The sequence below is a fragment of the Diadema antillarum genome, unplaced genomic scaffold (genome assembly GCF_040938485.1).
Source record: "Diadema antillarum isolate AM-2024a unplaced genomic scaffold, OU_Dant_1.0 seq00001649_RagTag, whole genome shotgun sequence".
Taxonomy (NCBI): Eukaryota; Metazoa; Echinodermata; class Echinoidea; order Diadematoida; family Diadematidae; genus Diadema; species Diadema antillarum.
In genome coordinates this window covers 189,121-261,209 of record NW_027272350.1, presented here as the reverse complement: position 1 = coordinate 261,209, position 72,089 = coordinate 189,121, and the positions used below count along the sequence as shown (strand labels likewise).

The window sequence follows — 72,089 nt, the reverse complement described above, 5'->3', positions numbered from 1 at the left end:
GGTTCAGGCAGACCCAAGCTCGATTACCCTGTGGACCAACTCTTCAAAACTTTATGTGCGTATCCCCCCCCCCCCCCCACCTTTTTTTTTTTTGGGGGGGGGGGGGGTTGGGGGGAAGCAAAGATTTATGAATGATAACCAGTCTCGCGCCTCAATGGATCTACCAATGACTACCGGTGAATTGATTAGGGTATTGTTCTTTTAGGAGAGAGGTCACCAATATTTTATACAGCTTTTGGCTTTGTCTTGAAAATAATTTTGCACAATATTCAGAGAGAAAGGAGGAAAAAGAAAACAGCGCGTAGCATTGAAATCATTATCCTTCTTTAATACTCTTCCTCCATTATGATACACATGACGCTCCACAGACAGACGATGAACATCACCTCACGCAAATACATCCACAGTCACAAATCTTCCCGTAAGAACATTATCGGATCAACGCTCCAAAACATAGCCACACACGAACATTAACCAATCGCATTCGTTAATACTCTCTCAACCAGCACAATTGTACGAGGATTCCATCGGCGGGATAAAAAAAAAAATGACAAAGACTTAATCATGTATTACTTGCCTTCAGCAGTTTATTCTGTCTTCCGATACCATTAATTCTCTTTGTGATGATTATTATGGCCTGGTACAATAAAATATGAAATGTTTGATCGCATAAGGGGTTAAGTGCCATTTGTATAGATTTCAAAGTAAGTCCACGAACAGGCCTTTCGAAAGATACCTCACTTGTCAGAGTTAGGATTGAAAACATCCCTTATTTTGTCATATTTATCTTCTTTTTTTTGAGCAGGTGTAATTGCAATTATATAAACTTGACAATAGATTTTTGCTGTCAAAATCTTGATACAATGCGTTGTGTCTGCGTCAAAACTGTGTCTCCATTTTGTCAACATGAAATTAACCAATAAGGAACGACACACGTCGTCTATTGGACATCATTATAGTTGACGCGTTTTATCACGATCTTGTGATACGTGGATTCTTGTTTGTCAGTGAAGGTCTAACTGGTAATTAAGTATACGTGGCGTTTTTATCATGGTGTTTTGTTTAATAACCATTTTGTAATGGTGTTTCAATTTTCATCTGCTCAAACAAGGCGTCAATGAGGTGCCGTGCTCGGACCTAGTTCAAACTTTATTTGTGGCGATCCAGTCCTGGAACTTTGAGACATCTGCGTAGACGCCATATTTCCCACGATCTGCGCAGCCCTCGCCCCAACTAACCACGCCCCCAAGGTACCATACCTTGTCACCCTCGTCATAGAATACCAAAGGGCCACCACTGTCTCCCTGCACAAAAAAAGACAACAAAATCACAATGGAAAAGAACCAAAACAAAAAGACAGTCAAAAGTTTGTCGACCTTCGTCCCGCTTTCGGGCAAATCAAATTACATAATAATTCAGTACGTGTATATGTGTGTGTGTTTCCCATGTCATGAATGTGCTATGATTTAAAAAAAAATATGATAATAATGATTTTTTTTTTTAAAGACGAAAAACTTAAAAAAAAAAACTGATTGCTATAAGTCCCCATCTCTAAGTTCGCTAGTTACGCTGAATAAAAAAAGAATGCTGGATTAATTCTGCGATTTCCTCGCATAATGAAAAAACAAATTACAGAAAACCTGTTCAAAATCAAAACTCATTTTTCACACACACACACACACACACACAAAATGCGATATGAGAGAAACATGAAACTGAACGTGCAGCAAGGTGTTGCCATTTTGAGGATCAGTCATGCCATCAGTAATTAAAAACATTTGGAGAATTCTGCATCTGAAACAAGCAGTTGCCTTGAATTGTGATGGAAAACAAAATGCTCTTATCTTACGTAAGATAATTCATGGTACTATATCTTCTAAAACACAAGCGATGAACTAAAAAAAAAAAGAATCACACTTTTTTAATTTTTGCGATGCAGCACGATACTATATCGAAATGTTAACATAGAGAGTGGTTTGCGGTATACCATGTGGGAAGTTCAGAAAAGGACTTAGAGTGGAAATGCGGGGAAAGTGAAAATGAAAGTGTTTATTTAGAGTACACAGTCTTCTTGTGCAGTGTGTATCGTTGTGATACGAAGGTGGAGTGACAAAATGTTGTTTCCGGTATTTCATTGGTTCGATGCAATATATCGTAAACGACTCTTTTTCTTGTATTAATGACAATGTAAAAAAAAAAAACGAAAATTACTCTTTAGAAAATGGATTCCTTTCAAGTTCTTTTCATGACTCATTTTGGGTGCATATATTTCCTTGTCACTGTTGAATACAGTATGGGTAGGGATCCGCACATGGACTTGAATCAAAGTTACCAGGAAAGACGAACAAAACAATTTATAGATTATTTGGGATTTCAGAATTCATTATGAATCGGGTTAACTTGGTGTGTCCATCACAATTGCCCTTACCTGGCAGGCATCCTTTCCACCAGCCCAGTATCCGGCACAAATCATGGTAGAATCGATTGAACCTGGGTATGCATCATCGCAGGCGCTATCCGAGACAATGGGTACGTCGACTTGCTGTAAGTAGTTACTCGCTCCCACAATTTCTACGTGCGAGAAGAAGAGATATACGAAAACAAAAAAATTGATGCGATGTTGTTGTTTTAGCGTTCTTTCTCTCTCTCTTGTTATCCTTTTTTGTCATTACTTCCCTTATACGCCCTATTTAGTCTTCGTCTCTGGCATTGGAAAATACTGCGAACAAAATAGATAGGGCCTATAGAGCCTATGGACTGAGATGGAATATTCACATGGCTATCTATCTATTGTATCGAGAGATTCTTCATCGGACTTTGAACACCTGTCCTTGGTTCATTCAGGGAGGTGGGACACCTCCCTGGTTCATTGCAGGAGTATATTGCATAACGCATATCCACTTGAGCTTGGACTTAAAGAGTGACTCTGGCATGTCCGGACCTACGTTCTTCTGGAGCTAATGTTTCATCGCCGTAGTACAGTGTATATGATATAGGCTTTTCTCTCACAAAAGTGTTGCAAGTAGTTGGCATGAAAGAACAGTATCATGGTCACCTGGCTTATAGGCACCATATTCCGTTTCCTCAATTAGTGACGACACGGCTATTTTACTCTCATTATAGATTTTACTCTATGTAACTTTAAACAACCCAGAAAATGAACAAGAAGAGAGCACGAGTGGGTTTGAAATTAAATTTAAGTCCAAGCCCCATGCAACCTATTATCTGCGCCCTAATCATTGAACTCTTTGATCACGTTGATCAAGCACATTGCGTTGATGATGCAAATTTATTTCAGTGTTTTAACGTTTCTAATTTTATTTGATTCATTACATGTAACACACTTTCTATACAGTCCATAGGCTGTGGTCACATGTGCTTTGGCATTTGACCCTTGAACTCTTCCTCCTTTATAGTTTCGTTTGACTATTACTACTACATGTACTCTCTACTCACGAGGGCACTGCATTCTACAAGCTAAGCTTTTAACCCTATAAAGCCCAAGGGGGGCACGTTGTGCCACCCCTACCAGATTTTCATTCGCCACTCCTTCGCCCTTAATCCAATTTTAACCAAATTTGGTCACTTTTCCTAAAATCTTATTCCAAACATTTTGATATATAATTTAGCTATATTTGATATTGCTGGTTGCCATGGCAACCATAAACTGGCAACCATGTCAGTCAGATTTTGCGTATTTTTCTGTTCCAATTCCAATTAACAATATTATAATGTATGAAATGGGCGTTTCTTGGTTGAAATTTGCTGAAGAAGCAAAATGTGAAGTAATTATGGCCCTGAAATATTTGTCCTATTATTTCCTTTGTTTTTCTGTGACAACGGCATAAAACAATAGATATTTGAAAATAACAGTATTTTCCAAAGATTGCCGTTCTATTTTGTGTCATTTTGATTCCTTCACCCAAGTTATACCTCTAATATCATTTGTTTATCACATTATCAATCTGCAAACTTAAAATTCCAATATTATGGGAATATGAAATATGATAACTATGTATGTACCTATGCTAAGCAATACATCACAGGTCTCATAATGTATTTCTTTATTTTGTTATGAATAGCACCCCCACGTGCTGACCTTGAGAAATTACAACCATAAGAAATAATGAGCTTTGACTTGCACATCTTTTATGGCAAATATGAAAAATATTGGTCTATGATAAGACATAATATACTGGGGATAAAGAAAGTATACAGAAAATCATGTTTTTAACATATTTCCTATGTATTTCTTTATATTTTGGTAAACAGCGCCCTTTAGTTTGACCTTGAAAAAAAATTCAAGTATGCGGTCATGTTGAGTATGAGTTGCTCTATACCCATGTGCCAAATATGACGATGAAACATGAAACAATAACAAAGTTGTATAGGGGGAGGGGCACAATGTGCCCCCTCCCCCCTCGGGCCTGGGAATGGTCAAAATAGCTTGGGCTTTATAGGGTTAAGCAGTTCCCTCCATTTCCGACATAACCGAGAACACACGTACTCTCCTGGTCCCCCCAGCCTGTAACCCAGGCGGTGGTGCCAGCTGCCGGGGGAGTGCTTCGCATACAAGCCACTGAGACTCCGTCACTGTATGTCACCGAACGCCTGAGCTTGATAAGAGCCACGTCGTTGGTAAAGCTCGCGGCCCCGTAGTTCTCGTGGAGAATGATTTTCGATGCCGTGAATTTCTGGTAGTACTCTCCCTCGTTGTCGATGTGGTGAGCACCCAGCACAAACTCATAGTCGCTCTCGTCAGGACTGCCAAAGATGCTGTTGGGTATGTAAGGCACCATTCTTGGGATTAATGTTAAAGCAAAAGGGAATTTTTCTTTCTTACCTCGATCATGAGATGTTAGTCTAATCTCACGCTCTCAGCGTTCGTCTCACTTTTGCCTCAATTCCTTACAAGATATGGACCGGTAACCGCGACCAGTTACCAGCTTGCTTTGACGCGCTCATGAAATACACAGAAATAGAGTAAATTCTGCATATTCCACGTCGTTTATACTTCTACGCCTTACATTATATAGTTATGTAGAGTATTAAAGGGATAGTACAGTTTTGGTGGAGATGAGAATTGGGTTTTTAACTTTTTGCGAGATACCAAGAAAACACTTATGACATAGTACAGAACATACCATTTTAAGAGGAATTCAAAGTTTATTTGATGAAGATCGGGTTTGGAATGACTGAAACATCAAAAAACAAAGTAAAACAAAGCGATCGTAATAAAGTGTGGGTCCCACACTTTATTAGAATCGTTCTTTTTTATATCTCGGCCATTTCGAAACCAATTTTCATCAAATAAACGTTGAATTCCTCATAGAATTACATGCTCTTTCACATTTTATAAGAGGTTTCTCATTATCTCACCAAAAAATGTTAGAAACCTGAAATTAGGTCTCAACCATTACTGTACAATCCCTTTAAGAGATATAGGGATTTCAGTCATCGACATTAACACTCAAAGAGGCGATATCGCAAAGAATTTTATATTCTCATGCATTCTTTCGGTCATTTTCTATGATGAATCAAATTATACACGATTTTTATGTTGTTGTCGTTGTTATTGTTATTCTTGTCGCCGTCATCAGTTTCCATCCGACAAGACGATCGGATAGCCCATGTTCCGCTGCACTAACTGGTCTCTCATGGGGTCCAGTTGTAAGTACACGTCCTCTACTTAATTAGGATATGGACAACTTCAACGGGTAACAGGCACGGACCATGCTCTTTGCGATAGGCTATATACATAACATTATGATTAACAGTGATTACTCAAGAACTGTATATGACCGACCATCATGACCTTGCACACAAAACTGTTTATTTGCACCTAGTTGAAAAAAGGGGTAAAACATGGCACGGTCTGACGAACTATAATCCATATACCTTTTGTGTGAACAAAATAATAGCCAAACCTTTTGAAAGCAGTCAAATCTCCTTTCCTTCTTCCCTTCCTTCTATCCTATTTCTACGTAAGTCACTCTTCCCCTCTATTTTTCTATATCATATTGTATTAAATGAGTTAGTCAAAAACCGGTTAGTGATTGGCTAAACACAGTCACGTGATGGAGGTACATTCGTTATGTTCGCCCACGGGCGAACATTCTTGTAATGTTCTCCCATGGGAAAACATTTTCACGTAACAAATGACAGAAGGCCTAGGACCGCGCGCACAGTGAATTTGGCTCTGCGCGAGCGAGCAATCGAGTGCGTTGTGCTGGTGATTGTAGTTGACGTATTTGACGTATTTGACTATAAACCAAATACCGTAATATAATAGATGATGACTTTTGTTGTCGAGAACATGTACCAAACGTTCCACCCTCACGGTTTGAAATGCTATTTCGGGAGGCTATAAGTCCCTCAACCTCCCTCAATAGCATTTCAAACCCTTCGGCTGGAACATTCGGTATGTTCCTTCCCCCGCCAGTCATCATCTATATAATGTATCATGTTACAAGAGCTGCAAAAAAAAAAAAAAAAAAAAGCTATGCTCAAGCCATAGCCCTGCTCTATCATTAATTTCATTTCATCGCGTGCACAATTTTGTTAAACATTGCAAATCCAACGGACACATAATTACTTTGTAGATATCGTACACGCGCAAGTACAGTATACATACATATTGATGACGCAGAAACCAAGAAATCAAATCAAATCATCCATACAATGTATCTTCATGATAGGACATGTTACTAGTCGAACTTACGTATGGAAGCAATGGGCAGCCGACAAGACCCACTGATCATCAATGAGGGTTCCACCGCACCACTGACTTTTGTCAGCCTTCACGCGTCGAGGCGAATTAAATACATAGGCCTATATACATTTTGAATATCAACGCTTATAACACTTAGAAGTTATATTTGAAAAACATTTGAGTTTGTTGGTAACTGCATGGAACGATGCCATCGCAATATGTCTTCACGAAAAAGACTACTTTTTGTTTTGTTTTGGTTTGTTGTTGTTGTTTCTTCTTCTTCTTCTTCTTCTTTTTTTTTTTGGGGGGGGGGGGGAGGGACAAGGACGGACTCCTGTTCGAGCCTGGGTCATCGTAAAAGCAAAGAGCGGGTAGCCGAACTCCAGCAAAAAACATCACAACAAAACAAAATAAAAAAAACTAAAACAAAAAAACAAATGACGACAATCGACAACCACTACACGAGGTTCGATGACGTCAAATGACGCGTTGCTTATAAGAGGCAAAAAACAAATCACTAGTGTATTAAGCGCATAGCTCTAGCGCGCAGTTCGCGCACCGCATACTAGTACCCGCGCCTACCTATCACGGGACGTGGGATGTAACGTACGTTACGCGCTTGCCCACAGTAACGTTTATACAACACCTTAGAATGATGTCGAATTGTGATTGGCCAAGAACATGTCACATGACATTCAATAGAAAATACCTATCAAACTCATTGAGAGTGACAGCCGTGCAATAGGCCCGTGGCATGGGCCTATTGCACGGCTCGAAGGTACTATAGCACGGCTTCGCGGGGGGCTACTAATGCACGGCCGCCGCTCACACTAGCAAAGCGCCAGCAAACTACGTGCTGCAGCTTTTCTGGCCGGCTGCGCTGCCGGGGGCAGTACTGCAACGTCAACGTGTACGCGCAGCTACTTTACCTAGCTAACCAGTTAGTTGCATGTATTGCGGCCTTACCTACGGCTGTGCTTTTACTTTTGACTCTGATCTGCTACGTGGACCACAGTGATTCCAAAATCAAAACTTCATTTCAAGTTGAGAAACCGTAATTTGATTATTTTTCTGTGTTTTTATACAAAATCACTTTTCGGAAATAGACAAAGTCTAGACCTACTTCTAGATCTACCGACATCTCAGATCGGCGTAACAGTCAGGCCTAACTCGATCTAACGTAAAATGTAGTGTAGAATGGGTATATACCCTGCAGAGTTTTTGATTCCTGTGACTGTGTGGTCGAATCATGACGAGTGTTTGAAAGCAGTACACTGGGTAGTTTACAATTCTCGGCCTAATTGTTACATTTATTTTTGGGCCTTCCTGAGTTGGCGGTCACTAATTCAGTACTGTGATTGTGGACAAGGTGTTGTATAAAATGAATAATTTATGATTTTGTTCGTGCATTGGGGCACGTAATATCGCACTCGGCGCGAGATTCGCCACTGGTCTATTCAACGCGGCGCTACGCGCCTTGTTGAATAGACCAGTGGCTTATCTCGCGCCTCGTGCGATATTCGTGCCCTGATGCACTCACAACTCATAAATTATTCGTATAATAATGGGACCCTCATACGCAGTTTTTGCCCCTCAGCCTGGCTTAGTGACGTCAGTGGAACCTCGTCTTTTAGCTATCACAACCCCGCAGTTGCCACAAAGTGTTAATTTGCCAAAGGTAGTTGGTATAAACTGGCACGTTTGCCAATCATTTGTCACCAAGTGTCATTCGAAATTTGCCTCGTTTGAAAAAGAAAAAATATATATAATTTACCGGTCGTTGCCTGCATGAAACTCTGCATGCAATTGGCAGCTCTTCGGCAACTTTTGTGACAATCACCGTAGCAACCGGAAGCAGAAAATCATTTCATAACTTTACTCTACGGCACATGTTAAAGTTCGAGACTGCTCGGTAGTCGTCCTCAGTATTTTACAAGTTATCGTAACAGTAACACTAAGTGCATGACAGCACAGTTCTGCCTTCCGTTCCAATCAGACAGTAGAAGCACCGTTGTCTTACATTAGAGAAGTAGGAGGAGAGAGGCCAATTTTCATTCACAGTATTCTGTCGCGCGTATGCAATCAGCTTACACAGGCAATGACAAAAGATCGTTACAAGGCTTGTTTTATTTAATTACCGTATATAAAGGACAAAATAAATGGTTCGTGATCGATCTTGAAAAGTCGAAACTGGTTCCCGATTTAAAACAAACAATCAACAGTCAAAACAACAACCAACAACAACAAACAAGCCAACTAGGGTAAAATCTCGCAAAAGGTCAAAGAGCACTGCAAACAAGTCTTAAACCGTTTCGTGGCCATGAACGCAAAGGGCTATCCTCTTTTCGCCGATCGGAATATTTTGGAAAACAATTTGGTCGCTAAACATTTTGCTAAACGGTTTGCGATATCTTGCAGCAAAAACCGCTAGCGGATAAAAGCCGCGATCTCCAACCGACAACTACTGGCAGCCTATTATTGAAAAAAAAAACCAAGAACAACGACAAAAAAAAAAACACTAAACAGGCTTCATAACAACCAACTACTATATACAGAGCGCTCTCGTTGCAATGAATATGGTTATAACGAAATTTCGTTACAGCGAAGTTACAGATGCGGGTCCCAAATTATTATCATTGAGAGACGTCTCTGGTGCAAGATTCCCCTCGGTCATAACGAAATTTCTATATAACAAAAGATGACTGCCGGTCCCCCCAAAAATTCGTTATCAACGGGAGTCGAATGCGCCGACGACAGATTGGTAGAGTTTGTGAGAAATTTGGCGACCATTCTTCGCATGTGTATGACAATCTTCTTTTAAAAGAACAATGCAAATGGCTTCAAAACCTTTGAATCACCAGATATCTTCATCAGCGTTTCCATTGAACATAAAAAGTTACCGTTGACAAACTGAGGGAGAGGGAAAGAGAGGCAGATACTACAGAGGAGAAGAGAATTATAGAGGAATCGGGCAAAGAATTGGTAATAACTAACACATACATTGGACATTGCACAAACTAAAACACATTGGTTTAATGACAATAATTAGTATTATTATTACGCACAATAAGTCAAGAGCTCGATGATTAATTTTCAAAACGAAAATGGCAAACCTGCGGCGTTGGCAACGAGGCCCATCAGGAGAACAGCGAACCCGAGCATTTTCTCTTCTTTCGTGGCGTTGGACTATCTTGTCTTTCCGAAAGGCTGAAAGAAGAATAATTTTTCTACCAATTTCTTTCAGATTTTATGAGTGAATTGCAGACGTTTCTTCTCCAGTCACTCTGATGGTAAGTGACTAAGGTAATGTTGATGACGTCTGTGGTAAGCAACACGATCATTGGTTGTCACTTCATACATATTCATAACTTCTTATCAGTCTGTGCCTGTCTGTGGGTAGATCTGCATGGAACAATGGCGAGCCGTGTACCTCCTTGTACGAAGTCGCACTGAAAATCATCGTCGAGATAGTATGTGAACGTTTAGATGACAATAGTTATGATAATTTTATGCAGAACGTAGATGGCATGATGTAAAGTATACCACCTGGCACTCACTGAGAACTCCTATTAGATACTAATTAACTTAATTTTAAGATAAAACAGTACTCAGAAGGAGTGAAAATTCATCTTCCACCATATCAAAGTTGCTTGCATTTTATCATATCGAAAGGCTCCAACATGAAACTTTCCTAGCTGACGCGATTTGCCAGGATAATGAGTTGTTTTGGAGCATTAAATTTTTGAGATTCGATCGTAGTACACGACTTTTATCCTGAAGCGCCCTCTCCCCGTTCAGTAGTGGGTAGGTTGAATGTTACGTGCAGGTTACGTGATGATCGATCGTGCCCTCGAAGTAGCACATGTGATTTCCGATTACTGAACGACTGCATGAAATTCCATCCCGCGCTATAGATTGATGGACAGTGCCCTGCTATGGCCCGAGCTGATTCGTAACTGATTATATAAAACATTCCGTAACAACCCCTAGCGGATATGCTCTGCTCTGAGATTGTAATACTTCCGGTGTATCTTTCTGGCTAATATTTCACATTTTTGTACTGTATAACTTATAGCATTCTCCAATAAGACTAGCGTTATCACAGCATTATTTCACACAGTAATTCTTAAGCAGATGACTTGTGTCTATTTTTCAAAGGAGATCTATAGTTTCTGCGGTCATGTTTTTGAAACCACGTTTTACGACACTATTTCTCGTTGCCATGGCAACCGATTTATTCACAAACAAGAAATGACGTCCTGCTAAATTACACATAACATTAATGGTATATCCCAAATCTCAGCTGAATCGCTATAAAACTGAGAGTATAGTTTGATCCACAAGTTTTTATGAAAATATGCCGTTGCCATGGCAACGCATTGTGCGATACTAACAGTAAAGGTGTCTTGCACATCTACCTTTGATAGCGGTCACACAATCATACCAAATTTTGGGTCAATTGCTTAAAAAATGAGAGCAGTAACTGTTCGATCAACAAGATTTTGCAACGGACCGACCGAACGACCGCCCAACCGCCCGACTGCCCGACAGACCGACCGGCCGACCGAACGGCTACCCGACCTCAGAGTGATTCCTATATACCCCCATACACACTATGACGTGGGTGGGGGTATGAAGAAGAGCTGGGAATGTTGTCGGAACTACGCCGTCCAAAAGCCCATCAGCTCAACTGGAGAGGACGTTCCTCAGTTAAAGTGAAGTCCATATCATTTTCTTTAAACTTCCCATACCGTATACTTTGACCCATCCGAAGCCCAAATATGCAAATAAAACCACATGTTCGAGTGCTTGTTTTCCTTCTACGGGACTTTGACGCATATTACAGTCTCTCGTCCAGTACAGAAATGATGTTACAGGATCAAGACCATGTAGGCAACAAAATCTGCATTGGCAAATTCAAATCCCCTTAATTCTTTCAAAATCCACTTTATTTTCTCCAATTTTGCAAGAATTGCATAAAAAGGTACCCAAAGGGAGGAAGAGGTTTTAAAGTTGGGGTTTACACTCTCATTTTTGAGTAAGCAGCGCCCTCACGCGGCAGATACTACCGAAATCTCTCAAATCCTTGTCAGGAACGTTTTCTGTTAGGGGTGGGTTAAAGGAGAAAGAAAAAAAAAAGAACTTGTGCTGTACATTCAAAACCCATGTCATCTTTATGAAACTTGACCAAATTGTAGAAGAAGGGCTACTAAATGCAGAAACATTGTAAAAATGGGTGGTTCGTATTGTGTCTGTACAAGAAGTATATGTCTATATGGTGTAGCAGTGAACAGCATGTCTCATTCATTCCATAGTCATCCATTTCACAGCCACCCTTCCTCAGTCAAGTTCTTATCGTTCCCTGGTTCCTTTCTCTCATCAAGATCAACTTATCTTCTGACGTGTTGACAGCCACTTTCTATTCCCACTTCTTTTCCGCTCCCCCATGTCTTTACCACATTTCATGATGAATTAAACAACACCGGAAAGTCACCGGGACATGTTTTGTAAACAGTGTAAAAAGTGAAGATGCGTTGGAATAATATATTGGAGAACAATAAAGGACACTTGCATTCTGACTCCAACAAGAAGCAGTCGTGCCTCGATCATTCTGAGTCTTTAACAAACATAAAAGTTCGTGCGCTCGTTTTTGTGCTAGCAGCGCCGCCATGCGGCAGGAATCATTGTAAGACCCCGAGATTTCGTCATAAACCTATCCAGGGATGCATGTATCTGTGATATAAATATGACTAACAAAAGACAAGGCGAGGGAACATGCAAGTTATGCTGAGTCGAGGGGTGCATTCCAATGTCTTTTGTTAAATATTTCAGTACTTAAGCAATGATTGACAGATGAGGTCACAGCAGGAATATTGGTTTGGAAGGATTTGTGTGTGTGTGTGTGTGTGTGTGTGGCCGTTCCCAAGTAATCTGAAGAAAAAATAGAAGAAAAAATCGTTAAAGATATATGGCATGTTTCTAGATATTTCACCTCAAAAGTGATGTTAAGGGTAGGCCCTATCATAAATCAACACAAATCAACATGCATTTGGATTTCGGGGGCCCTTTAAAGGGTCTCAAGTTAAAATTCTTGTCCTCATCACTGTGTAGTATATAAAAGGGGAAAGAAGACGTCGATAATATCGATCACATAGTGGATTCATAAATCACGCAGAGATGGGCTATGATGGAAGAAAATCGCATCATCTCTTTTTTTCATCAACCACCATGAGTGGTATAGGGTATTGCACGTCGCCAATATGCATCGACTCAACCCACCTTGTTAAAGTAAACAAAGGCAGCCGTCTCCGTGTCAATCCGGCATAGCTTTCGTATCCATATTCTCAGACGATTCGTCAATCATTTTCCAACATGACTAGATAAGGAGGAGCTATCTCTTGCAATTGTTTACCACCAAGAAAACTATTCAGCGACTTATGTGTTGGTTCTCACAATATTGCTAAGGTTTTCCTCCATAGGTCGTTTACCGGCTCCTATCACGCCAGCTATCAAACCAAGTGCAAACCATGCTTGCATCATCACTGGTGAATTCGTAGCTAGGACCACGCCCCCTAACGCCACATCTGTCAATTCGCCTTTCATCCAGTTAACAAGGACAGATCAGTGAACACAATATCAAATATCCTGTGCGCGAATCGTATTACAGCTAAAAGGAAGAAAAAAGGAAAGAATGCACACTTTGCCATTGTAAAAAAGAAAGAAGAAGTAATCATTACGATGGAAAAGAGTGATCCGTTCTAACAGCTAAGCTTGTAGGAGGTGGAACACTTAAAAAAAAAAGAATTAAAAAAAAAAACCGCAGCAAGATCAATATACCAACATGATGTACATGTATTTATGACCTTTTGAACGTTTGGTCATTGATATACATGATGCTGATAATACAAGCATCTTTACAACAGTATACTTGTTTTAGAATGCATAATTCCTTTGTAGATGATGAAAATTAGAGATTTAAAGGGGATGGCTAGTAACTGATCAGTGGGAATCAGTGTGAATGCTGGGGGATGATTGTTCCAATTCTTGTGGGATTCATTTAAGAGTACATTATTTTATATATCTATTGTTGTTACTTGCTTCAGAATGGTCTCATATTCAAGTAATGTGCAGTTTAATGGTACCAGGCTAGCATGCCTGGTCAGTGACGGGGCATTAAACTGCACATTACTTGAATATGAGATCGTTCTGAAGCAAATAATTTTCACACACTAATAGACATATAATGTACTCTTAAATAAATCCCATAAGAATTGAAACAATCCTCCCCCAGCATTCCCAATGATTCCCACTGATCAGTTCCTGGCCATCCCCTTTAACCCATTTTCAGGGTGCTATATCCGAATATGGATGCGACATTCTTGTATCTCTTGGGGTTTTGAGATATCCCAAATGACCGCAAAAAAAAAAAAAATCCATATAAATTGTACAAGATTGAGAATAAATTGATGGGTTTGACGTCGCCAACAACATCAACTCAACCCATCTTGTTAATGTAAAAACAAAGGTTGCTTGTATCCGTGCTACTCCGGTATAGTTTTTTCAGACAATTCGTCAATCATTTTCCAACATGACATGATAAGGAGGGGCTATCTCTTGTCATTGTTTACCACCAAGAAAACTATTCAGCGACTTATGTGTTGGTTCTCACAATATTGCTAAGGCTTTCCTCCATAGGTCGTTTACTGGCTCCTATCACGCCAGCAATGAAGCCATGCATGCATCATCACTGGCGAATTCGTAGCTAGGACCACGCCCCCTAACGCCACATGTGTCAATTCGCCTTTCATCCAGTTGTCAAGGACAGATCAGTGAACGCAATATCAAATATATGCACGAATGGTATTAAAGAGTAAAAAAAAAAACCCAAAACGCATTTTGTCATTGTACTGAACAAAAAAGGAGTTATTACGATGGAAAAGAGTGTTTCACTCAAAAACTTAAGCTTGAAAGACGTAGAACACTCAAAAGAAATCAGCAGGACCATACCGATATGATGTACATTGTATTTATGTGACATTGTACATTTGGTCATTGATATAAGGCCTACATAATGATACTGATAATATACAAGCATACTTTCAACAGTACACTGTAGATCCTACCTGTTTTAGAATGGCAGTTTCTTTTGAGAAGATTAAAATTTGAAGATTTTATCCATTTTAGAGCGCTATATATCCAAATATGGATACGTTTGTCCCTAAGGGTTTTGAGATATAAATGGCCGCTAAAAAATAAAATTTCAACATTGACCACTTGATTTTCTTATAAATTGTACAACATTGAAAATAAATTATTGATGGGTGTGAGATCGCCAACATACATCGACTCAACCCATCTTGTTAATGTAAAAACAAAGGTTGCCTGTCTCCGTGCTACTCCGGTATAGCTTTCGTATCCATATTTTTCAGACGATTCGTCAATCATTTATTTTCCAACTTGACTTGATAAGGAGGGGCTATCTCTTACCATTGTTTACCACCAGGAATATTTTTCAACGACTTGTGTGTTGGTTCTCACAATATTTCTAAGGTTTTCCTCCAGACGTCCCGCCGATTCCTGTCATGCAAGTCAATCAAGCCATGCATGCATCATCACTGGTGAATTCGTAGCTAGGACCACCCCCACCCCCCAAGCCAGGTCACTTGTGGTCAACAATGGTCAAGTGGTCTGGCAGAGGCAGCAGAAAGAACATACTCAGCCTGTTCTACAATATTACTGCGGCTATACAAAGTTATTATGTACATGTGAATTTTACGTTCGAATTCCGAACCAGTTGAGAGGTATTATAGTCTGATAAGGAGTTCAATTTTGTTAGTAATACAGCGAAAATTGATTATTCAAAATTTTTTAATGTCATTTTGGCGGCCATCTTGATAATCTCAAAACTTCAAGGATGCAAAGTATACACTGTAATGCATCAACCAGATTTGCATTCAGGGTGATAGGCTAATAAGGTAAAACCATCAACTTTATTTATTATTTCCAATTTATTCTCATTTTGTAAGGAAATGCTCAGATTATGATTTCAATTTTGGCGCCATTTTGGATATCTCAAACTCCTCAAGAATGCAAAAGGATCAACACCCAGATTCAAATACGCTACTCATTGAATAAGGAGTAACTTTATTTTTGTTTCTATTTTCACTATTTATACGGAGATGTATAAGAATTTCACATTTTGGCGGCCATTTTGGATATCTCAAACCCAGGTCTCAAGGATGCAAGAGTTGCATTGACCAGATCCGGATTCAGACATCCCCGAAAATAGGGTAAAACCGTCACTGTGATCGGACGGTAAAACAAGATTCAGCCTTTAGCTCCCAGACTACGGCTGATGTGTCCGGATCTACCGTATGTCAAAACAACAACAACAACAACAACAACAACAACAACAACAACAACAACAACAACAACAACGGTACCCTCCGCAACGATAACTTTAAAAGTAGTGAATCAATCGAAATGCAATTTCAGAGTATGAAACTATAACTCATATGCCCACATCTGACAGAAAACAACATTCCATTTGCTTTGGTGGTCAAAGAGAAATGAGGATCTTTGTAGAGCATGTCAGGAATCCCTTCCGTCCAACTTCTGTCCATTGTGTTTATACATTAATGTGCAGTTCCAAGAGCATGTAAGTGCTAAACTTGGGAGAAACAGACCCATGACATGTTCTACAACAATCCACATTTCTCTGTGACCACTCTACTAAAATAGAATGGGGTTTTCTGCAAAATACAGGTACGATGTTATTTAGATATTAATTTCCCATAGTCAATTCTTGTGAGCATTGTCCCTCCAAGCTTAATTCTGGTCAAGAAGGGTTGATAAGGATGTAATTATTATTTTGCCTGTATTTTCGTTGCTTTTTAATTGATATCCCACATTCTTAGAGCATCCCTTTATATTATTACAACAATAATTATTTATGTTACAGTAGACTCTCCTCAGTAGGAAAGGAATTTTTATGTAGCATCAGCAGAAATAATGTCATGGCGGTTCCGCTTTCATAGAAAGGGAATGGAACCAAAACACTATAATATATAGGCAGCGAATGCGTAAAAGAATAATTCGCACTCCCATCAACAGTCACCGGCATCACAAACAAAGACTCCTTCAAAGCAGCAATCCTTCAGTATATCCATGGAGCTGTAGCTCCATGGTATATCCAAGAGCAAAGCAACTAGATTCTAAACCTCTCTCTCTCCGCGCAATAAACACCGCCGCACCCCCTGTCCGGTTGGCCCCTACTAAAGGGTGTTGGACAGTATCAAAAGAAGAAGAAAAAGAAGAAGAAGAAGAAGAAGAAGAAGAAGAAGAAGAAGAAGAAGAAGAAGAAGAAGAAGAAGTAGTAGTAGTAGTTAGTAGTAGTCAGAGTAAGTCCACAATGTAGAGGGAAAAAAACTAACCAGTCAAAGGAAGGTTGGATGTAGCTTTAATTTCGTTGCGATATACTCATCTTTCGCTGCACCGATTTTAGTCTGCTGTATACAAGTCACATTTCTTTGTGTTCCATCCCATTTTCCCGGCAGAAAAACTCCAGTCTGCGTCGATTTTGTCTAGGCACGGGAAGGTGTGCTTTATCATCTTTGTTATCTCGCGAAATACAGAGCACTTTTCAGTATGATCTGGCGAAATGCAGCGCCGTTATGTGGATACGGCACTGGCGAAATGCTGTTGCTGCCCTCTGCGTCCTATTGAAAAGCATCGAGAACCATTGTAACAAGAGCGTGTGCGACAAGGGGCCGCCCTTTGCATAATAAAGACAAGTGTGGAGAGCTATCACGATTCCTTGGGAGCTATCGAAAACCTCGTCACGGTCGGTCGAGTTTTGGCGTCGCGTTAACAATGGCAACAGAGAAATTGAGGGAGATTTAAATGTACACAAGAGGCGTTGTAGTTTGAAACAGCCCTCACAGGCTGGCCGGCTGTAAAGTGTCAGTTCAGTGAATTGTGCGTGAAAACACACGGTGGTGGCTTCGAGTACCAGTTGTTGGAGGACTTGTAGTAGAGAATGCACATGTTAATCTTGAACATTCTGGAGTGTGGGCCTTCCGTTCTAATTTCAGTTGATTGCCTCACCAGCCTGTAACTACCTGTTTATGCAAAATGGTAAGTTCTTTCGTGAAGGTGAGAACTCCACCTCCCTGGTTCTTTTAAGTTTGTTTTGCTCCCCCTCCCCCCAGCTGTCTGTCTCTTTCTCACACATACATGTTCTTCGTATTTCCTTCTCATTACGCACCCTTCAAATTAAGACATTCTGATAAATCGCACATTATATTATCAACAGTGCAAAGTTGCTGCGTACAGGGAATCCGTGTATACATACGTGTACATGACTGTGTTATAATTTTATGATAATATGTAGAGGTTCTTTATCATCGTTCTTCACCATCGTTTATTCTTCCACTTGACTCGCATCATACAAAACGATTCGAGTACGTCTTAAACAAGACGGTTAATCATACGGTATATTTTTTTAGTTATCGCAGTGATGCTATTTCTATCTGGCGTAACGGAAAAGCTTCTACATAGGAAGATTTTGAAGATGGGGGATTCGGATTTTGAAATTCGTGAAGGAGATATGTAACTTCCACACACTGTCTTGTTCAGCAAAGATCAAGGTATAATGACTTAAGATTTATGGGATGAAGGAAAAGACTTCCAAGGGAGACAGTTACAAAAGCTGCATCAGCTCGACGTCGGAAAAAAGAGGGGCATGACGCATGGCCAAAGTCGAGGTACAGATTGTACCACTACCAGATAGGTAATACATGTATCTGGCATTATTCTGAGAACAGCTGGACGGAAATTACAATACATTATGTCCCCTCAAAGTTGGGTTTGTATTAATGGTATTACTTTTTGTAGTAGGCCTACACGGCATCCATGCAGCAAGATACATGCATCCACTGTTTGTATGTTTGTTTGTCTTTTAGTTCAGTAGTACTTCGGTCACCGCATCAGAAAACAAACGCTGAATAGTTGTAATCAACCATTTCATTGAAGAATATACGGATTGTATAATTATATACAATGTAGCTGGTTCCTCCTAGAAAGTTACTCCTCCCTCGGTAGGATTATATACCATCATGTATAATAATGTACATGTAGGCATTTGTAGTGCCTGTACAAATTTGTGTAAAACTACACTGTACATGCATGTACCGGCATACTTACGCTGATTTGATATAAGGTGTGATTTGTACTTCTTTTTTTTGGGGGGGGGGGGGAGGGAGGTGGTGGAAGTTTTGCTGCGTGTTTGGTTCAATATCTTTGTTTATAGAGAGCGTTCAATCATGTTAATAGTGTCCGCACAATAAATAGTAAGGAGTTCATATACATGTATGTGACATCGGCAGAAACACTGTTGCCTTTCACAGAAGAGTGATACCATGATCGTTTAGTGAAAGATGTTAAAATCATTGAAAACAGAAGTACATGTATACCACATAACGTCTTGTATTATCATCTATATGTTTCATAATATTTCTCGTTTTGACCTTGATTTCGAAGGATCCATTTCCGGAACCGGAAGCGTTCTTGAATGACCTTTCACCTCGCAAAGAGCTATCGCCAAGGAAGAATCCCATGCAGCTAAACCTGACTTCCTCGCTCGGCAGACGATCGCCCCTGAAGCCCGCCCAACAAATCCTACACTCGACTCACGAGCTCGCTCAGTTCTATCCACGGAGGGCGGGTGCTGAAGGAGTTAAACACTTTTCGCAACCAGGGGCTCCTCTGTGACGTCACAGTCGTTGCTAATGGCACCAAGCTCGAAGCCCATCGCACCATCCTCGCGGCGAACAGCAAGTATCTTCGCGAACAGCTCCTCAAGATCGCATCGAGGGCAAAATCGCCGGTGACCAAGCCCGAAATCGTCCTGGAAGGTGTATCGATCGGAGCGCTGCGGGCCGTGACTTCATTCATGTACACGTCGGACCTGGGAGGTGAGTGCACCATGGAACAGATAGCGGACGTCTTCCGTGCGGCCGATTACCTGGAGATGCCCGACTTGAAGCAGTATTGCACGGACCAGACGAAGAGTTTGCTCAAACCCGAAAACATGTATTAGACGCCTTGCAAATCAGCAGGAACGTGAACTCGGACGAAATCAAGAGCATCATCGAGCGATACGTAGCAGAGAACTTCGTTTTGCTCGCCCGAGGAGGCGATGGTATTTGAGCATGACCGCCGAAGACTTGTTGGCGGTGCGGCAGCACGAGGAATTCTCCGGTCCGGCTCTGGAGTCTGCTCCGCGCACTGATCGCCTGGGTCGAGCACGACCGCGAGGCCCGCATGAGACACGCGGAAACTCTCCTCTCCGTGGTTCGTTTCCACGACATCCGGCCGACCGACATCCAATGCGAAATATCTCCGCCATCGAATGTCGTCTCGCCGACCCCGACGACGCCGCGCTCAAGCAGACGATTCCTCTCTTGCATCGCCGCGCGGACGCAGGACTGCATTCGACCCTCCCACATGACCCGAGCTCCCGGGGATGCCATGTTCGCGTTGCTAGGTGGGGACAATTCAGCTGGCGCACCTAGCGACAGGATGTTCACATTCAAGATGTCAACTGGGCAGTGGGAGGAGGGAGCACCAATGCCCATTAAAAGACTGGATCACGCCAGCACTGTGCTCAACGGGATTGTCTATGTTGCAGGTGCGTAGATAATTTTCTCTCCTGTTCCCATCTTCTTTTCCAAGTACATTTTTGTATTTGTACAAAAAGCTCCAAGATGTGATAATCACCACCCCCAATTTGAAGATATTGGTTGATGTCATCTTTATATAACTGATTATAAAAAGGAATTGAGAAATGGAACACATTAATGTCACATCTATCAACCATAATGCGTATCAATTATTTCCACATATCACTAAGTCTTCTCGCGATTCGTTTGTGACAAGATTTTCCTTTCTTACATGAGATGTTAATGTTCTAAAAATATTTGAATTTATGATCTAAAATAATGTCTGGATAGTATGCAAACGAGTCATGCAGTTAGAAATAACACAGTTACTTATCACTGTTGCTATTACCTTTCTATTTCAGGGCTTGTCTTGGAAATAAAAACCACTGCATCTGCACTTTGAGAGTTAAACAATAACTGTACATGCAGCTTGACAGTTAAATTACAAGGGTATCAAATAATTAGCGATTTATAGAAATTCATGAGGAACTCTAATCATTCATTTATCAAGACGATGATTTAGCTAATTTTGATGATATCAAGACGATGATTTAGCCAATTTTGAAATTGCATCCAGTAATACACAACACACTATTGCAGTGTTGTTTACTTTGTAACAAGACACCTTTTTATAGGCCTATTCAGCATTTGTGGCAATTTTCTGAAAGATTTAACTGTCGCTTAACAACTACATTTAAAGGGATGTTTTAGGCACTTCACACTCTCCTCTCGTCTTGCCTATTTTCATACAGGGGGTCAGCATTCTGCTCATAACAAAGCTGCAGACAGCATTGGAACGTGTCACGACTTCGACCCTCAAACCGGGACGTGGACCCAGCTCTGTCCTATGCAGAAGCGTCGGGCCGTATTCACTCTCAACACGCTGGAAAACCGGATCTATGCGGTCGGTGGGAAGAACGCCCATGGCTCGCTCGCCAGCGTGGAATACTATGACCCCGCGACCAAGTCCTGGACCTACGTCAGCCACATGTACACCGGTCTCTTTGGGCATGCCAGTGTCACGTTGGATGGTAAGATTTACGTTAGTGGCGGCGTTGTTGCCGGACGGCATTTTACAAACGCGCTCCAGTGTTATCACCCTCAGAGCGACAAGTGGGTGCACATGTCCTGTATGTCTGCAAAGAGGGCGTTCCATATGATGTGTGCGGTCGACGGACAGCTCTACGTCTTTGGCGGAAACACGCGCGATGCTTCCAGCCGCCGCATCGACTGCGACTCCGTCGAAAGCTACGACCTGACCACGGACAGGTGGCGGACCGTCGAGAGCATGCCCCGTCCAGTGTGCTTCGCTGGAGCCGTCACCCACGGAGACATGATCTACGTCGTTGGCGGATTCAACGGGAAGAAGGGCAAGAGATACCCGGATGTGCAGTACTTCGACGTGAGAGACCGAACCTGGAGCCTGATTGGACAGTTGCCTGCACCAATCATGAGGCATTCAATGTGTGCCATTGAATCTCCTACTGCCCTCATTGTTCATTAAAGAGGATATCCACCCCAAAATAAATTAACTCTAGAAGAAAGAGAAAAAAATCACTACAGAACGTTCAAAAAATGAATAAAAACGGATAAGAAATACAGAAGATATGCCATTTTGAAATTTCATTAAAAAAAAAAAAAAAATTTCTTCAGGGGCGGATCCAGGAATTCTGTAAAGAGGGGGCGCGTTCACAAAATTAAAGGGGGGCGCACGCACCCCTCCCCCCATTTTTTTCTTTTATTTCTTTTGTTTCAACAAAAAATAAAGGGGGGGGGGGGCGTGCGCCGGTTGCGGTCCTCCCTGGATCCGCCCCTGTTTCTTGGCCAGTCCTTATATATACTAGTATTCAAATGAGTGAGTTGATAGTGTCATGTCCTCACAATTTTTCATGCATGTTATATATGAAATTCAGAAAAATAACTAGCTAATACACATACAGGCGTACATGTGTAAAAGCATATTCCCATACCAAAATATATCAGGGGTAACATTTGTTCTTTTTTCATAACTTCCTTATTCCTTATCCAATTCTAATCATTCTTGCCCTGTTTTTCATGATTCTTTTTTTTTATTCATGAAGTTTTTAAGTGGATTTCTTTTTTTAATGCTATCAAAGATTTGCATGGTGTGTTAGTGCATCTGTGCGTGAATGTACATGCACATGTACTTGAATATAAAGAAACCTCATTATATCAAACCTTGGGACCCTGGAAACTATTCTAGTTACATTAGGATAAAAAAAAGAAATATACAGAATTTGGTGTTGCAAAATGATTTTTGTTATGACTGAGTTTTTAATTGTTATATGTGACCTCTTCATGATAGGGTCCTACTGTATATGAAAACAACAGTGCACAGAACAAAATGTTGGCCTGTAACCATGCATCATTCAGACACTGGTATTTGTTCATGATTAACACGACCTTAAAGCAGTGATAATGAAAGTAGGCCTACTTGATGTACATCTATTAACCAAGAATCTAACAAACTTTGTCTAAAAGGATTTTCTTTAATCTTATTGTGTAAATCATGCTAGACTGTCACACGTGAAGTATTTATTACAAAATAGATACATGTACCTGTATATCTAGTAATAAATCCAGGAATTTAGAGTGAGAAGATTATCAAAGGAGATGTCAGGATGATTTTCAGACTTTTATATTTGAACAAGTGTGAATCAGTTGTACTGAATACAGAGTTTCAGAATTTATAGTGATTGGAGTGAGGAATATGAATGTTTTCAAAATTTATAATGAATTGCAATGAACAAGGATGATGACACAGCAGCCTCACCATTAAAGAATGCATGAGTTGGTGCTCACGGAAGCAGAACAAAAGAAGAACGCATGCGTAGATTCTACACAGGTGAACTTGTTAAGCAGGCATTTTTTAAATATGTGAGCCTCTTATGTCATCAACATTGTTCAGTGTAATTTGTATAGTAAAGGTTTTTCAGATTATTGGTTTCTGTGCTCATAACCACAATAAATTTCACAAATCTATACATTGGGGCTGTCAATTTATGTAATGTGTAATGTGGAATTATAAAAATCATCTGGAATGCCCTTTTAAAAAGAAATATTACATGTACAAGTATATGTGCACACTAATGACAGCCAGAGAACTTATAAACTCTTCCTCAATATTTTATACAACTCTCAGTTCTATAATTCCGTTGTTTTTTATGATTATAATGTGTCTGTGTACATACAATGTTATTATTTTTCTTTTACCAGTCATGCCAGACCAGTAAATTTGGCAATTCCCCCCAAAAAATTACTGATCTGACAGTGATTTTTCTCAGTCTGTGGCGATTGGACAGGGACCACTGTGTTGTTTTCCCTAGCTTGCATGCACTACAACTTTGTCCTGAATTAATTACACCAATAATCATTGACAACAAAATATGTAATACATGTCCATGTATTGCAACACAGTTTGTCAAACAATGCTGTGTCTGAACTACAATATGTAAGCACTTTGTTGCATTTAATAAATACAACTGTATCACTCACTCATATCGGTTTATTCAACGTCTGTTTTCACCAATCTGAAAACCTGGAATTATGTTTTGTGTGTAATCTTCTTCTTCTTTACATGGCACAATGTGTAGCTTTCACACCATTTGTCAAATCAAATGCATGTATTGCAAATTGTCTGGAATGAACTGTGAGGGGTTGGCACCATTCACCTGTTTTCTAGAGTGGGTATGTGGGGTGGACCACTTCATCAGGCTAGCATCCTGCTTGCTGCAAGGAAGTACTGTAAAAGTGGAATTTTGGCCGTGTTCAAATTTTTGCTCATTTAGCGCAACCAGAAAATCGTACCAAAATTAAAACATATGCCAATATCTCTGCTTGCTCCATGTTCCAGGAGTTAATGTCTTGATTCTGCGGAATCAAAAACATGTGAAACTAATCTCACCCACCTGAGCATAAAAAAGTATGCAGAAAAAACTAGATATATCGCTACGGAGACTGATATGCCTCCGCCATAATGCATGGTTCTCCTAATAGGTCTATAGTACAATGTCTTGACAATGTGTGATGACAGTTTCACACAATTGGCAAAATATTAAAATGACAGGTTTGACATAAATGTGCTGAATGTTCACTTTCCTAGAACTAGGTTCAATTGGATGAATGATTAAAATGTCAGAGTGCAGGTATTTGGGGAACTGATGATTTTTACTTGACTTTTAACCCTTTTATAAGTTTATGCATTGAGTAATTTTCAAGGTATTGAGAAAAAGTATAATTTCAGTATAACTATCAAATGGGAAAATAGCATTATTTAAACCTGGCCTTTGACCTTTGACCTCACAGTTCCAAAGAGAATCTCTGTTAGGTTGAAAATGCATAAATATGTAAGTTTCATGATGATACCTTGAGTTACTTTTGAGATATGGAGGAAAAAGTGCAATTCAGCACTTTCACTTGACCTTTGACCTTTGACCTTTTGGCAAGAAACTTCCCACAGAAAATATATTGGGTAATACATGTATACATCAAGTTTAAAAAAAAAAAAACCTTCAGGCATTGCATAAATATAAGGAAAGTAGTGATATTTTGAGGAGTTGACCTTGACCTTTGACCCCCTGACCTTTGAACCATGACCCCAAACTTCCCTAGATAATCACTGCCCATTGGAACAAGCATATATACTAAGTTCCATGAAGATACCTTGAACCATTTGCGAAATATGGAGAAAAACATGAATTTTCAACCTTTTTTTCACAAAATAACCTGTGACCTTTGACCTTTGACCCCGTGACCCTAAAATCCAAACAAAGTATTATCCTTCCAGGATATACCCTCACACCAAGTTTGATGTAAAACCACCACACGGTTCTTGAGATATCGACAAAAACAAAACGGGACGGACATACGGACGGACGGACGGACGGACCCGAAAACATAATGCCTCCGGCCACTTCGTTGGCGGAGGCATAAAAAATGCAAAAGTATCCACTTTCACAGTAAAGGTGGAATTCTTTATGTGTGTGGATTGTGCTTCCCTCACTCATAGGACATCCATTAACCTGTTGAGGACCATCTACCTTATCACAGGGGAGAGACTGTTTTTGCCTCCTACTAGAGGGGATGGCATGATTGAACAAAACATTGCTCAGCTAGACTCAATAGGACTAGCACCCAAGCCATAAGATTGCAAGGCAGACGCGTTACTGACAAGAGCCACCTCACTATCCCGGCTGTTCCTACTGAATACCAGCCATTTCAGTTGAGTCACTATAGACTTCACTAGCACCCACACCCATACACACACAGAAGGAAACAAAAACAATAAAATACACTCCAAAATACAAACTTTTGTTTATCATATATTCCTTTTAAGATGCCGAGATTTATTGAAAATAGATGTATGCATTTATAGTTGATTTGAAAATTGCCAAAGAGTGATTACCTCCAGTCTAATTAATGCATGTCTTAGTTGTAGTTTCACCGTACCAAACCCCTCTGATTTCAGGGATAAGATCACAACAGCAAAGTTAAAACTCACACGTATGCTACAGACACTGGAACAAATCTCTTGTCATGGTTGGAAGACAAAGACAGGTGGGGGATTAAATGATAACAGAGGGCACTTCCATGCCTCTTTCTTTGCTCCTCGCTTGATCGTAACAGTCAAAATTGACAATCTTGCTTTAGGGAGTCGATCCTTGCTGGATGGATAGTATTATCAATTAACTGTCACAATTGTTGCAGAAAAAGGCAAATTATATATACATCTGATATACTTCAGAATGAATCTTGCCCCTTGCTTTGCTCCCTGCCTGATCTCAACAATCATACTGGGCAATCTTGCTTCAGGAACCCGTAGGGCACAGAGCTGATCCTTGCTGGATGGATAGCATTCTCAATTGACTGTCACAATTGTTGCAGAAAAGGAGAAATTCTATAAATGATACACTTCAAGGAAGAACCTTGCCTCTTGCTCTGCTCCCTGCCCGATTTCAACAATCACACTGGGCAATCTTGCTTTAGGAACCCGTAAGGCACAGACCTGAGCCTTGCTGGATGGGTAGCATTCTCAGTCACCTCTCACAGTATCAGATGAGCTCAGGTAACGGCAGAATCATCCCCATCAGTCTCTGGTGACTGGGGTTTGTGGGTAACAAACTCTGAGATGGAAAACAAAAAAGTTGCGTGACTGGTGATTCATTTGTGTAAGCATACAAAATACTGGGTGGGGGTGGGGGGGGGGGGAGGAGGAGCAAATTAGGTGACCAAATGAAGGAGGAAATAATTGATATGAACCAAAATATCTGCAATTTTCAATAGCACTCGTAGGAATCATGTCATCATCCCTGCATCACACAAATGATAGAGACACGAGGATACATTATCATCATGAACAGAAAAAAAAAGAAAGAGGAAAAGAATAAAGAATATTGGGGGGGGGGGGAGAGAATATGAATGAAGAACAAGGAGATAGTCATGACTGAAGAAGGAATAAGCGTTGGAGTGTACCAGAATATAAATAGATCATCAGGAGTCAAGAATTCAACATGTGATAATTATATTCACCTACCCACACAAATATATTTCTCCTTAATTGCACTCACTCATGTATGGCAAATATATGTACTACACCAAAACAAATGTAATGCCAGAAATATAGTAAGTACACATTTACTGGGTAGCAGTGCTTCACACCATTGATGCCACAGCAAGTTTTTAAGAATCCATTTCCCTAGTTTACAAAAACAGTCTCTGGCATAAACTTTGGAATTCACATTGGATAACATAACTTGCTCTGGGACGAAATGTTCCTGTCAGTTTGAAATACAATTTTTTCCTTAGCAAAGAATTGGAATCATGGCAAAAGAAATTATCATCACCTACCATTTTCATTATAAACGACTTCTTTGAGGTACAATCCACACGGAGGAGCCATGATTGCTCCATGCATGGTGCCATTATTGCGTGACTGGAGAATTCTTGTGATGTCAGAGGGCGCCAGACGACCCAGTCCCACAGCAACGAGGGTGCCCATCATTCTTCGAATCTTCAAGTCAAAAGAAATTAACAAATTCCAATAATCTCATTGTTCTCACGTAAGAAACAAGATGAAAACTCCAACTCTCTCTCTTTTCCTCTCTGCTTCTCTCTTTATTGATCAGAATTACTCCCCACAGCTAAAGACATGAGAGAACCAATCATTTAACTCGTTCTAAAGTGAGATGCACTGAGGATATTAAAATACTAGAGAAGCACTCTGAGAGCTCAGACCTCCGCCAAGCAGCTCATTTCCACCACCAATATTGTTCTTCCATAGAGTACAGTGATTTCCACCCATACGTATGCATGATGATAGTAGCCCGATTTCCCAATACAGAAGCCTTTTGTTACGTCATCAACTTCCAGCTGCGCAGCACACCTCACCCTAGCAGAAACAAGAGCAAGAAGTTTAGTGCATGCATGGAAACCTCAAAAATGCACAGCTTGAACTCCCAAGTTCAGTGACCCTACCTGCCAAAATATTGAAAATCCTTCGTGAAATCCACAAAAATTCCTGATCAATACCAAAATTTAATCATCTGATCCCTGAGTCATTCTCAATTTTTTCTTCAAGTTTCAGCCAAATCCGTTCACTACTTTTTGAGTTATTTTGCACACGGACAGACAAACCACCAGTAATGAAAACATAACCTCCTCCCTTGGCAGAGGTAAAAATTGTTTAAACAAATACAGTGCATCAATAAATTGCAGCAAATGATAGGATATTGATAAAACCTGTGGAACATTTCATCCCAGCTGTTGGCATTCTTCAAATCTTCATTTTCTGATGTTAGTCGATCAATCATGATTGTTTGTGGTGCATCACAGTACTGCTACTCTCAATATAAAAACCAATGTTATTTACAATTCGTCTACCATCCAGGCTTTCAGCTTTTTTCATAAACAATATCTTTAATATCCATATTCACATTCATTAGTCAACAGCCCTCAAGGAATAACAACTTCTGTAAGATGTTGCGTCTCTGGAGTGAATCTACAGAATAATCACCTGTCGTGAGATTATTTTAACAACCATGTTCAGAACAGTACTATCTGCAGACCAGCCACTTTAAATCCTTGAGGACGGACTGATTTTGCTACAATACGCATTTTCCATAGACACCTGCCCGGGTATACTCGGGCTCGTCCTCAACGGGTTAATACTGCATAATAATTTTGAGTGATGCTGTGCCTCACGATGGTTTATTTCTTACACCCTTGTCAAAGAAGTGTTGGACATTAATTCAATTACATCACAACAATTTGATAATATTTTGCTCTCTGCGAGATCACACCACGTATAATGAGTACACTAGTAATGGGACCATCTATGCTCCAAACTAGTCCGAAGCAGATTTATTGGAGCAGCTGCAGTAAAAGGGATATTAAAGAATAACCACAATAAACACATACTGGCAAGTTCGCTGTGGGAGCTATCTACAAGTATCGGGTCCTTGGCTGGGAAGGAAGGCAATTGTGTGTATTGGATGTGCTGAATTCACCTGTCTGTACAGGAAGGACTTGCTGTAGAAGCTGACTTCCCAGAATTCCACACCGTCCAGCTCCGGGCAGTGGTGGTCCAAGAAGCCCAGGTCCCGCCTGAACTCGATACGGTCCATGGTCTTGATGGGGGACTTCAGGTCGCCGTCAGGACTGGCGTTGCGGAAGGCACTGAAGTCATGGGTGCCTAGGAAGTTTTCTGATGCTTGCACCATTGCTGTGGTATCAAGACTTAAAACCATGATCCAAGTAAAGAAAACTAAGTATTGCTTACAAAGTTTATCACAAAATAAGATCATGCCAAAAACTTCTATAAATTTTCTGACAAAAAAAGAAAAGAAAATGCGGATAATATCAAATGTGCATTTCTCTTACACAATGAGTAACCTGTATTTCTTGACAGAATGAATCTCGTCTGTGAGAATTCAGGTAAATCAAATTGAAAGCCAAGAGACAAAGGCACTTTGTAAAGTTCACCCCCCCCCCCCCCCCCCCCCCCCACAAACTTTGGTGCTACGAATCACCCCCCACCCCCAGTCGATAAAAAGGAAGAACTGGGGGGAAAAAAGTAGAGATGAAACCCTAGATGGCATTCCACAAAAGGGATAAATCGGACAAGAGTGCATGCATTTACAAAAATTTAATCTATGTACACATAGGAACTACACGAGGTGGCTTTCACACCTTTCTCTTATGGCCCAGCACCTCGCCCTCTCAAAGATGGGGAGATCAAACTTGTGGCAGCCGGCGGCGATTCTGTAGAGATACGACCTCCTGACTGCACGGTGCTGGGAGTGAAAGTTGTCTGGGACCTTGGTGATCTTGATGACCCTTTATGGTGGTGAACAGAGAAGTGAGGACAGCACAAAAGATGAAGATCACACTTTATGCAGGTTTTGGGTATGGATTGTACATTTCCGTGATACAATATGTGGCCACTTAGACTAGTTTGACTTCACATCAAATTTCTGAGAATGCTGGATGTGTAATGTGAAAATCCCATTGACTTCTAGTGGCATGGTCTGTCTAAAAAATATATCTCACTTACATGTATGACCATGGAATCTTCATGATGTTTGATCACGTACCCTCTGAGAGCTAATGCCATTGAATCCTTTCAGTTCCAATTTTAGAAGGCAGGTGCATAGAACATCTATTCAAATCCATGAAGAAAAAAAAAATGTGTTTGATGCAATCCTGGGCAAATGATGACAATCACATAACTATTTTTACCCTGTCTAGCTTTCAATACATTTATACAGACTGCATTTTTGCTTGTATATGTATTTTAAATTTGAAATTGCTGATGAATGAACATGCAATGCACCTAGAAAAGGTGGCACATGGAGTCCACTACCCAATTCATAACAAGAACGAATAGAGCATTTCTAATCATTATTTCTACCTACAAATATTTCTGAGGAAAGACAATAGGAAAACCCCTCGTATTACTCCTACTTGCACGTAACTCTTTCTCTAAACTAAACACTGTAAGATTCTCTCTTCAGCTTGTAAGTTTTAGGAATAACCATGCATTGTAAGCTCAGAGAATGTAAAGGATATATATATATATATATATATATATATATATATATATATATATATTTTTTATTTTTTTTTTTTTTTAAAACTCAAAGCAGTTGTGTGCACTTACCATTGTAGAGTAGAAAGTCTCATCATCCATTTATCAACCCATTGAGGACGAGTCCTGAGTATACTCGGGCAAGTGTCTATGGGAAATGCATGCTGTAGCAAAATCAACCCATCCTCAATGGGTTAAAGAGAAGAAGACATTACCAAATGTCTGCACTACAACAGTAGAAACCCCATACCTGATATCTTCATCTTGCACGTAATGGTTGATGGCAGCTGTGATGTTTTCAGCGGGGATTTCCCGTGGCTGATTAGTACTCCTCCTTCTCAACTCCAGGTCGAAGTGGGCCGTGTTACAGAGGGCATGAACACCAGCATCGGTTCGACTGGAAACATGCAGCCTCACCGGCTCAGCAGGTCTGAGCTTGTCGAAGGCTTTCTTCATGGCAGACACAATAAATGTACACAGAAACATCATTTTAAGGAAGCGTATCCAGGCAATTACCCCAAGAGGGCAATTACCCCCCGGCTAAATACTGGTTAGTGGAAAGGTTAGAGTAAAGATTAGGGTTAGGTTTAGGTTTATGGTTAAAAGTTTGCATTAGGGTTAAGGTTAGGTTCAGGATTAGGGTAAGGATTAGGGCCAGGGGAAGGGTCCGGGGTAGTTGCCCAGGGGTAATAAAAACCATGACAATTACATTGGTATATCAGATTTCTCACCATATCTAAGTACAAAAACAAAGAAATATAAAGAGTTGGAACCTGCAATATCACTTTGTTATAATATAAGAGAATTTTGTTATATCCCACTTCTTTATAATAAGGTTCCAGTGTATGTAGAGAGACAATGATCAAAATGGAAAAGTCACTACATCTCATGTTGGCATATAATTGCAATGATAATTCTGGATCTAAATATGCATTGATTAATCAAGATATGGAAGCACTCATAAAAATGTATTAGCTGCTTTGGCTACTTTAAGGTAATGAGATGTGTAATTTATATTCCAATGTGTACAATAGCATTACGTTTTGCATTAGCAAACATGTAACTCTACAATCTGGTCAAATTAGGAAATATCTACAAAGACTACCATATCAATCTCAGTTTTCTGGTTTATGAAATAAGTTTTCAATCCTCTGATAGAGTGTAACAAAGAAAAGTGTCTGACATCTTACCTCCAATACATCTTGGACACCATGTTTCCTATTGCACTTGGTAATAGGCTCACTAGATCTCACCACACCACTGAAGCAAAGGGAAAAAATAGAAAATGATACTATTTACAGAGTAAATAGTACATAATAGTTGACTTACATTGTTTATAATCATATTAGTAGGGTACAATTGACAAATGTGCAATATACAGTGCAAGTCATAATCAGCATTACATTCAAGAATTCACAAGTTGTCAAAAATTTCTGAACCTGCAACTGAAAACAAATAATATTTCACCTCAAAACGTCTGTGCCTTACTCTATGAATGACTTGCATAATACTGAAGTAACAAGGGATGATTACTGCTATAAATGACAGAACACACAACATCTAAATTGAAATATTTCATGGAAGAGATATTGAGATAGGACCATAGTATTGTCAGTGTTCAACAAAAGCGACTGTGAGATGTCATATAACAATTGTCATGATTGTCTTCTGTGGCAGATCCAGGAGGGGGCACACCGGACATGCCCCCCTTTATTTATTTTCTTTTAGGCACAAGAGAAAAACTGTGTTAGGGAGATATCTTCGTCGCGACGATATGAGACAAAAGATCGTCGCCAATCGTCCCCGACGATCCAAATTTTGGGCCTCATGTGCTCATTACTGCGCTCTTTTTGGCTCATTATAAATATCAACAAAAGATGGTTCCGACGAGTCGGAACGAAGTTGTCTCTTTTAGTCGCGACTAATCAATTAAGGAGGTCTTTTGTCGATCGGCGAAGCGTTTCAGTGATTGTTCAAACGTCGCACATCGTCCCCGACGACTGCGTATTCAACTTGACTAACCGTTTTGTAAAGGTTTTGGTGATGGTTTCGCGTCGCTCATCGTCCCGACGATTGACCATTGAATCTAAATCACCGTTCCGTGGCGAGTTTGTTAATCCATAATTGTTCAAACGTCGCACTTATCGTCCCGACGATTGTCCATTCAACTTGAATCACTGGTCAGAGACGCGTTTAGTAATTGTTAAAGCGTCGCGCATCGTCCCTAGGCTTGCCCATCGTCCCTAGGCTTGAACTTAAATCACCGTTTGGTATGAGTTTGAAACGTCGCACATCGTCCCGACGATTGCTCATTCAATAATAGAAATTGCTCGATGCTGAGGTGTTTATTTTTTCTAACATCGCGAGTGGTCCCGACGATTGCCCATTGAATTGAAATTGTCGTTCAATGATTGCCACCAGGGTAATTCATCTTCTATGAAGCCTTGCTCTCATGTTTGCCATACTTGTCTGTAAACAATACAAAAACATCGTAACGAGATCCGATGGCTGTCAGACTCCCGAAATTCTTGAATGAATCATGAAAAAAAAGTGATGAACGTACATTATTATCTTTCCACAAATCCAGAGCTTGAAAGAAAACATCCGGCATTTATTTTATCAACGTACGGAGTTCAATATTATTGTAATTCATTTCCGAACGTCAAAGCAAATTTCCGACACTTATATTAACATCTTTCAGAGCTGAATGTTATTGCTATTTACTTTCGAACGCACAAGCAAATACCCGGCATTTATCTTATCATCGTACGGAGTTGTATATCATTAGTAGTCATTTCCGAACGTCAAAGCAAACATGCGATATTTATTTAATCACCGTACGGAGTCTAATATTACTGTTATTCATTTCCGAACGCAAAATCGAATTTCTGACATTAATTTTAGCACCGTACGGAGCTGAATCTTACCGTTATTCAAATCGAAAAGTATAAGCATCATTGGTATATATAAGCAAACATCCGACATTTATTTTAGTACCGTACGGAGTCGAATATTACCGTTATTCATTTCCCAAAATAAAAACAACATCTGACATTTATTTTAGCATCTTATACGGAGTCGACTGTTACCGCTGTCCATTTCCAAAAGTAAAGGCAAACATCCGACTTTTTTTGGTGGCCCGACGTGCGTTTTTGGTGGCCCCGGTCCACCGAGCCACCGTTAGTGTCGAGCCCTGGTGACACCTCACTAACCTCAGCTTGTTGGGGAAACTTATACTGCCATACGAGGGGAGATGCTTTCATCTCTTCTAGAGAGCTTCCCTATGAGCGAATGAAAATCTTTGTTTGGCATTTTCATTTCTATACTCCATAATCATTCGTTGTTTCCAAACATTTTCATGATGTCGGTATTTCAATATCATAGTATTTTTCTTAATGTATTCCACTTTCATTCCTTGACCAAAGTCAGTATGTCCGCCACAAGTACGGTAATCGCTACGTTTCGCGCAGTGCAATAATGTGCCGAATTGCGAAACACGTGGTTATCAAGTTCAATGAAACGCGCCGTCCATGCGTGCTTCTTGTTTGGTTTCGTAGTAGCTCCATGGTTACGGCAAAGACAATAAACGGAGGAGGCACTCCGTATAGTTTTTTTTTTTTCGTTTACAGTAAACAAATAAATTGATAGTCATGTCTTTTACTGTTTGATGATCGCCAAGTCGGGAAGAAGTATCTACAGGAACTTCTCAGTTGATATGTCCGTGATGTTCAGTCTAATTTTCACACGCAGTGGTACGCAGATTTTATGAGTGTGAGATCGAAAAAAGTTTCAATATATGTTGCCATGACATTATGTAGGCCTACTGTTGTGTAATTGGGTAGGTATAGCTCTTACACTATAAACTTCAGCTTGTTGCAGCGGCATCTAGGAAAGCGATATTTTCTTCTGCATTCGGGACCTTTTTTATATCATCATTATTTTTTTTGACACGTGATTTGATTGTAAGTATGAAGCGACGAATAACCCCTTTGTTTTGTTTTAGTGTTAACATTAATGTGTAATACACCGATACTGTTCAACGTGTGTTTTTTTTTACTGTTAAAGAAGCCAAGATTTATGCCGTTCGGTCGGTTTACAGACTACTTATAACCTGAAATAGTTGCAGTGCGCGCATTTTTTTTTTTTTTTTGGGGGGGGGGGGCACCTGTTTTCGCAGAAATTTATACTAGAAGGGTTGTCAGTTTTTTTCTTCTGCCATTATTTCCTCTGATATGATTTGTCGTGGCCATTAAGTTAGTTTCAACCTAAAAGATACGTGTCACGTAGGTCTATTGGTTGCCAGCACGCATTTATCTGACTTGTTGTGCGGTTAAGTCTGTTGTTGTTGTTGTTGTTGTTGTTTTTTATCATTTATTGGAGGGGGCAAACAAGAGTGAGAAATGAGGGAGAGGTGAAATCAGAACAAGGAAACATCTGTTCATTTAGCTGTCACTTATGCCAGCAGTAGTAATTGTCATCACCATTGCTATTCGGATCAGTTTTATAGTCATATCCTATAACATTCAATACACGACTATCATCATCATGACATGAGAGAGAGAGAGAGAGAGAGAGAGAGAGAGAGGGAAAAAAACCGCCACCCGTTCAAGGGCGTATACAAAGCAAACGAATCGCAAAGTAGATCAACGGGGGGGGGGGGGGGGGGGGGGGCGTTTCATCAACGAGTTCGTCGGAGGTTTTCACCGACAAATTTGCCATCAGCCAATCAGACGCAAGGATTTCAGTAGCTTTTAACAGTTGTCAGTGTTAATCACTGACAAAAAGTTTCATGAAACGGTTCCCAGGAAGGTGGATTCATGGTACAATATTCCGTATGGCATACCAGCAATACAAACAGACACGTTACTGCAAAATAGATGATAGAACACAGCAAGCGAGCAGGCTAGAATCAAATCTCCTTTTGTAGGAAAGTCCAACAATAGTCTTACAACATACCTGTAATCGGGGGTTCACACGTACACAAATTAGCATGTTACAGAACTCAATTTTTGTTACCCTTTAGCAAACTCCAGTCTTTTGCACATGTGGACACACACACACACACACACACACACACACATACGCAACAGAAAATTAGTGCGAACCATAAGCGCGATGCATAACCTCAGAAATCTTGCTGATATTTCTGAATGAGCGCGGTATTTGCCCCGGCAGTACTAGTACTTGAACGGTCGGGTTTAGAAACTTGATTGAGTTCTTTTATTCTCATCATTAACAACAGCGTGCTCTCCACACCACTGTGAGGCACGAGAACAATAGTTTCATCGATTGGCAATTAGCGGGTTATTTTCTGTACGTGTGAACGGTTGCAAAAAAAACCCTCAACTTTCCGAGGGTGGCTGGAGCGTCTGAACCAAAAAGTGTACAATCCTCGCGTGCACGCTCTTTTGTCTGAGAAGTTGGGGGAAAAAAAAAACCCGAGAATTGGAGCATGTTCAGTAACGCGCTATTTTGCACATCGTGAAGGCGGGTATTGATATATCAGACTCAGCATGGGGGGAGGGGGGGGGGGGCTGATGAAATCTAGCATTAAAAGAATGAACTACACTGACATACTAAAAATGATAAAACTGGACATGAAGTTCATGACCTCTATCCGAGTGCCTCGGACACGGGAAGTACTATGCATGTATCTACAAGCTACATTAAAGTAAAGCATAATGATATAATCATAAACGCTGCGATTCGAAGTGTTCTTCTGTTTTGCTTTCAGCAATAACCAAAACTGTATTTTTACGCTCGATTCACAGTGGAGCACTAAATAAATCGAGTGTATAATATCAATACTAACTCTTTAACTCTTAATGTGCCACGTTCGCACCTCCGACTCAGTCGACGGCGTGCCAACTTCGCATATTCTGCTCAACAAACAAAGCCGCCAAGACGGATCAATACACCGCTAATTACTGCTAATCCCGCGGCACAATGAAAGCGTTTCTCGTGCTTTGTTCCTCTCATACTAACATACTTGCATTCTATGTGGTGAACGACTATCAAGCGAAGTTCCCAACTAGATTTACTCGTACATTATATGTTTCTGTCACGGTTTAATGTGCAAAAGTCATGCCTTTATAGAAATGTAGCAACTGGTCATTAAAAAAAAAATGAAAATAGAGTCGGCATACAATTTATATCGAAACAAAGCTTGGCATTCCTCTTTAACTTTGCCTACTATTACGCCCATCTTAACAGAAATTTGTAGAAGTTATACAAATTGGAAAAACAGAATTCTTTCTCAAAGCATGACTACCTTCGTGTCTCAGAATAACGTGGCACACAGGGTGTTTCCACCATGGCACATAAAGAGTTAAGAAGCAGGCCTGTGATTAGTCTGTTGAAGTATCTCATTGATATGATTTTTTTTTTTTAGTCAATTGTGCTCCCCTGACTAAGCTATCAAGAGTATAGCTTTTGTGTTCGGAAACTGGATTTACGCAAAGCATACATTCACCATGTATAGTACAATGCTCCAATATTGATGAAAGCGGTTTCGTGTGTGATACGTATTCCTCTTTCGGGTGAGTGTGCTGTGAAATCCGGTCATTTTGTTTTATTTTCAACTGCATCTCCTTATTTTGTAACTGTGGATGAGACTTTATTTCATTTTCTAAATCATGCAGGATGAGCCATACGTTTATTTTTCGGCATAGATAGATAATTCGCCTTTTGAATGACGAACCTTCGTGTAATTTTTGGATTAACAGATGTTACAGCTGCACTGGCATGTCTTCTAAATTATATTTTGAGGCCACTGAGATCAAGATGATCATGCGTAGGCGTATATAACTCTCTACACTTTAATGTACATGAAGTTGATCAATTAAGAAAAAATAACATATTTACTTTTGCTTACAATCCAGCACATTACAACGCATCGCACATCAACCTGCCATTGCCCAATAATCTTGGTAACAGCTCATTATTCCGAAGGTTCGTTATTCACAAGACTCTTTAGTCCGAAGATTCGTTTTTCCGAAGCTTCGTTATTCCGAATTTCATTTTCAATCTAACGAATCTCCGGAATAACGACCCGTCGGAATAACGCAATGTTCGGATTAACGAACCCTTTTTCATTTTCGGATTAACGAACCTCGGTATAGGAAATTTGTGCGTTTCAGATTAATGACCCTTCGGAGTAGCGAACCTGGGAATAACGAACAGCACCAATAATCTTATAAAGAGAAAGGATGCCCGATATATACATTAAAAATATTGAGGTATAATTAAGATACACCATTATGTACATAACATCAACAACAACAACAACAACAACAACAACAACAAGATTAGGATTGAGTAAGCAGACAAGTTTTCAACAATGATTTGAACATATCAACACTTTCAGCTATACGAATATAGAGAGGGAGTTTATTCCAAAGGGGTGGGGAAATACAGAAAAGGTCCTATATCACCATAGCAGGTATATGTGCGGGACCACGTGATAATTGGAGAGAAGAGAGAGAACAGGCTGAAGTGGAGGAGCGGAAGGGAGGTAAGATTAATCCATAATATTTATCTTGTAAACAATGAGGATGATTTTAAAGGTGATACGTTGATGTATGGGGAGCCAGTGGAGGGATTGGATAACTGGAGTAATTTGGTCAGATGCTTTTGTCAGGGCTACAAGCCTTGCAGCTGTATTTTTGAATTTTGAATTTGGTGCAATACTCGAAGCATGGAGACCAACAAGAAGGAAATTGCAGTAGTCAAGATGAGAAGTAACAAATGCGTGAATTAGGCGTTCGGTGGAAGACTGCTCCGATAACTTACGGATATTAATAATGTATTTTTACAAATACCCCTGAAGCAGCAGAACGACATGAGTTCTTAATGTGTGTGTTATTTCATTTGTTCGTTTGATGTTGTTTTTTAAAGTTCAGATGCTTATCTACCATAACTCCTAGATCTCTGACGGACTGGGAGATAAATTTTTGTGAGAAAACTAGCCCGCCTGACAATTCTGATTTATCAGAATTCAATTTCAAATGATTATCGCGAGACCATCGCTTAATATCATCAACACAACTATGAAGTTTGCAGAGCTCTTCGACGTTGGGTATTGGTAGTATGATTATGTAAATTTGAGTATCGTAAGATATCTTCACGATCTTTCACAAATATTTCTTAAAATAATGATCAATATTGGATGCCCGCGTTCTACAGTTGATCTAAATTACAGCGAATTATGTGTCCTGTCAATTGGAAACCTTCACAATACCGCAATTTAACCGTCAAACGCAATAGAAATGCCACAACCTAAGGATTTGAATCCTCGTTCATCATTATGGTTTCTATTAATGAAAAAGAAGGGACAGAACGAAATGAGATTAAGACTTTTATGTTAGTGAAATTGATCACTCTCAGCTGCATATATTTTGAAGGAAAATTAATGATTTCGGACATGTGTTAAAAGCATCGTCGATAGCGCGATGCTGCTCCATTTGGCATGTTTGGTAAAGCCTATTATATCCCCTACTCCATTCCCCCTTTCTTTATGAATTTTGGGGATCACATAATAGGGTACGCGCTCTTTTGAAATGAGTCAAGTCTTAGTTAGGCATATAATCTTACCTGTACAGTGATCACACTAAAGAACCCGATTCCACGTCATTCTATCTAATCAGAGAATCGAAAAAGCTTTTCTAATTGATGTTTGTTGATAGACCAAATCAGTGTATCCGTCCCGTGATTGCCTATCAGTGACGTAACAGCGCGAATACTATGCCCATACAACTGCTTGTGTTATCATAGGCCTAATCAGTTACACTAAGAAGCTGTTCGTGATGTGTGGTGTTTGCACCAAAATTAGTATGTAAAATTCATACTAATTTTACACTATTAAAATGGCTTACAGCTGTACATGATTTCTTAGCTAGTTGGCAAGAGGGATACCCCAACTCACAAGCGAGCGCACCCTCTGCGAGCTGTGTCTAAAACGAGTCTCGTTGTGTGTGTTGTTGAATCAGCGTGTCTTATTCGATTCTTCTTGTATTGTTCCGCCAGGATGGTGTCTTTCAAGACAGCTGGACACTGCTTTCATTGTTCCTGTGAAAGGGTCATCTTTCTTTTGACGGTCAAGCCTTTCATTATTATCGTGGTGAACTTCACTAATCGTCCCCACGCTAACGTACAACTTAAGGAAATGCTTTTATTATGTATCAATGCACGCGTAATAGGCCTATAAAACGAAAGTTTGACTCTATGTCCGGAACTGTAGGCCCTGTAATAGCAACTATACATGAAGTCAAGTATGGAAACGATGGATTCCCACTGCCAATCAAATATCTCTCGACAAGGACGCGATCGGAATCGATCTGGATGTGATCGATCTACCTTGATCGACATTGGTTTTGGCTTCCTCCTATACACGATATTTTTTAACACTCTGTCGGACTATAGATCATAACATGCAGATTTGATCGGCAGTGGAACCCAGCCCTAAGGCGGATTCTTGTTCGAAAAGTAATAGCAGAAAATATCCTACACGAAATTCAGCATTGCACATACCGAAAGACAGATAGAGAGGAAAACATCGAGAAAGTAGTTCCAATCTAGGATTGAATGGATGGTATATATATGTAACTGAATGCCATAAAAAGATAGATAAATAAATAAAGAAATACAGCTCCAAAGTTATTCGCTTTGCGACGACCGCCACGTACACAATCTGAAAGTGAAGTTGGCTGTATGATTACATATTGCGCATAATGTCCGTTGGTCTGTCGAGGCGGTTGCTCAACCAAAACCCGTAGCATTACACTCTTAAAAAGAAAAGGGTAAAAAAGCGTTTTAAAAGGGGCGAGGAGCGACAGCGTTTTCAAAATGTTGTATTCATCCCCTTTTTCTAGCTGTATCTAGCACATCTAACGTTGGATCCAGCTGGATAGATAGGGTGAATGCAACATTACCTTAAAAACGTTGTCACTCCTCAGCCCTTTTAAATGTTGATTTACCCTTTTCTTTTTAAGAATGTAGGAGGCTAATTTCAATTTCAGATCGAACAGATATTATAGTCACGAGTTGTTTTGATCGATGTCATGCAATTTGCCGTAATTCGCGATAACGGGTTCGGTTCAAATTTACGAAGGTGATCGGAAATTCTATATTTAGCGTTCTCGTCATTTTGGTGCAAGTTGGTACTTGTTTAATTTGATAAGTCCCCATGGGTATGAAAATAGGCCCTACACTAGCGCCTGATTCTCTTTATTCGAGACAGTGTGTATATTGGTATTGTGCCATCATCACACTTGTGCTTGTTTTGTTCAAAACAAACTGTCTTTTTCTCCATCCTTTACACGTTACTTTCAATACGCAGTAGTTCAAAGGATGTTTTGATATACAGGAAGGTAAATGAGTAATTGCTGTTCAATCACCGCGATCCCCTGACTTTCAGCTAGAGCCGCGTTGGCCAGCACGCAATGCTAAATCCCTCTAACCAAAGATTCTACGGAACAGTATTACCCAGTGATGAAAAAAAATCCAACAAATCTTTATTTCCCGTTTTTTCTGTCTCAAACACTGTCATTTCTCGTTGTAAAGTTATCTTTCGACATTATTGCGATAGTCGGGTAACGGGAAAACAAAACGTAAGGATTTTGTGTTTGATTCCGCACATATTCTCTTTATTTTACATATGTAGAGAAAGAAAGAAAGAAAGAAAGAAAGAAAGGAAGAAAGGAAGAAAGACAGACAGACAGACAGACAGAAAGAAAGAAAGAAAGAAAGAAAGAAAGAAAGAAAGAAAGAAAGGAAGAAAGAAAGAAAGACTAGAACCGGAATTTGTCAACACTGACAAATTAGGTGATCCGATCTCTTCGAAAATCAATGATTTGAGTCCTGATCCCAATAGGCATGACCATACCGGTTTCATTTGTGTCGAGGAGACATTGGCCATGTGATGTTTGGATTCTCATTTAGAAAAGGAAGTCAGACTTGCCATCTTTGGTACCGAATTCCGTATCCACTAACAAAGATACAGAATTAAGTATATTTGACATTTGACCCCACTTTGCACACCCAAGATGGCATCTGAGCAAAAAGTGGTTATTTAGTGAAGTGATTATTGTAACATGCCCTTTGCGTGTGCAAAATATGGGAAAGACAGGACATGTATTCACCAAGATACAGGATGAACAATTTGTGACCTTTGACCCTAATTTACCTACCCAAGATGGTGTCCGATCAAGTAGTTGTTATTTTATGAAATAATGTACGTGACATGAACTAAACATGTGCAAAATATGGGGGTGATAAAGGCTGTTTTTCTTGAGTTATTGCAAAGAAAGTTTCAGAAAAAAATATCACAAAACATCGAAGATAAGCTTTAATTTCAACCAAGTTTTTGACATGATGCCGACGTTGTATGAAAAAACAAATTGCATAATACGATAGCCCAAACTCTCAGCTACAACATATTAAAATCTGGGAGAAATTCACTGAAGGATAAGTGAGCTAGTTCTCGATAAAGACAACCATGTCAATTTTCACATCTAGAAAAATTCCCTCCCATAGAGATAACACGTCATAACGAAGATAGACGAAAAAAGTACATATGACCTTTGACCCCACTTTGCACAGACAAGATGGCATCTGAGCAAAAAGTGGTTATTTTGTTAAATGATTCTTGTAACATGGTCTTTGCGTGTGCAAAATATGGGAAAGATAGGACATGTATTCACCAAGATACAAGATAAAACATTTATGACCTTTGACCCTAATTTACATACCCAAGATGGTGTCTGATCAAGTAGTTGTTATTTTATGAAATAATGTACGTGACATGAACTAAACATGTGCAAAATATTATGCTTATAGAGCTTGTTTTTCTCGAGTTATTGCAAAGAAAGATGCAAAAAGAAAGGAATATCTCAATACATCGAAGATAAGCTTTAATTTCAACCAAGTTTTTGGACGTGATCCCGACATCAAATGAAAAAATGGAGGGCACATTACCGATAGCCCAAAGTCTCAGCTACAACATATTAAAATCTGGGAGAAATTCACCGAAGCAAAAGGGAGCTAGTGCTCGATAAAGATAGTCATGTCAATTTTCATTTCCAGAAAAACTGCACTCCCATAGAGATAACACGTAAACTGGTCAAATTTGACAAGATTACTTTCAATCCATTTTTACGAGGTGATGCCGTCATCCAATCAAAATGTTGTTATTACATTAATGAAAGAGTATTTAATAAGCTACATCATACTGAAATCTGGGTGAAAATTGGCAAAGGATTAGTGTGATACGCTCGAGTGAACTTGAAACTTGATGACGTCATATTGAAAATTTACTTTTTTATTTTATTAAGAAATTTGATATCTTTTAATCATTTTTTCAGCATCGCCAACCCATGAAATGACATGTACAACTCATCAGCTTTCAGAATATGAAAAGAAAATGGGGGGTCACCGTCCATCCTGACGAGTAATATCGGATTTAAAATTGGCGGTTTTTTGGCATTGTTGCACTGTATATCGCCATTGACGCGCGCGCGGAATTTCAACTTTGACGGGCCCGTATGACGTCATATTGAGTCGGATTGACTTGAAACTTGGTAGAAATATTCCTTGACATTTCAGGCATCCGATAAACGTAAAAAAACAAGAAATTTCAGTTGCATATGAGCTGTGCATGCGTATATGTGCGCGCGCGTACGCGTCCGTCCGATTTTTTCAATTTTTCAAAAAATGCTCGAAATGGTCTGAAACGTGTGCAAAAAAAATTTGAGCTCGATTTGAGCATACAAATATTTCAACGCGCGCGTACGCGCGCGTTTTAAGAGAAAATGTGAATTTTGAGAATATGAGTAGAATGCGCATAACTTGAAATATATGTGACGTAAATTTCATTGAAAAATTCCATTCCATTGATGAGATATGATTGAGAATGTGTTTTCATATAATGACGTCATAGTGACGTCACGGTCGACTGATCACTATGATTTTATTAGACCCGTCGTCTTTGGGACATGATACATATATGGTATAAGTTTGAAATTGATAAGAAGAACACTTTCTGAGCTAATCGATACACAAATTTTGTCCAGAAATAAAGAAAGAAGAAGAAGAAGAAGAAGAACCACCAACAAAGAATCCGTACAGATACAGAAGGTGATCCGAGAGGATACTCGGATCACCTAAAAATGATCCCATGCTCGTCTAAAGAAGTTTAAGCTTTTCACGCTGCAACCTATTAGGTGACGTCTATTCGGTGTGGCGCTCTCTCACAATGAGTACTATGTCGCACGTGGAGTTTTCCAGTATTGAGCCAGAGATGAAGGGGATGCACTACTCGGGTCAAATAGGGAAGTTATTTAATGACGGATAATGATTCCTTGGTGTTTTATTTATCTGTTCAGAAAATTTCAGTGTGAAAAATTAGTAAAAGTGTCCCAAATCACGGTTGCTTTGAGACATTTTTTTTCCGTTACATTTTTTTTTTTCCAACCATCGACTTTACGGTGCGCTTTGCACCTATTGTTCTTGCCCGATCGTAGCCTTTTGTCAAGGCCCTCTCGCTGTAATGGGCGAGCGAAGCGAGCCCAGCCGACCGCGCCAGCGCGCAACCCCACTCAGCTACATTTGGGCTTTCTTCACCATACAGCAAGAGGGCCTTGACAAAAGGCTGGCCCGATCGAGACTCCGCTTCCGTTGTAGAGCATAAGATGCTAATGAGCATTGCTCTTGACCCCATTGAAGACAAAAGGCATAGAGCGTGCGGCGGCGAGGGCTTTAGAATTGCGCAATACTGATGAGCTGAGCAAGACTCTGATCGGCGATATACACGCACCACATTTCATGAAGTGGTGATTGGCATGACGCACAATGGCGTTTGAAAAGTGTAGACACAAAGTACGATAATCATGTGTGTGTGTATATATATATATATATATATATATATATATATATATATAATGTGAGATATTTTATAACAGCTAAAACACAAAATAGCGAACTTACGACAGCTCTCCGTGTGTACATTTACAAAGGTTATTGGCTTCATCAATAGATAATTCATTCAAATAATGATAATAATCAGCTGTTCCCTACTATGTGACAGGCTGTTCAAAGTTTATCTTTGGAGATATACAAGGTTAATTTCCTTTTCGCAAAGACAATTCGTGTAATAATTCATTCGCTAATTCGCCAAATGAATATATGTGTACTTTTCCCAGTCCAAAGACTTATTGAATAAGTTATTGCCGGCAGGGAGAGAAATCGGAACAATAACTGATGCCCATTTTTAACTCGTGTTCTCTTTGTGAAATCTCTTTATCTGAGCACTTTTAGAAGTAGGGCCTATTTGAGAAAATGACAGAAAGCTTTGTCGCTACACAAAATGTGTTTGTTAAATAAGAATGTTTTTCGTGTAGTAAACGTGTACCTGACAGTTCAGAGGTCAAGTGTGCAAAGAATTTGCCTCAACAGCTTTGCGAAACTCGAATCAGTTGCCTGTATTGAAATGTGTAATCAGAATGAAAAGACTCGGACCTTCACGCCTTGTAACTGAGTACCACAGAACCACACACAACGAAACACACACACAAGAAAGGTGAGCTTCCTGCAATCTCAAGGAATGGATAATCAAGCAGCCATCATCCTTTCTTCGCCATTGATAGCAGGAAGTGACGTAATGGAGCGATGCTGTTGGAGAATCTGCATAAATGTCTGCTACAAGTACTATGTACAAAAAAAATTCAGACCCCCTTTGTGTTCATGTTTTGCCAAAACAAAAGAACCACAGTCAGTGAGACGCTAACTTACTTTATGTCCTATAAACCAGGGCTCCACACTAACTTTTATTTTTGGTGGCCCAAAGGTAAACATCCGTCCTTTTTTGGTGGCCCGATCAGGCCACCAAAGTCTTCATTTCTGAAATTTTGGTGGCCCGATGTGCGTTTTTGATGGCCCCGGGCCACCGGGCCACCGTTAGTGTCGAGCCATGGATAAACTATGGTTACTATGAGTTGACACTACCAACACTATTCGCGATGCTTTGACAGTGAAAACGCCGTCCTTTACTTGTGGTTTCGTTGTGATTTAGTCGTGCAAAAGTCGTGCTTTTGCACTTACATAATGTCCCCGTGGTTTTGCCGTGATTGCGTTGTGATTAGGTGGTGAACGAGTTGTGAAAATGTGCTGGAATCGATGTGAAATTACCGTGGATTAGTAGTTGTTACGTCGTGAAAAAGTCGTGCTTTTCGGGCAGAACAGTCACCGACATCCTGCCTCGCCCCCTCGCCGGCTAGATTGACTCTTTTGTTATGCAGCGTGAAAATCGAACAAAAGACACATGCTATTCATGGTGATAATCCGCCGATTGTTACATCGGCTTTTGTCCGCAGCTCTTGGGCTCCAAAACCACGACTTTTTCACTACTAGTTCACGGCCGAAGAACGATCAAATCGTGCTGTTTCAGTGCTTCTGGAGCGTTGCAAAGTTTGATAATCCGCTGATAATCTTGGTTCCAGCACCTTGTTTATCCATTTCGATACAACAAACGAAGCTCTACTTGCATTGTTCATGTCGTTTGTAACAGTATAGTATGGTTTCGTCGATCGACGCGAGCACCTAGAATAGCATGAAAAGACATGCAACGAAGCATGTGTATTCGTCTTCGTAAATCCCTGTGTTCGTCTTCGTAAATCCCTGCGTTCGCTACCACATTAATTACGACAAATCGCATGCGTGTTTATGTACGTTATCATGCAGGTTCTTCAATGCGTTACTAAGTATATCACGGCAGGCGCGTACCACGTGTCGTGTTTACCAAGACCATTTAAAGAAGTGCAAGATGCCTGAGCGTGACGTGAGACATGTTGTTTAATATTCATTCAGCTTCTAATTTTATCGTATCGTCCTTATTTCTACATCGGTATTGAAAGCCTAAAATAAACAAAATTGTATTAAAAGCAATCATCCAATTTTACTATTATTTTAGCACCTTACGGAGCCGAATGTTGCCGTTAATCATTTTCAAATGTAAAAGCAAAGAACCGACATTCATTTTAGCATCTTACGGAGCTGAATATTATCCTTAGGCCCTATTCATTTCCGAACGTGAAAGTAAACATCCGCTATTTATGTTAACACCTAACTGAGCCGATAGATACCGTTAATCATTTCCAAATGTAAAAACAACAATGTGTTATTTATTTTAGCATCGTACGGAGCAGAATATTACCGTTATTCATTTCCAGATTTAAGAGCAAACATCCAACATTTATTTCATTATCGCATGGAGCCGAATGCTATTGCTGTCCACTTCCGAAAGTGAAATGAATAATCTGACAATTGTTTAGCATCGTATATACGGAGCCAAATGTTACTGTTTTCATTTTTGAACGTCAAAGCAGACATCAGACATTATTTTCCCATGCAACGCAACTGAATGTTACTGTTATTCATTTCGAAATGCTATAGCAAAATATCTGACATTTATTTTAGCATCGTATGTTGCAGAATGTTACTGCTATTCACTTCCAAACGAATGTAGGCCTAAAATCAATCATCTGATATTTATTTTGGCATCTTCCGGAGCGAATGTTATTGCTCTTTACTTTCGAAAGTAAAAGCAAACACCCGACATTTATTTAGTCATTGTACGGAGTTGAATATTATTGGTATGCATTTCCGAACGTTAAAGGGATCTTTCGATATTTATTCTAGCATCTTCCGGAGCTGAATGTTATTGCTATTTACTTTCGAACGTAGAAGCAAGCATCCGGCATTTATTTTATCATCATACGGAGTTTAATTTTATTGTTATTCATTTCCGAACGTCAAAGGGATCATTCGACATTTACTTTAGCATCTTCCGGAGCTGAATGTTATTGCTATTTACTTTCGAAAGTATAAAAGCAAACATCCGGCATCTATTTCATCATCGTATCCGGAGTTGAATATCATTCTTATTTATTTCCGAACGGCAACGCAAACATTCGACATTTATTTCAGCATCTTCCGAAGCCGAATGTTAAGAATCCTTTTCATTTCCGAACGCAAAATCAAATATCTGACATTAATTTTAGCACCGTACGGGGCCGAATCATACCGTTATTCATTTCAAAAAGTATAAGCAAACATCCAACATTTGTTTTAGTATCATACGGAGTCGAATATTCCCGTTATTCATTTCCAAAGTTAAAAGCAAACATCTGACATTTTTTTTTTAGCATCTTACGGAGCTGATTGTTACCGCTGTTCATTTTCAAAAGTATAGGCAAACATCCGACTTTTTTTAGTGGCCCGATCGGGCCACCAAAATCTTAATTTCTGAAATTTTAGGGGCCCGACGTGTGTTTTTGGTGGCCCCGGGCCACCGTTAGTGTCGAGCCCTATGACGTTGAAAATTTTTTTTAATGCTTTTGATGATGATAATGATGCATCGAGGGCGCTTGTGATAATGATGAAGACGAGGTGTCACGATAATGACAGTGATATATTCGGCCCCTATACAGCGTGCAAATGCGGACGAAACTTCCACGCAGAGCAGTGGCAAACTGAAAGTCTCTTGCAATTTCTCTTTCAGATATAGAACCTTGTTGATAACACAGCCTACAGACAGAACAATTTCCGTAGTTTAAATCATGAAGCTTAAAACGCTGATATGGATATTCTCTTAAAGAAAATTATATATCTGCTCAAGAATCAGAAGCGCTAAGAAGTTGCCGCTCATTTTATCCAATCATTTTTATCGAGCGGGATATCGTGAACTATGTCATAATTATGTACAGTATAATACGCAGGGCGAGTGATTGTGTCTTGGCCCGTTCAAAATATGACGGAGTATTATACGACATATACTGCACGCGGAAATAACTAAGCGGCACTCGTTAGTGATTATAGCAACATTCCGTATCATTAACAGCAATATTACGATTCAGTGCAAGGTAAATTATCGTAATTACGGCATCATGAATTCCGTTATCAACAATAATGAAATTCTGTCCTTAACAAAATTTGATAGAATTAATACGGGATAATCTTCATGTATATTATTCTTCGTGGATAGATCAGATTTTAAGTGCCCGTGCATGTCCAGTCAAGTAATTTTCATTTGTATTCACGAATTCACAGTTTACGTCGATATAAAACAAATTTTCAATCAGTTGTAAGGAAAACAATACGAGGCAAGATTTTCATTTATTGATATTTTCGAGTAATATAAACAACATGATCATGACAATGCAAAACCCATACGATCTCACGTTTTACCGAATTGCATGTAATAAACTGCTTACGAGATTAAAGGGAGTTAAATTTTGAACTGTGAAATTACTCTGAATACTACTTCGAGGATTTGGTGATCAACAGTAAATGACTGTTAGTCGTTTTCTGACGACGAAGTGCACTATAATGTCCATGTTACCTTCTACATCGAACCAGGGAGGTGGAAAAGATCCATCTCCAAACCGACCCATTATATTGGCACAGCTCGGTCATCGTTGGTCATTCATGCGCAGCTCAGCGTCTCAATGCCGTTCCACCTTTTGATATCATCATCAAGCACAAAAGCTTCCAGCCGCAAGGAGTTAATGAATATCCGGGTCATTGTTAAACAACCTACGATGGGGCAGGGAGCACCTTGACTTTTATGTCAAGAAACAGTTTGTATACGTTTGTAATTAAATGCAAACAAAATAGAAAAAAAAAAGAACATCAGGCTTTACAAATCGGGGTTGGCCCCTATAATTATCTATGAACAGTTCTTTTTATTAGTGACCCGGCTGATGTGACCTCTATGGTAAGAGCTTAATTTAAGAGAGTACCTATGGTAATTGTTACTTATCTACGCGGTTTTTTATTCCTATAGCGTAAGCAACATCTGGCGGAAACTCCATGTAACGATTGCATTTTTTTTTTTGGCGGGGGGGGGGGGGTGGGGGTGGGGGTTAATCATACCCTCGTATGGAACAGTGTCCAAAGGTGTATGTAACAGGTATAGGCACTATATCCATATTTACGTGTGCGGGAGGGGAAGAGCACGTAATCGAGGGAGAGCTGGAGCATAATAGAGAGCACAGAGCTTGTGACAGACCATCACGGGTGCATTTGTATTTTTAGATATGATATTCAACACCATTTTTATGGAATTCATCATGTACACATTTTTTTTTTTTTTTTTTTTAGAAAATGTAAGAAATTTAATACTCTGGGACAGTGGGCATGGCTATAACATCGTGATTTTTCTGTCACCTCGTGAGTCCCGTGCGCGTCTGTCACTGTGTAAGAACTTTATAGATGATGATCAAAGGTGCGAGGAAAGTTTGTATCGAGATCTGAATTTCAACGATCTAATTCACACTTTGTTACAATATTTTTATTCTTTTTCAACAAAAAAAAACAAGAAAAAGAAAATGTGTACTGATCGATCGGGGAACAATGAGAATGGCTATAACCACCTTCTGATGGACGTGTGCGTCTTTCACTGTAACCAACTTTATGTGAGTGAAGAGAAGTCTATAATGTGTGGAGAAGGGGGTGTCCCCCTCTCACACGGGGGAGCTTTTGCATTTTTAGAAATGAAATACAACAATCTGGTATAGACACTTGGTGGAACATTTGAAATATTTTCTAACGATGTTTAATATGCTGAAGAGGTTGGCAGGAAGCCTACAATGTCTTCTTATACACGCATACAAATTAGCAGGTTACAAAACTCGGGAGATTTGTAATCCGCTAGCAAACTTTTTCGCACGTAAGAAAGACAAAAGACACAAATATTGGCGCGAACAGCATGCTAAACCCAAGAAATCTTGCTGCCCCGCGGTGACTTGTGAACGGTCGACCAAACTGCGTTCTTGTTTTTTATTCCATCATTAAAAAGAACGTTTCAACGGCATACGCTCCACACCACTGTGAGGCACAAGAACGATAGTTTTAACTTTATCAATTTATCGATAAGCAATTAGCAGGTTACATTTGTTCTTGTTAATGGTTTCAAAAAAGAAATATTATTCAGTTGCCTTGGAAATTCCCGAAATTATTGTCTGAGTATAGAGCAAGTTTGAAGGTTCACGACGAACGAACGCTCTCAGGCATGCATGCATCATGATTAACATGTGAAGCACATGAAATAAACCTACTCGACGGTTATTACATTTCAGACTTCGAAGAAAGAAATGGCAGAAGAATACACGCCCTGTCTAGTAGTATGCGCGCATTCCTTACGTGCCAAACATGATAAACAAGACACACCGCAAGTTCATGAACTTTAGTTTCTGAGGGCCGTGGGAAAGGCAATGAATTAATATTCGAGAAATTATAGCTTCAAGTTTAGAATGTATTAAACTACAATGTATTAAACGAACGCTAACAGTATTCTGATTGTTTGTTTCCCACCCCCCTCTCTCTCCCTCTTTCTCTTTGTGCCTGACAAGAGAAACGAATACATGTAAGTTTGTACTAGTACTAGTATTCCATCGACTCATGAGAGAAAGTATACTTCGGAAGGCCTACAGACCCCATATTGGAAGTGAATAAAAAGGCTGTGCTGAAATTCTTATCCATGCAGGCATAATCAGTGTGAATACTAGTCATCTTTTAATTGATTTGTGATCGACACTTGTACCCGTCGCGTCGATCTCGTCCGGTCTTCTCATCCATGTGGAAGGAGTTTAATGCCGTATATAAAGAGAGTCTGGCCAACTGCTAATTTGGACGCCATGTCGTTACCCGCGCGTATTACACGTAACAGGGTTAGCGTGTACGCTCAGACGTAACAAAATAACCAAGCCAAAGGGGTCGTAAACAGAGTTCTGTGGTCGTAAACAGTGGGCACTGCATTATGAGCGCACTTTAGTAACGACATGGCGCCTGTAGATCATGGGACCAGCTTTTGACCAATCACAGGCTTCAAAACACATAAGCCAAAAAGCGAGATGGCCACTCTCTTTATACGGCCCTGCATGGTTCACGCCAGAGTATCAGGTGCACGCATCACTTTGTGCAAGTGCTCTGCGCACCTGCACTGACCGCTCACTGGTAGTGCGGACGCACGTGGATGCATGTCAACGCATTACTCTCATGGACTCGTGTTAGCTACAATGTATGTAGTGTGGCGTGGTAGGGTACATTGATAGAGGTTTACTCGAATGTAGTTTGTGACAGTCATTCGGATTCCGCCACACGACATGGGAGAAATGAGATGTTTATCTGAATTTTAAATACCCTCATGACAAAATACGAACGATCACGCTTCCTACATAATTTAAATGTTGATAACTCTCGCTGTACATCAACATTTATCAAGTGGCATAACTATACACAGCCCAGTCGTAGTAAAAATCACATTCGTGCGCTTCTATACTCTTTGGTAAAAACACGGCGTCCGATCGGGCTAACATGCCAATGACCTTGATCAGGGCTCCACACTAACTTTCTGGTGGCCCGAAAAAAAAAAAAATTAAGAAAAACTTAAAAAAAAAACTACATCGGTCCTACTACAAAGAAAAACAAATATCAAATATTACTGAAGTGCGTCATGTCGAAAATAAATGAATAGAACATTCAATCATCTTACTGTTATTCTGAGTTCTAAGATTTAGCAAATAGGCTTATAGATTATTATGAATGTTATTGCAATTTACTTTCGAACATGAAAGCAAACATCAGACATTTAGTTTATGGGTGCTGTTCGTTATTCCGATGGATCGCTATTCCGAAGGTTCGTTAATCCAAAACACACAAAGTCTCCCTAGGATGATACCTAGAGGTTCGTTAATCAGAAAATGAAAAAGGGTTCTTTAATCTGGACATTAATTGTGGCGTTATTCCGAAGGTTCGTTATTCCGAAGAATAGTTAATCAGAAAATGAAATTCGGAACAACGCCGGGAACCTTGGGAATAACGAATCTTCGGACCGAAGAGCCTTCAACGAACCTTCGGAATAACGAGCTGTAATCTATTTAATCATCGTACGGAGTTGAATATTATTGTTATTCATTTCCAAACGTCAAAGGGATCACTCGACATTTCTTTTAGCATCTTCCGGAGCTGGATGTTATTGCTATTTAATTTCGAACGGAAAAGCAAACATCCGGCATATATTCTATCATCGTACGGAGTTGAATACTATATTGTTATTCATTCCGTACGTCAAAGCAATTAAACATGAAACGTTAATTTTACCATCGAATGCATCTAAATGTTACTGTTATTCATTTCGAAATTTAAAAGCAAACATCCGAAAGTTATCTTAGCTTCGTACGGAGCAGAATATTACTGCTATTCACTTTCCAACGTAAAAGCAATCATCGTGACATTATTTTATTTTAACATCTTCCGGAGCCGAATGTTATTGCTATCTACTTTCGAAAGTAAAAGCAAGCATCCGACATTTTAATCATCGTACGGAGTTGAATATTATTGTTTTTCATCTCCGAACGTGAAAGTAATCATTCGACATTTACTTTAGCATCATCCGGAGCTGAATGTTATTGTTATTTACTTTCGAACGTAAAGACAAATATTATATCCGGCATTTATTTTATCATCGTACGGAGTTGAAAGTTATCATTATCCCTTACCGAAAGTCAAAGCAACCATTCGACATTATTTTATTTCAGCATCTTCCGGAGCCGAATGTTATCCTTATTCATTTCCGAACGCAAAATCAAATACTAGTATCTGACATTAATTTCAGCACCGTACGGAGCTGAATCTTACCGTTATTCATTTTCAAAAGTATGAGCAAAGATCCGACATTCATTTTTGTATCATACGGAGTCGAATATTACCGTTATTCATTGCCAAAATTGAAAGCAAACATCTGACATTATTTCAGCATCTTCCGGAGCTGAATGTTATTGTTATTGACTTTCGAACGTAAAAGCAAATATCCGGCATTTATTTTGTCATCGTACGGAGTTGAAAATTATTGTTATTTATTTCCGAAAGTCAAAGCAAATATTCGACATTATTTTATTTCAGCATCTTCCGAAGCCGAATGTTATCCTTATTCATTTCCGAACGCAAAATCAAATACTAGTATCTGACGTTAATTTCAGCACCGTACGGAGCTGAATCTTACCGTTATTCATTTCCAAAAGTACAATGTATGAGCAAAGATCCGACATTATACGGAGTCGAATATTACCGTTATTCGTTGCCAAAAATAAAGCAAACATCAGACATTTATTTTAGCATCTTACGGAGCCGATTGTTACCGCTGTTCTTTTCCAAAAGTAAAGGCAAACATCCGACCTTTTTTGGTGGCCAGATCGGGCCATCAAAATCTTCATTTCTGAAATTTTGGACCACCGGGCCACCGTTAGTGTCAAGCCCTGCCTTGATACATCGGAATATTCGGAAAGTCATTTTCAGTACCATTGATGTTCTAGACATTTTCGTTACGGCGACAGGAACGGATTACAAACTCCATCGAAGTGAAATTTGGAGTGGAAATCGATGCAGATTAAGGGAGAGTATACAGATGTTTTGAGTGAGGCAGGGTGTTTACTGTTTCTCCGATTTTACTGAGTTCACGCTTTGCGTTGACATTGCGTTCACGGAGGTCTTATAAAACGTTTTTACGTAAAATACAAATGATTTTGTTGCACATTTTACCATGTGATTTGCGACGGAAAATAAGCGATCGATTAGATGCATGTTTTCAGAATATACCTAGAGTCTGATCACGCACTTTCGCTAAAGTTTATATCTTTTTTTTTTCCGTCCTCACTATGTGCACTTCGCAGTCGAAGCGATTATCGTGTGCCCGGGCGGCAAAGCGCGATGAACTGAGGGAATTCAAACAATGTAATAATCTAACGGTAAGCCATGGTAGTAATCTAATCCACGCGACTATAGAAATTTGCGGACGGCTTGCTGCGCTATAACAAAAGCTTTCGAGAGTCCGATCAAGACACCCTCGCCAGAACTGTGCTTTTGTTCCGATTGTTACATTTTCTAAAGAGGGCGAACAAAGATCTATTAACATGACAAAGGGGCTACCTCATTATCTACCTCATCGATTTCACAGCGATATCACAATAAAACCACGACTTTTTCACGACGAAAGCACAACCATAGGACGACTAAATCACGGTGTAAGGACGGCGTTTTCACTGTCAAAGCATCGCGAATAGTGTTGGTAGTGTGAACGTTGAAACTGCCTTTTGCCTCCAGGCTTTTATAATAGCATACAAAGCTCTTATTGTTTGCCTGTATAAAAAAGGCGGGAATACATGTACACCCTTCTCGCAATCATCCTGATGTGATAACAGAGTGATACATTTTTTTTTTGTTATCTTTCCCCCGACCAAGACCGATGCCATTAAAAAAAAACAAGATCAATGCCATTAAAATAATGACCAAACAAACAAATAAACAGATCCATGCATATAACGAACAGAATATGCGTTTGTTTCATGTTTGTATAGGTTATCTCTTGATAATTGTTTTTATACCGTTTCCTAATAAGTACCTCTAGCGAAAACTCGACTTTTTTTTCTTTTTCTCAAGGAGGGAAGTTAACTTCAACGTAAAGATAGCTTACAGCTACATTCAAATGGGGCAATCATACATTTGCATTGTCAATTGTAAATTTGTCGGATGACGCTTATAAACGTTTGATGATTTTTGTCTCCTAAGGTTATGGTTTATGGTTATGGTTATGGTTATGGTTATGATTACAGACGTATCTATTTACAAGACATAAGTGATGGTTTAAAGAATTGATCTTCAATTTAGCAAGGATTAGTCTTATAAAGTCATGAATTTCCTTTACCCATCATGGTTAATGGAACTGCGACATCGTTGAGGTAAACACACCTTTCAATTTTCATAGTTCAAACCTAAATCGTAACATAATCAAAACACAAGCAAAATATCTCAAAATGCTCAGAGGATGGCATGAATCAAAACTTTTTACGGAGATTGGATATGGCAATCTTTATTGACCTATGTTTAATACAAGTTTTCCACAGCTATAATTTCCGCCTATGACAGCATTCTGATGATTTCGATTGCGTTTTGAACTCGTACCGAGCTATACTATCGAAACAGCTTTGACCTTTATACATGTAGTTCAATATGAACGAGTGTTTCGGACTCATAACCATCGTTCGTAATCGTAACCACACAGTAACAAATCAAACGAATATTGAGTAACGACTATCTTTATACATAGGCTGCCTAACTGATCACATGGTTTGACTACTACTTCAAGCAGGCTGAAAATAAAAGAAGAATGAATACACTTTTAATAATGATACGATGCTTTACAGCGTATTCACAGTTCATATAATGTTTGCTTGCGTTTCTGTGTGCAATACGGACGGAAAATAAAATGCAGATGGATGCTATTAAATGCTAATCCTAACGCATCCAAATGTTTTTGAAATACATTTCATTGTTTTACTATACTGTTTGAAACGTCGAATTTACGAGTCCTTTAAAGGGTTACTACTCATATTATCAGGCAAAAATAAAAGTATTAGGATTTCGATTTGCTCGCAAGACTAACGATGCTATGGCGATCGTTCGCAGCAGTGACAATCCGCTTCAATAGATCTATTCAATTATTCTGTTTACATTGAAAGAAGAAGGAGAAGTCAACTTTAAACTTCATTAGTTTTCTCGCCTTTTAAACATGTTTTCATGTATCATGCGTGGTATCGCTATTCCTTCTCATGGTAGTGCGTGAGATGGAGCGTGAACGCCGTCGCTAAGCAGGACTGCTTTAGCGTTTCGTCCGAGAAAAGAAACAGGTTGCAAGCCTCTCTGATATACAATTCAATGGTACGCGGCAGTTTCTTTTTGAATGGACTCCTATATTGTACTAGCTACTTTCAGGAGATTAAGATGACCACGCGCTTAACGTTTCACATAATAAAAGAACCTTCTTCATCCCCATCCCGACAATAGAAAGCGTCGCCTAAGCAACCACATCCTGTGTACCACCAATGCTTTTCGTCCCGTCTCTTTCGCGTATACTACTGGGAATGTCTAGACCATAAAGTCTTTATAGATCCGAGCATGAATCATAAGAGGGCTTGCTCCAGTCGATTTGAGCGACATCATTAGTCGTCTTTAAGATGACAATAGCCTTTCAAACACAAAGTTCAAAATTGATGCGCCCCTCTAGCCTGAAATAACTATCATTCTCATATTCTATAATAGACACTGAGGTGTCCACCGCGTACAAAAAAAGAGGGAAATTTGGCTCTTGCATAAAAATGGGCCAATGGTGCAATTCTAAGCATACTAATTCTTAGTTGTAAACTTACTAGACATTTGATAGAATGCATGGTACTGAAAAAAAGCACTTTGAATATGTTTAATGTAACAAACCGTTGTCAAGAATAACTCTATTTGATATCTAAAGTCAAGAATAACTCTATTCAATATCTAAAATGACGCATGTCCATTTTGATACATAATATATATACTGAAAGTTAACGTAAAAGACGAAAATCGCAAAATTATAATTAAAGATTACAGGTAACAGTGTATCGTATAAGACTCGATAACTTATTATGATAACATCCATAAGTCGGCTTTCATTGCACACTATTCCGCTGCTATCAAAAAGAAACTAATCTAAACATGTAAAAAAGTACAGCCTCAGTATTGCAGTTTCATCAAATCAATGTGCTACATGCTGATAAACTCTCCGCATTTTTTTTCGAGGGGCAGAGAAGCATATTCAAGGTGTTAAGCATGAAATAGTATAATTGGCTGAGATGAGGATTCAGCTATTAGCCTTTTTACAGATAAAACGTACTTTGAAAAGAAAGAAATATTAAAGAGCATACAATTCTGACAGGAAATCAAATTTCATTTGGTGAAGATCGGTTCTGAAATGGTAGAGATATCCAGAAACAAAGTGAAACATAGCGATCCTTGTAAAAGGCGGGCACCTATATCTCAGCCATTTCAAATCGCACTTCTCTTTGGGTTTTGGATTCACGATGAGCCCTTCCTGTCATACTAAAAAAAAATAATCATTGTCTGATTATGTCAATTACTATCGCCGTATTTCAAAGTGAAATGAATATCCCTACCCCTACTAACCAGAAACTAGCGTGAAAATAAAAGCACGTGAATATTTTTTGCTTGCTGTATGTTCCTGTGCGTGATGTCTTTATTCCGCGGAATTAAAAACACGCGAATCTCTTCTTACCCGGCCAAACGCGAAAAATTAGTCGCGCGAAAATATCCACTTTTACAGTACATGACACAAACATAATGATGTCTTGAAATTTGTTGTGAAGATGATAGATGAATGTTACAAAGAGATAGGAGGTAGAACATATCCTAACCGCATTCATGCAAGACTAATGATATTGTAGCAATAGTACCCTCCCCCCCCCCCAGAAAAAAAAAAACAACCCCGCAATAATCATAATAACAATAACGATAACAATGATGATAATTGCAAAAAACTCTTCTCTATTTAGAGTAGCCTCTTCAATGCTATCAGTGCTCTAGCTATAAGAGGGCCCGCCTGTCATTATTATCGTATATAGAGTTGCTATAGGACGGAATAGGACGTAATCGCTGCGGGGAGGGAATTGAACTCGGGTCCTTCGACTGGGAGTCGTGAAGCTTAAATATCCACCGTGCCACGGCGCCCTCGCCCCCCCCCCCCCCCCCCCCCCCCCCCCCCAAAAAAAAAAAAATAAAAAAATAAAAAAAAAAAATAGAGGAAAACCAAAAAAACACCCAAACAAAAAAAAAAAGAAAAAAACTAGAGAGGGGCCGTCAAAGGCGGCAGACCCACGCCTTGTACAAAGTCGGGGTAAACATAATGTGCATTCGGTCATCTACCAGAATTCGGTCACTTAATTGCCAGTGTGCTTTATCACCAGCCAGTGAGTTCTACCAAAGATCGTACACTGAAGTGTACGATCTTTGGGTCTACAGTCACATCACACGCAAATCACATCATTTCACATACGGTAACACTCATTCACAGCAGGAAAGTCCTTTAGTCTCCTCCAAAAATCCATCGAAAATCCCAAATACCACCGTCAAAAGTGCAGAATCAGAACTTTTCCAAGCGCGCGAATTAAGTCCAGTTTTAAGAGTATTGTCTACGCGACGGGTCGCCGAAAAAGCGCTAAAAATCGAGAAATACGCCGTTTTCTTGCGGGATATTTTGCTCATAGCAAGCCGAGAGTGTGATGATATCAAAGGTCGTATGAGTGTACGATCTTTGATGGTATCCACAAAAGCGCAAAAGAAAAACAAAATTTTACGTACTCCCTAGGCAATTACCCCTATGATTAGTGTCTACGGAAATCATTCAATGCAAGGGTTGAATGCAAATGTCTACTGCACCAGTATTCGGTCACCAACGAGCGCCGCAACGTCCCCGATGCAATTTTGCACCAACAGTGTACAGCGCGATGCATTTTCAGCGGCCTTGCACACGCATTGACATTGAGCGCGCATAACGTGCAGTGTAACTGACCGAGCAAATGCTCCTCCAACGAAAAAAACAATCAATGTTAATTTGAAAAACCATCAAAATACGGGCCAGTTTGTGACGACGGAGAACGAACTTTCATAAATCTAGAAGGACATAGTCCCTCAAATAGGCCTAAACGTAAATTTCGGAATTCTTACGAACATTTGAGCAGCGAAGTCGGATCGTTTGGGAGTTTATGTGTTCGTATGGTAGCGGAAAATCGCAAAGTGAGAAACGGGAAATTTTCGGAGTGGTCACTATATCATGGGGTCAAAACTTCAAGGTCACACAGAATTTGCAAGGGTCAACCGATTATCACCAAAATCTAATCGATTCTTTCCTGCCATTATCCAAACATCCCCTGAACATTTCGTGCAAATCCGTTTACCCGTTCTCTTGTTATCTTGTATACAAACAAACAAACAAACGAACAAACAAACAAACAAACAAACAAACAAACAAACATACGGAACCCTTTACATAACCCCCTGCCGATTTTCATCGGCGTGGGTAACAATGTTATTTGGCATAAAACAGTCATGATTATGCTTGATTTTTATGGTTGATCCCTGCAATACTGAAGATTTGCGATTCTTAATATCATTAAAGTATCCGTGGCATAAATAATAATTATGCTTATTGTCGCTGGCATTCAATGCATATAGTGTAGGCAAGAACTTCCACTTGCATGCTAATCTCTTGGTTCTCGGGAAATTTGCAAAATTATCATGCACGCAATTATTCCTCGTTTTACAGTAAAACCTTGTGTTCGCATGTTGCAACTTTAGCGGTAAAACAATACAAAACCAAAGGCATGGTTAAACTTCGTCTTCTTTACACATCATTCTTAGGATGATCACTGACATGACAATTTTGTGTGTCCACCGCTTCGGAAAGATTAACTGTCTTATAATTTGATCGACATTGTGGGATTAACATCTGCAGGAAGAGAACCTGAAGCATATTCCAAAATTCGGTTCAAATATATTAGGCGCCAAATCTTCAAATTTCATTCTATGTTGACGAATTCATATACACGGACGAAAGGAGAATGCTTAGCAATGTATACAAATTTCCGTCAAACTTCCAATGGCCCATTTAAAATATTATGCAACATGTAGGTTGATTGTCAGATCATCAAGTGATCAGCAACAGTGTGAATACCGCTGTGCCAGCGTGTAGTCATCACAACAAGCAAGAATAGCTTTTTCGTATAATGTACAAGCACGTCAACAGTACGCGGCAGTTTCTTTTTGAATGGACTCCCGCTATCTACTTTCAGGAGATTAAGTTTGCTACGCTGAACGTTTCACGTTATAAAAGAACCTTCTTCATCCCCATCCGGACAATAGAAAGCGTCGCCTACATCATCATCCCCATCCCGACAATAGAAAGCGTCGCCTAAGCAACCACATCCTGTGTACCACCGATACTGATGTTGTTCTTTTAGTTTTGTGGAGCTCTCTGCCGGGTGTGCCGGGTGGGCAATTTACTCCAAAAAAATATATTCAATTTGAATATACACTTAAATTCAATTATAAAAACCTACACTATACTTCTAATTATTTACAAAATCTAATAATAATAATAATAATAATAATAATAATAATAATAATAATAATAATATATATATATATATATATATATATATATATATATATATATATATCAATATTTACAATCGAGATATTTACAGAGAAAGAAAGGGGACACGTTTTAAGAAAAGATATCGCCTGCCTATACTCCTGCACCGACATGCAGGGTTACGCCGTTCCCGTCGGCAAGCAGGTAGAGGACCCGCCCGCCGACGCCGGTGAAGTCTCGGCCTTTCCCGGGGGCAGGCGCCTCTAGTGTTAGCCTATATGATAGGCGGGGATATCATGGAAGAGGAGGGATGATAGAAGAATAGAGGAAAGGGTGAGGACAGAACAGAGAAAACAGACACCGATGCTTTTCGTCCCGTCTCTTTGTTGGGTATGTCGGAGCACTAGACCATAAAGTCTTTGTAGATCCGAGCATGCATCGTAAGAGGGCTTGCTCCATTCAGTCGATTTGAGCTACATTATAAGTCGTCTTTAAGATGACAATAGCCTTTTAAACACAAAGTTCAAAATTGATGCGCCTCTCTAGCCTGAAATAACTATTCTATATAGACACTGAGGTGTCCAACAAGTTCAAGAAAAGGAAAATTTGGCTCTTGCATAGAAATGGGCACATGGTGCAATTCAAAGCATAAGATACTCATTCATAATTGTAAACTTACCCCAACGTTTGAAAGAATGCATGTAACTGAAAGAAAATATCTTTAATATGTTAAATGAAACAAACCATTGGAAATCGGAGAAATCTCTCCACTTGAAGCTTAACAATATATTGTTATATCAATAACAGTCAAGTTTCTTTACAACTCGTCGTAGCTACCATCAACCTTCTTGGCGACCATTTCTTCGCACTCAGCCGGAAAAGGACAGCTGAAACAAGTTCTGCAGTCGAATTCCCGTTTGAAAGCTGGACAGAATCTCTCCTCCAGCTCTTAGGTATTACAGGACGACATAGATTTTAGCAATTATATTACAACCATCACGAAGGCCGACGACCAGTTGAAGTAAATGCCGCAACAGAATAAAAAGGCAAACCCGGTGTTAAAATACAAAGATTTGATTCAATGGTGTGTCAAAGAACACAAATATCAATGTATTCTACAGCAACAAAAATGACAGAAGTTAACGGAGTTTGACAAAGAACGACGACCAGCTGAAATAAGTATTAGAATGTTAGTCTAGTTCCCGTTTGGAAGTCGGACAAAATCTCACCACCTGATGCCAAACAATATTATATCACTAACAGTCAAGTTTCCTTACAACTCGTAGCTACCATCTTTTAATATCATCACAAGCCCCTTTTTACACTTTCACGGATTGCTTCACGGATGACCACGGATCGTCATCCGTGGTGTTCCGGCATGCAAAATATCGATTTTCCTTTCAATGCCGGTGTGAATACAATCCCAACTTGTTGTCTACACGGACAAGTACGGAAGCTACAAGGACAAGTACGGTGCCTACACGGACAGACAAGGAATGAACGCGGACCACAGCGGAAGCGATACGGAGCTAACACGGATATCAAGGAAGAGCACGGATGCAACTGCGTCCCTTCGCGGTGTTTACGCGGATATCCCCAAAAAGTTGACACATTACATTTGCTTTTTCTTTTGATACTTTATCATTCTTGGGCGACATGCTTCCAGAGCTAAGTAATATGTAACAAGCACACCAGAAAATCTTCAGCAGATTACATACGCATCTGCTTGTCGACATCATAAAGGCATATCTCTTTGTTGCAAAATCTCATTTTGCGGGAACATAACAACATAAACAAAGCAAAACAAACTAAGACAAATCAACCCCCCCCCCCCACCCAAAAAAAAAAAAAAAAACAGCAAGAAGATGTTTGTGGGTCACTTGAAGATTCTCATGCGATATAAACCTACTAGAGGAGTCGATTGGCTGTACTGATGGGTGAAGATGTGAGCTAATTTCATTGACTTTCTGAGCTTGTATTGGCAAAATATACACGAATTTCTCATCCCGGATGGAGCCGATGCTAATACGGACGTTCCGATGTCTTCACGGAGGCAACATGGAGTAGCCGGTGCCTACAAGGAAGGAATACGGATGCAACACGGAGTAGACGGTGCCGACAAGGAAGAGTTTGTATTGATTTCCATCCGTGATGTCCGGGATGAAAAATTAAGCAAGCTCATTTTTTTTTTTCGGCGGACATGCCGGATGATCAAGGATAATGTCGGATGACTTCACGAAGTCAACACGGTCATGCCGGAAATAGTACGGATGGTCCCAGACCGACGATCCATGGTCATCCGTCATGTCCGTGATGCAATCCGTGAAAGTGTAAAAGGGGCTTATAGCGACCAATTCTTCGCACTCGGCCGTGAAAAAAAGAGTTCCGTGTGTGTGTGTGTGTGTTACCGAAGACATCATCTCCCGAAACATAATGGCAAGTGAAAACATTTGCATAATTTTCCTTTGGTGCTAGTTTCTGGTTGCGGAAAGTGGGCGAAAAAAAAAAAATCCGCCTTTACAGTAAAGTTAAAAGGCGAACGCAGATGACATTCTATGGTATGTTGACAACATGAAATCATTTTTTTCTTTGTTTTGTTTCTTTTTCTAAGAATAAAAAACAATAAGAACAGTTAACAGGGATCGACAAAAGCGGGATGGACAGCTGAAACGAGTTCTTCAGTCGAATTCCCGTTCGAAAACTGGACGGAATCTCTCCTCCCGCTCTAAAATTTTACAGGACGACATAAATTTTAACAATTATATTGCAACCATGACGAAGGCCGACGACCAGTTGAAGTAAATGCCGCAACAAAGTAAAAAGGTAAACCTGGTATTAAAATACACAGATTTGATTCAATGATGTGTCAAAGAACACAGAAATCAATGTATTCTATTATATGCAGCTACAAAAATGACAGAAGTCAACGGAGTATAACAAAGAAAGACAACCAGCTGAAATAAGTATAAGAATGTTAGTCTAGTTCCCGTTTGGAAGTCGGACAAAATCTCTCCACCTGAAGCTTAACAATTAATTCGATAACAGTCAAGTTTCCTTACAAGTCGTCGTAGCTACCATCAACCATCTCAGTGACCAATTCTTCGCACTTGGCCGTGAAAGAGAGTTTCGTATTTTACCGAAACCAAGACATCATCTCCTGAAACATAATGGCAAGTGAAAACATTCGCATAATTTTCTTTTTGCGCTATTATAGTTTCTGGTTGCGCAAAGTGGGTGAAAAAAAAATCCGCCTTTACAGTAAGGTTAAAAGGCGAATGCAGCTGACATTTTTGGTATGTTGACAACATGAAATCAATATCCCTTTTTTAGCATAACAAACAATGAGAACAGTCAGCAGGGATTGACAGCTGAAACAAGTTCTGCAGTCGAATTCCCGTTTGAACGCTGGACAGAATCTCTCCGCCCGCTCTAAAATTTTACAAGACGACATAAATGTTAACAATGATTACAACCACGCGAAGGCCGACGACCAGTTGAAGTAAATGCCGCAACAGAATAAATAGGTAAACACGTTGTTAAAATACACATATTTGATTCAATGTTGTGTGAAATAACAAAAAAAAAAAAAATCAATGTATTCTACAGCAAAAAAAAAATATGACAGAAGTTGTCGGAGTTTGACAACGAACGGCGACCATCAAATAAGTTTTGATTTTGCAACGATGGTCAAGTTTTCGTTTGTAAACCGGACAAAATCTCTCCGCCGTGTTTCCTACGCGTAAAGACAAGATAATACAAATTCAATGTCTATCGACTGCGGTCAAGTCTCCTTTCACATCGCCGTAACTACCATTTGCACAAAAGACAGAAAGTCAGCCTGTTATTCACAATTATCTATAGCAGCGAGAATACTTTTTTTTTCTCGTGAAAACACAAAACTTCCCATTCATTATCGTACTCGGCATTGCGAATCATATCACCCAGCGGATTAGCTGTAGCCACGCGTTTTGGACGTTGCTCGACGATGGAACAGAGACGGAATTTCGGTGGTACAGTAATGGTAATTCGTCGGGACGATATGCGACGTTTTAGATCACACGGATAACAGGCTTTATGCTGTGACAAGTAAAGCTGAACAAAACATAAACTTGAACACGAACGGCATTGAAACGAAGCCATGTAGTCAGAACGTCTCCCGACGGTTGAACAATGATTCGTCGGGAACGATATGCGACGTTTTTAACAAAAGAAACGCAAGGCACAATAGAAGCCGAACTTTGAAAATAGCTAGTAAGTCGGGACGAAGAGCGACGATTAGTGAAAGGGAATCCTTTCTCTATCGTCGCTTATCGTCGGGACGAATAAACAAAGGTATGAATAGAAAGTACGTGTATTCATATGCACGGTTGCTTATTCATATGCACGTGACGCCTGTTCATATGCAAATCATCAAACATGCACAATGCGACATCATCGCGACGAAGATATCTCTCTATCAGGTTTTTCTGTGGTGCCTTAAATAAAACAAATAAAAACAAAAAAACAAAAATGAAAGGGGTGCATGCGATATGCCCCTTTCCGGAATTCTTGGATCTGCCGTAGCTGCCCCTAGTCTTGCTTGTCAGATATTCCAAACTTTTTTACTAATTTCAGGGAATTCACTCAACAAATATGTTGCATAACTTTGCTTTTTGTACCTCCAAAATTCATGGGAAGGGGGGGGGGGAGGGATGGGAGTGGGCCAGGAGAATCTCTAGTTATAGTCCTACTCTTTGCTATTTCAACATTTTCTCATTCTCTTGTTTATTTCCATTCTATTCCCTACCTTACCAATTGAGGCAATTCCTTTATGCAAAAAAGAAATGCAAAAAAGTCAGACAACAAATTACTATTACATTCCTATAACCTACCTTTAACCTCTCTCGACTCTGCATACTAGACAGACTCTACTTGTTACTTGTTGAAATAATCCCAAAACTGCAGCTCCGTTGAAGCTATACCGGGATGAACAATCCCTGCTGTGTGTCAACAAGGGTGCAGAGGTGCCATAATCATAACCCACATATTTACAATAAAAGTGGCTGAACCCGTGCAAGTAAAAATAAGGTTGGCTCCTTACAGGAGACTGGAACCAGAAGAAGGCTGCATTATGATGATATGTCTAGCATAAAGTCTACAACGAATGCATGAATAAACGATTAATAGAACATCCAGATTCTGTCATCAAGGACAATAAGGACAAGGCTTTCTATCTCTTGTCGTAAACGTCATCACATAGAATCTATTATATACCTCATTTCTAGAATCCTCTCATCTGATTGGTTAAAAGGGGAGTCATGAAAATAGCTGTGCCCTGTTTTTTAGTTACTGTGACCGGGGCCCGGGCACAGTTAGTAAATCGGTTTGGAGACAGTCGCGACCCCGTACACATAGATCGCTCATAATGTACGCACTAATGATACGACCGCCGCGCATTCGATGCGCGTGCTGTAAAAGAGACTAGCGGACTGGTTTGGAGACAGTCGAACCCCGCGTACACTGTACACATAGATGATCACTCATGTACGCACCAATTGCAATGATACGACCGCCGCGCTGTCGATCAGCATTGATTACGAGTGCTGTAAAAGAGACTAGAATCTATATTTTCGGTATCTATATTTCGGAATCTATATTTTCGGTATATAAAACAAATAATGACTGCTTGATATTCGGGGTACAGTTAAAATTATGTAGGCCCTCGGTGATGTGAAAACCATAACCATGCCCTCAGCTTCGCTTCGGGCATAGAAACTCTAGTTACGGTTTTCACATCACCTTGGGCCCATAATTTTAACTGTGCCCCTCATAGCAGTCATTATTTGTATACTAACTTCTCTCACTGTTCAGTAATCACTTCGAGCACTGGAAGTACAGACTACAGTATTCACAGCAAAGATTGACAAGAGTCATCTTCCTGTGCACCCTCTCTGCCTATACACCGAAAGGTCCTGCATTGTACTACATCCAGATCCACGGCACTGATTCACGGTCCACGGATCGGAATACGTCCTATCCTACTCTAATTAGTACTAGTACTACTAGACTATCTTCTTCTTCTTCTTGTCAGTAGTCTGCTTCCTTCAACCTTGAAGACTCTTGCAGAACTTGGTGATAGTGTGTGTCATAGGGGTAAGGTGCATGTGCCAATAATTTACAGGGTGCAAGTAAAAACTGCCTCGATTCTAGCTGTTTAGTGTTGCTGCCTTCCGTCAGCAGGAGACGAAAGGCATTAACTGAACAGTGAAGAGGCCGTCACAACATCGTCAGGGAGGGCATTCCAGGATCTAACAGTTCTAAGAAAGAACGAAAGAACGAGTAGCTGGTAGCTTGATTAGTTATGTATTCTTGTAATATTTAGTACTCTAACCAATTCAAATGTCTTTACATCGCTGTGCCAGACACGAGTTCCCCATCAGAAAAGTAAGTGAGTGGGACCACAATAAAACACTGCCGAAGTCGCTGCACATGCACTGCAGCTGCTGCAGTACTGCACTGCTTTCCGCTGCGCTGTTCATGATCAGCTCGGTCACCACGATGTTCATGCTGCTGCCTAATTAAGCTGAAAAATGAATCTGTGTTTGGTTTTCTTGATCTTAGCTACAAACACACTCACTCTCTCAAAATATGTATCAATAACTTACCAGTACCTTGTACCTATGTACTGAAAATGCATAAGATAGCGAACCATTCTGCGATGACCATTATTACTACCACACGTGTTGTGTAGTTGTTTTTGTGCCACTGCTCTATGCGGCATGCGAAATCATGCGTGCATCATCAATGCAAGCTGATGTTTGCTGTCATCGTCATACATCCGTCGTCTGCTTGTGCGCGGTCTGGATCTAGATGGTATATACGCTGAAAAACTCTGGTTTAGAGTATAGGTCTGTAACATAGAGATATATTATTAGTATACATCTCTATGGTCTGTAATCACTCACAGAAATGTGCGTTTGGATAACGACTTACAAACTCGGTAAGAAAATAAAATATTGTGTTCCACAGGACAGAATCGAAGTTATATTTTTTCCTCAATATTATTCTTCCACTCTTTGAAATCAAAGTAAATGTGATAATCCCTGGATATGCCGCCCAGCAGCGAAACGCGGAAATGATATCTTTTCAATTATGAGATACAATCAAAATAATGACTATAATGCACTGAGTACCTAGCAGACAAAGAAATGGGTTGAGGAAAGGGACAGGGGATCCGTGATATTAAACTAACAACAACAAAAAAGTACATGTTAACCGGGTTTCCCGTACGTGTTTTATCTTTTGTCTCTTTATTTCTCATCATTGTTTTATACTGTGTTTTGGTTTGTTGTTGTTGTTGTTGTGTTGTTGTTATTGTTGTTGTTGTTGTTGTTGTTGTTGTTGTTGTTGTTGTTGTTGTTGTTGTTGTTGTTGTTGTTGTTGTTGTTGTTTCTGTGCATAATTACATTATCTCCCTTGTAGGGAATGAAGTCATGCCAAAGAAAGAAATATGACCACGAGTGGTGTCCACCACAATACGAGTAGCATAATACGAAGGCGTAATTGCACTTTCGGAAATAGCACCATCTATCGGCCATGATTATATCGCCTTTCTTTATAAATTTCGAACAAATTAATTATTTTATCGAATACGCGAGTAACATTTCAGTTTTTTTTTCCCTCCCTGAATTATGATCAGAATGAAAGACCGATACATAGATAGAGAGAGATAGACAGATAGATAGCTGGATGGTTTGATAGAGAGAGGGAGAGATAGATAGAGATAGGTATAGGTATAGGTAGATATAGCCAGCTAGCTAAATATAGATAACTATAGCTAACTAGCTACAATGTGGTTCGATAGATAGATAGATAGATAGATAGATAGATAGATAGATAGATAGATAGATGGATGGATCGAGACAGACAGACAGACAGACATATACACACGAATCAATCCATGTCCTGACTGTGTTGACTGCAATAAAAAAAAAAGAAAGAGGAAGTCAACCAGGACAAAGAAAGACAAAAACAGAATACTAGTACATAAAAGTACACGATATAGGCTTGGCTATACAAGTCCAAACACGAGAGATCATCGGATATGATAGCTTCGACTCATTGCATATAAGATGTTTCCTGTTGGTTTTATTGGCGAAATCTATAAGAACAACCACCTAACTCATGCCACCCCCTCCCTCCCCCCCCCCCCTTGATGTGAATGCGTTATGGACTTATACCCAACTGTTGGGATAATCGCCATTTTTTCTCTCTGAAAAAGTAATAATATCTTCTTCTTTTTTCATCCCAATTTTTTTTTTCTAGAAATCGAATCCAATCCAAAGCATCCCAAGACCAAGGAGTAATTATAGCAAGAGAATGATGTCAATAAGGGGCAGGGCTTAATTCACTTCCTTTGATCATCAAAAAAGGCATCCACTTTTAATGCTTATAAGGGACTCATTAAAGAGTACATTTTTTCTAATATATATAGATTATGTGACAGATAAATAAAGACAAGGAATGGAAAATTTGGATGAATTATTTTTCATTGTTTGTGGGAGTATAATTATGTATACAGTGTATAGTTTGACGTGTGTGTGTGTGTATGAATCTATACTATCAATTCGTTTATTTGTTTGCTTTCTTTTGTTCTTTCGTATGTATCAAATTAATTCACTACAATGTAAACTGGCCCCTCCTGTAAAAACAAAGCGGTGTCATAAGGGGCTATTCGCTGAGTGAGGCTATCCAGGAGTATTTATCATGTATGAGTATTATATTGTTGCACGCACGATCGTTTGTTTGTTTGTTTTTTTGACGGAAATACCTTCCTATACCTATACCTACTGTACCTACCTATATTAGTACCTACCTATACCTATACCTACCTATACGCTATACCTATATACCTACCTATACCTATACCCACCAGGGGGTCATAGGTCCTATACCTATAGTCCAGTCAAAATATGAAATGACCCACAACTAATTGCAACAGAAACGATTCCACTTGCATTTGACCCGGAAGAGCTATCAAAATAACATACTAAAAGTTCCCTAAAATTCGAGTGGTGGATCAGTGTCTAATTTGCATAAATTCTAAATGGCCGCCATACAACCTATTTATGCCTGTATCTGGGGATATATAACCCACAGAAAGTAAATTCCGGTGTCTAATCCTATGTTTTTTAGGTCAAGGAATACAATTATGTTATGTATAGCAACTTTAAAACATCCTTTTATATAGTTTTTGCATATATTTGCATATAATTACATGCAAAATGGCCGCCATATCGCCTGCGCAAGCCCGTATCTTCGTATATCATTAATGTAGTACACTCAGGAATAAGTCGCTATATATGTGGACATAAAACCCGCAGAAAACAGATTCTGGTGTCTAAACCTATAGATGTTTTTTAGGTCAGGAAATACAATTATGATATAAGCAGTAACTTTCAAACTTCCCTTTATACAGTTTTTACATAATATTTGCATTCAATTAAATGCAAAATGACCGCCGTAGTGCCACTACAGGCTTATATTTCTATCTGTAAAAGGTACCTAGTGATGGTGTCTGTGGTCTTAATTTTACTGCTGAGAATCACTGATGTAGAATACGTTCCACTTAGGAATAGTTACCTATATTTCACTAAAAATTTGCATATATTTATACATAAATCTATTCAAATTACTACCGTGAATATGATTTCAGATATACGAATACAAGCTGCAGAACGTTATTCGTACTGTAATGTCTCATCCAAGATATCAAGGGAAAATTGTTATAATACCATTTAAAACCTTGATGATTATCCTACTCCTAGTGTGTATATTCTTGCATTTATCAAAAGTATTGTATTACATTGTACTCACATTTTCTTGAGATACAGCCTCAAAACAGAAAACAACTGTAAGTAGCATCGAATAGAACATACCTTTATTTAACTGTAAATTCAACTTATCTTCCAAAGTGTGCTCAATAGGTACACAAATATTAAATTCTGAAATTATGTAGTAGGAATCGTTAAAATATTTCATGATTGCATGATATTTAATGTATTATGTTTTGTAATTTGCCCTCATGTTTACTGCGTATTACTTGTGTCTATGTTGCAATTCTTTATTTCTTCTCTCTTTTTTTTTTTTGCCAAGGGGGGGGGGGCATATCATCAAGTTCATGATTATCCATAAGCTACTCTACAAAAGTTTCATGAGTTTGGACATATCTCATATAGCTTTCAAAGTGTGCTTACGGTACACAAAAATTGGTCTTAAATCATTCAGCAGGGGTTTTTTTTCAAACATCTTTTTTCTTACCTGCGATGATTTTACATCCATGTTTAGTTGATACTTGTGTTCTTTGTTGCAAAACTTTTGGTAAAGGCATGTTTATCAATGAGCAACATATGACCGTGATAATTTGTATGGAAGTGGATTTTGTCATATTTTTGCACGGTTTCACCCAGTGACTCACTGAAAATGTAAAACATTGTGATTTACAGCCAGATACAAAGAAAAAGAAAAAAAAGGAAATGCCTTAACATTTCTATTACTAGTACTCTGGATTCATCAGTCGATCAATACAAACAGCATCCTTCTCATTGGCTTCAAGCTCATACAACACATATAAATTCTTATAAGTCTTACTTTTACCATTTTTCGTGTTGTATCTGCAGCTTTATTAAAAGAAATGTTTCCTATTGCATTGAGGCTTCGCACTAATAACATTTTCACCAACACACAGTTGTTGTTTTTTAGAAATGCGAGCAGCATGAAGGCTGAATTCAATTTTGCTGGCGAAAAAGCAGTCTTAAGTCAGATAAAAAAGAAAATACATAACATCATTTTCTGTTCCTAACCCTTCCAAAAGGTCCCTTCCCTCCACCTCGGTAGCAGCTTTTCTTCAAGTTAAACAGTGGAAGGGAAATGACATACAATCATTGGAATTGGGACGATTTGAGGAAGATGTTTAATCAAAAAATCAAATATGTTCTGATCACTACAAAGCTGCAGCTATTAAGGAACTCCTGAAGAAAGTCTGATGCAACTGCAAGACAGGATGTTAGCAACTGGCAGTGTATAGTTGCAGGGCAAGCAGATTTGACTGCACACAACCCATACCAGTGTCAGATGCGGGCCATTATATATCAGACACTTGTAATGTTGTATTTCTAAAATATGTGAGGAGTGAGATTATGCTGTTCTAATTGGTGACTAGGAATAAGAAACGTGAGACTTGCCACGCTTCAGTATGAAATGGAGCCGAGATCCTGTTTCCTTTAAATTAATCAACTGCAATTTCACACCATCCTAGTCCAGAATTTGTGGTAAACACATAAAACACTGTGAGTGTAAGCTATATAGTTTTGTATACTCGTTTTTCACTTTTATCATTGATCTCTATTTTGAGAGATCACATTACATACCTTAGTATCTGTATTATCACAAGCTAGAAAATGAAAATAATGTACAGGAAACGAAAGAAAGTTTTCTTGAAATCAAGTGACTTTGATCCATTAGATTTTAAACTTATCTTAGCCAAAGGTT

The 72,089-nt window shown here is 39.5% G+C and overlaps 1 protein-coding gene and 2 pseudogenes across 1 annotated transcript; 1 reads left to right on the top strand and 2 right to left on the bottom strand.

Annotated features, from left to right (window-relative positions):
* Nucleotides 1-1,094: 1,094 nt before the first annotated feature.
* LOC139711368 (trypsin-1-like) lies at nucleotides 1,095-4,799 on the bottom strand (annotated as a pseudogene).
* Nucleotides 4,800-18,462: 13,663 nt separating this feature from the next.
* Nucleotides 18,463-21,937, top strand: LOC139711367 (kelch-like protein 26; annotated as a pseudogene).
* Nucleotides 21,938-26,514: 4,577 nt separating this feature from the next.
* On the bottom strand, nucleotides 26,515-67,105 carry LOC139711366 (tRNA pseudouridine synthase-like 1). The gene is made up of 7 exons (XM_071623257.1): nucleotides 66,999-67,105; nucleotides 31,729-31,798; nucleotides 30,789-30,988; nucleotides 29,641-29,787; nucleotides 28,959-29,187; nucleotides 27,301-27,463; nucleotides 26,515-26,576 (listed from the first exon to the last, which is right to left on the bottom strand). The coding sequence occupies exons 1-7, from the start codon at nucleotides 67,103-67,105 to the stop codon at nucleotides 26,515-26,517; spliced, it is 978 nt and encodes a 325-aa protein (XP_071479358.1).
* Nucleotides 67,106-72,089: the final 4,984 nt, after the last annotated feature.

Coding starts and splice junctions, on each gene's coding strand:
- LOC139711366 (XM_071623257.1), bottom strand. CDS start 67,105: ATGAACATCGTGGTGACCGAGCTGATCATGAACAGCGCAGCGGAAAGC. Junction 29,788..30,788: donor GTGCAAGATGAAGATATCAG/GTATGGGGTTTC, acceptor ACCACCATAAAG/GGTCATCAAGATCACCAAGG. Junction 29,188..29,640: donor TGCTGGGCCATAAGAGAAAG/GTGTGAAAGCCA, acceptor CATGGTTTTAAG/TCTTGATACCACAGCAATGG.